General features: G+C 47.2%; 4 protein-coding genes and 1 long non-coding RNA gene across 7 annotated transcripts; 2 read left to right on the top strand and 3 right to left on the bottom strand.

Annotated features, from left to right (window-relative positions):
- Nucleotides 1-7,651: 7,651 nt before the first annotated feature.
- On the bottom strand, nucleotides 7,652-26,910 carry LOC132653170 (uncharacterized). Of its 2 annotated transcripts, XR_009590914.1 has the most exons (7): nucleotides 25,805-26,070; nucleotides 20,784-20,945; nucleotides 17,909-17,978; nucleotides 15,601-15,678; nucleotides 11,858-11,923; nucleotides 9,103-9,300; nucleotides 7,652-7,878 (listed from the first exon to the last, which is right to left on the bottom strand). It is a non-coding gene; the product is annotated as an uncharacterized LOC132653170 (long non-coding RNA). The 2 variants fall into 2 exon arrangements; XR_009590915.1 differs by lacking the exon at nucleotides 25,805-26,070 and adding an exon at nucleotides 26,792-26,910 and having other exon boundaries at nucleotides 7,652-9,300.
- On the top strand, nucleotides 18,875-19,847 carry Ahsp (alpha hemoglobin stabilizing protein). Its single transcript, XM_021657891.2, has 3 exons — nucleotides 18,875-18,981; nucleotides 19,182-19,256; nucleotides 19,491-19,847. The coding sequence occupies exons 2-3, from the start codon at nucleotides 19,182-19,184 to the stop codon at nucleotides 19,749-19,751; spliced, it is 336 nt and encodes a 111-aa protein (XP_021513566.1). The 5' UTR covers nucleotides 18,875-18,981; the 3' UTR covers nucleotides 19,752-19,847.
- Nucleotides 26,061-51,916, top strand: Rusf1 (RUS family member 1). Of its 2 annotated transcripts, XM_021657894.2 has the most exons (13): nucleotides 26,061-26,394; nucleotides 26,580-26,694; nucleotides 37,202-37,247; nucleotides 39,305-39,337; nucleotides 39,438-39,543; nucleotides 41,771-41,872; nucleotides 47,240-47,310; nucleotides 47,394-47,578; nucleotides 47,662-47,719; nucleotides 48,986-49,056; nucleotides 49,862-50,005; nucleotides 50,107-50,184; nucleotides 50,722-51,916. In XM_021657894.2, the coding sequence occupies exons 1-13, from the start codon at nucleotides 26,101-26,103 to the stop codon at nucleotides 50,817-50,819; spliced, it is 1,401 nt and encodes a 466-aa protein (XP_021513569.1). In that variant the 5' UTR covers nucleotides 26,061-26,100; the 3' UTR covers nucleotides 50,820-51,916. The 2 variants fall into 2 exon arrangements, with proteins under 2 accessions (XP_021513569.1, XP_060236724.1); XM_060380741.1 differs by lacking the exon at nucleotides 26,580-26,694 and having other exon boundaries at nucleotides 26,262-26,394.
- On the bottom strand, nucleotides 33,069-34,247 carry LOC110561467 (ubiquitin-conjugating enzyme E2 N-like). Its single transcript, XM_021657895.2, has one exon. It carries the CDS (start codon nucleotides 34,219-34,221, stop codon nucleotides 33,763-33,765), a length of 459 nt encoding a protein of 152 aa, XP_021513570.1. The 5' UTR covers nucleotides 34,222-34,247; the 3' UTR covers nucleotides 33,069-33,762.
- Nucleotides 50,888-56,861, bottom strand: Slc5a2 (solute carrier family 5 member 2). Its single transcript, XM_021657892.2, has 14 exons — nucleotides 56,728-56,861; nucleotides 56,210-56,281; nucleotides 56,032-56,136; nucleotides 55,180-55,344; nucleotides 54,780-54,885; nucleotides 54,026-54,106; nucleotides 53,646-53,875; nucleotides 53,220-53,355; nucleotides 52,873-52,980; nucleotides 52,626-52,776; nucleotides 52,366-52,534; nucleotides 52,079-52,294; nucleotides 51,421-51,550; nucleotides 50,888-51,347 (listed from the first exon to the last, which is right to left on the bottom strand). The coding sequence occupies exons 1-14, from the start codon at nucleotides 56,857-56,859 to the stop codon at nucleotides 51,124-51,126; spliced, it is 2,025 nt and encodes a 674-aa protein (XP_021513567.1). The 5' UTR covers nucleotides 56,860-56,861; the 3' UTR covers nucleotides 50,888-51,123.
- Between the last annotated feature and the right edge of the window lie 4,746 nt (nucleotides 56,862-61,607).

The raw sequence follows: 61,607 nt of genomic DNA, 5'->3' as shown, positions 1-61,607 counted from the left end.
ACTGGGTCAGCTTTCTTAGTCAGAACTAGACGGAAAGTTGGGGTAAGTTTCAGGCACTTGCGGCTGAAGGCTGGAGAGGTCAGAGCTGCACTTCAGAGACGTTTCTTGGGCTCAGGCAGTCCCCAGCCCAGGACCTGCTGTGTCTCTGTGGTTTCATTTCATGATATGGGACGTTCCTGTCCTCGGCTTTCTAATAAACTTTTGAGTGACTGGCTGTAATAAACGCCCTGACACTTGCTGGGACCTGGAGACTGGGTGGGGAGGGCAGGAACACCAGGTTCCAGGTGGGGAACATGAGGGCTTGTTCTAGACTCGACTCCCGGCTCAGAGTTAGACATGCTCCCCAACCATGAACAGAAGACAGAGGGAAAGTCAGTGGACGGTAGCCCGCAGAGAGCATTTCCTTGCTCAGGGGCTGATTTAAGGCCTGGCTGACAGGAATAAAACGCACCATCCTCCCACCATCCTTTTAAATCAAAATCTCAGAGCTGAGTGTTAGAGCTGCTGCTGCCTGGCCCTCAAATCCGTCTGGGGCAGTTCCTCTTGGTCTGTGGCCAGGAAGGAGACACAACCCACAAACCCCAGACAAGAACAGATCAAAGGAGAAAGGAAGATTTTTGTTTCTGGGTCGCTGGTGAGAAATAAATCGGTCTAGCTCACAAGCAAAGTGTCCTCTGCACTGGGTAGAAGGCTGATATTTGGTGGCTGGTGGCAGGATCACCCCTCTTCTTATTCAGGGTCCCCGAGGTCAGCCCAGCAGGTGGGCTGCAAGGCCTGAGCTCTTAAATGAACCATCATCTCCCTAACATCCATAAAGTGCTCTTTTTGTTCCTTCCTTCCGTCCCTTTTAATTTTATGTGTATGAATGTTTTGCCAGTGTGTATATGTGTGTACCAGGCACATGCTTGGTATCCTTGGGGGTCACAAGAGGGCACTGGATCTCCCTGGAACTGGAGTTAGGTAGTGAGCCATCATGCTGGCGCTGGGAAGCAAACTTGGGTCCTCCACAAGAGCAGCAAGTGCTAGTAAGAGCTGAGCCATCTCTCTAGCCCCAAGAGGCAGGATCTTGCTGCATATAGCTCAGGCTGACTCCACACTAATCATATTCCTACTGCTTCAGCCTCCAGAGTGCTAAAGTGGGCACTACCATGCCCGGCTGCTACTCATTTTCTTAAAGAGGATACTTCCCACCTCCATTAAGCTTTAGGCCTCACAACACCTGGACTTGCCCTTGCCTCTAACACAAACTTTTCACCCTCAGTCTCGCAGGCTCTTTCCAGCGGCCAATCCAGGGCCTGGCTCATGCCTCAGCAGCCTCCAAGCCTTTAGGATGTTGTGCCCAACCTGCCATCTTCCTCTTTGCTCTAGGAAGATCTCAAAGGCCCAGAGTCTGAGTTCTGGGAGTCTTGGGTGTTTGAGCAACCGAAACCACCACTTTGCGTCTACATGTCGTTGGCTTTTTCTCCAACAAAGACTTGAATACACAGGCAGTGGTGATGAAGAGGAGAATCGGTCTCCTAAGATGCACGTAATTCACCCCCTTCGATGTCATGTCTGTGCCCCAGGCCCGTGGGTGGGGTTTGGCGGGTGATGCATAGGAAGCACCCTGACTCTGGGTTTGGAACTAACTACAACCTGAATGAGCCCCACATTTCCATCACAGTGCAGGCAGTCTGGTAATGGACTCTGAGTGGGGACCTCCCGCACCTTCCAGCTGGTGGCCCTGAGGACAGGTAAGGATTCTGTTAGGCCAAGAGTGAGCAGAGGCAGAAAACACTGTGTCATCAGTCAGCTGGTGTCTGATCCAACTTTGTCCAAGGGCTCTAGGTTGTCTAAGTGTCCAGCCTGCCTCCAAGTCACAGGCCTCGGCCGAGGAACTTAGCTCAACACAGCTGGATAATTAGGACTGTGAGTAGCCAATGTGGGCAGCCTCTTGGTCCCCAGGGAAAGTGGCCTTCATCAGACACAGGTGGCTCCACGCTGAGGCAAGGCCTGAGCATGGCTGAAGGTGAGGGGGTTGGCTAGGCAGTGAGGAGGTCCCACCCTCCATCTTTTCACTTCTGACATCTGTGCTCTGAGAAGTCTTCCAAGAAAAGTGAGGTCCTGGAAAAGTGGACTTTCTCCTTAGAGTGAATCTGTACACTGTCAATCCTGGCTATGCCGGGGGAGCTGGTTCAGGGGTCAGTTTTGTTGGTGGTTAGGTTCTAAGTGGACTATGTAGTGGAGGAAAGACTACAGGCTCCAGACTTGGACAGACTGGAGGCTCATCCCAGCCCCATTCTCATAAACGTGACATTTCTAAGCGTGCAGTTCAGTGGTAGGGAGCTCACGCTTGCAAGCGTCTTTTCCTGAAGCTTTTCATCATCCTAAACAGAAGCCGTGTACATCAAATGCTCACTGTGTATTCCAGCTCCCAGAGAGCTCCAGTCTGGGTTATGTAAGTTTGTCTGTCCTGGCCTGACAAGATGGCTAAACAGGTAAGGCCACCTGCCTCCAATTCTGGCAAGTTCAGTTCAGTCCTTGGGACCCACACAGTGAAAGTCATGAACTGAATCCCACAGACTGTCCTCCAGCCTCTACATATACTCTGGCCACAGATGTATGTGAGCATGTATACACAACACATCACACACACACACACACACACACAGAATTACTTTTTAAATTACCTTTCAGTATCTCGGACTTCCATATAAATGAACTCATACAGTATATATGGCTTATTTTATTTTTTTTCCTTTGGCACAGTGTTCTTCATCCGTGTTGTAACATGTGTCAGAACTTGGTGGAGTTAAATACACTGTTGTACGTATATGCTGTGTTCTGCCTATTCCTTCATCTGTTGATGGACTTCCTATACAGCAGAAGGGAAGGAAGGTGTGAAGGTGAAGGAGTTTCCCTAATCACATCCAGACCTTCTTTTGAACGCCCATCGCTCACTGGCCTGCCTCAGGTGTCAATCCTGTTCTTCTTCCCAGCAGGTCAGGATGTGGTAACAGTGCGGGAAAACTACATCAGATCTTTTCTCTCCTTACCTGTGCTTTGTGAACTGCCCTGTCCTGAACCTGAACCACATTCCACTTCAAATGAATATCCGTTTCCTGTCAAGTCCCAGACGACAACCTGTACCACCTTGCAGGTGGGCGGGCCCCAACCTGGCTTCCTTTCTGCTCCCCAGATAGCATGCATGAAGGATACTCCCAGAAGCCCTGGGTCAGATGGATCTGCCCTACTGCTAAACATGTGCCTGCCTGTTACATGTTCCTCGTTTGAACAGCCTACCCAGGCCTAGGTCAGGAATTCACTGTGCCATCTTGGGACAGGGTATGGGATGGGCTCAGTGGAGGAATAACAGACCCGATCCATCCTAGGGGATAGACCAAAACTACCAGGAATGACCCAATAATGACCTTTGAACTTTAGCCTGTGAGTCATGTCCTAAAGCTGGTGCTCAACAGAAAGAGCCCCTGATCTCCCAGCAGGAGGTGAGAAGTCCCAGGGTCAGAGTTCTACAGCAGAGGGGCTCTGCCCGTGCCATCTCCTGCCTGCCCCACACGTCTCTTTTCTGAGTTGCAAATGGCCAGAGGCAAATCAGAGTCACCTGCTGTGAAGCAGCCTCATGTCCTTGTACCTGGGATTAAAACAAAAACATTCCTGTGAAATTTCTGTCCTTTAAAAAGCAAAAAAGAAACCAAAGAATTCTCTCTACAGACCTTTGCCTTTACACAAGAGCCTTTGCCTGTCCCTGTCACTCTGGGTTCTGAGTAAAGAGAAGCTCAGATGAGATGATCTCAGGCAAAACTTTTCTTTCTCAGTTCCTGGGACAAGGGCCAGCTGACAGCTAGACTACGGACTGAGTGGGATGCAGCTGGGCCCAGGACACAGGGACCAGGGACGTGCTTCTCTGGAACGTCATCTAGCCTGTGCAAGCGTGTATGTGTGGATTTCAAAATCAGCCTTGTAATGCCAGGTTCACGGGACCCTCAGAGACCACCAGGAGACGACTCGATGCAATAGCAAGAGAGCTTTATTATGAGAGTGATCAAACTCGGGGCCCAAGTCTCACTGACGCAGCAGTAGAGAAGTGGGACCTCAAGCTCTGAGTGAACAGGATTTTTAAAGGGAAAGTCTGTGAGCAGAGGGTTTCTGTAATGAGCCTGCAAGACAGCAAAGCTGTCAGGAGCAAAGTTAAGAGACGTTTTTGGTGACAGTGACTGGGCATCGCCCCTGAGACACTGAGAGCTTGTAAGGCGGCAGAGCTGTCACGGATAGAGAAGAAGATGTTTGTAGTAATAGCAACTAAGAACGCTCTTAAGGCAGCTGACGTGTGCGTGTGTGTGAAAGAATGATAAGGTAAAGCTATGCCCTGAAAAATGTATAAAAAGTGGAGCCAGAGCCCACTCAGGTGCGGCAGGCCAGACTCTTTGGTGAGCACGCCGAGACTGCCACCAACCAGCCAATTCCCGAACGGCTGCTTGAAAAGCCCAGACCACCTTAACAAACTGGCTCTGAGAGGACCACCTTATCAGACCAGCCCTGGAAGGCGGCTCCGAGAAACCGCAGCTTCCTTTGCATCCGAGTCCTGGCTGGAGCAGAGAAGCTCTGAGGCCCATCAAGTCATCAGAAGACGTGTCTGAGGTCCGGCTGGAACTGCGAAGTTCCGGGACCTAGAAGACACCCGAAGCCAGAGGCAAAGTGTCCGAGCCCGTACCTGTGGCCAGGTTGTATTGGCCAGGTTGGATTCCCCATAGGATGTATAATGTGCTATGCAACTCTTGGATATCTGTGTGATTAGTGTGGTTAAAGCAGCATTCAAAAATCATTCTGGAGTTGGCTTTTATCAATACCTTGCTGCCCTTTGTGGCGTCTCCGTTAAAGTCCTCCGGCATAATTAAGCACTCATGACAGTTTCCATGGCAGCAAGCAGGGGGGCACAAGTCTACAGAATTGGGTGAAGTTTAGCAGGGCGGGGTGACCTTTTCTGAGGCACACAATCACAATGGCTAAGGCATAGAATCACAATGGCTATTTTTCTAAACCATATCTGAAACACTGGGGAGACTTTTCCCACCCGATTTTCAACTGATTCCCATTGATTATTGCCAGGGAGATTGTCTCTATTTTCTATGAAGCTTTTATTCTGTATTATTTCCTGGAGGCTGTTGCTAGGAGAGTTAACTTTGTTTTCTGCCAGGTGTACATTCTGTGATAGTTCCTGGTACCTGAATTCAGTCTTAGTCAAGATCTTTATTTCAAAATTGAGTTATATTCAGGCTAACTTAAACTCTTCAGCCTCAGTGCTGACTGTATGACTCACTTGTGGAAGTTATGATAGAGAACATGGCAATTGATCACTTGCTAATTGCCCTGGTCTATGCAGTCTTTAAAAAGTACCGTTATTTGTGTGTACATGCTTGTGCTCGTGTTCAAGTTGTGTGTGGGGACGGACGAATGTGAAGGTAAACAGCAATTTCGGAGAATTGATTCTCTTCTTCCGTAGTGGCGTCTGGGGATGGAACTCAGGTCATTAGGCTTGGGAACAATGCCTTTATACTCTGAGACATCTTACCAGCTCCTGCCTTAAGATTCCTTTATGCCTGGTGCAGTGGCACACATCTGTAATTCCAGGACTCTAGGAGGCAGAGGCAGGCAGATCTCTGTGAGTTTGAGGCCAGCCCGGATTCCAAAGTGAGTCCATGGCAGCCAAGGCTACACAGAGAAATTCAGTCTCAGAAAACCAAAAACACAACACAACACAACAAAACAAAACAAAAAACCAAAACAAAACCCAAACCCAAAATCCAAACCAAACCAAACCAAAACATAAAAACAAACAAACAAACAAAAAAAAAACCCGGATTTTTTCATGAGAGAAGGACCTCCCTCCAATCCACTGACTCCAGAGAAAGCCTTTTCTCATTGTCTCAGCACATAGGCTTGGCTGGCATCATTTACAACACACAGATTCTAGGATAGTGAGGTAATCAGAAAATTTAAATGGGACACCTAGGAGACAGGATACTTGTCCACTAGATGAACCCATATTAGAAGAGGTACTGTTTCCAGGTGACCTTGAGTCCAGGGTCGGGCTTTGCCAACTGTCCTACAGGTCTCTGAAGTACGACCCTCAGGCTGGGGACATGGCTCAGGTTAGGTTTGTTATCAAGCACAGAGCCCTGGGTTCGATTGACAGCACCACATTAAACCAGGTTACGGGGTGCACACCTGTAATCCCAGCACTTGGGAGATAGAGGAAGGAAGATCAGAAACTCAGGGTCATCCTTGGCTACACTGTGTGTAGCCTAAGCTACATGAGATCCGGTCCTCAGCCCAAGACAAGAAATGTGATTCTTGAGGGAGATCAGAATAGTAATAGAAAGACACAAAGGCAGACTGTTTAGTTCCCTGGTGATGCAGAAGTGATCATTTTACAACAAAATTCCAGATAGCCAGACATCTCCGGAGACAGTAATCATGTGTTCTCTTCTGACGCACAGGACTCTGAGCTGCGGCAGTATGCGTTAGGAGATAGCCCCCAGCAGCTCCCTGAACTCCAGCTGCTGTCGCTTACTTCCTTTTGGCATTTTCTTATTGTTCACTGTTGATCTCTCCTTCACCCCCAAGGGTAAGCTCCCATGTGGTGAGGAGCTCCACCTGTCCGTTTCACGTGCAGCTGCCAACTGCAGAAGGCGGCCTCACTCATAAGAGACCCCTGATAAACACACGCCAAGCAGCTTTGGTTCCGTATCCACCAACTCTCCCTCACCCCCAGAGAAGAGGCTAGAAAAAATTAGGTCTCATCCAAATGGGGGGGGGGGGGGAGAGGGCAGGAGGATTTCACACAAGTGCCAAAGCTAGTGATTAAGGTCCCCAGAGAGACAGTTGAGAAACCCATCTGTCTTGAAGATGTCCATGGCAAGATTCTCTTGGCCTGTGGGTTGACACTAGTCTGAGCCTCTTTCCATTTCCTGGCCAGATGACCAAACCTTTGTCTTCCAAAGATGAGGGTTGGGCTGCTACCTCTCTCTGTCTCTGAGAGGGCTGCAGAAGCCCCCTGAAGCGCAAATGGGGCTGAGTTAGCCCCTTCATCCGCTGAGTAATACACAAAGGTTCCACCCCCAAACCACTGGGGCCCATTGGAAAACAGCCAGAGTTAATGCGGACTGTGGGACTGTAGAGAAGGGCCCTCCCGGGTCTCCGTCACAGCTCCACCTGGTGGAAGTTCATCGGCGAGGTAGGGATGCCGAGACGGCACTGGCTAAGCCCCTGAGTTCCCTGGGTGGCACCTAGCTGCACTGCCAAAGACGCTGCCATTTCCTCCCTCCTCCCATCCAGGGAGGATGGAAGGAAAAAAGTGATTTCAGACGAGAAGTTACGCTGGTCCTGGGAAACTCAGCAAAGACTTTCTGTGCAAAAGAGAAGTCCCAGAGGCTAGCCACGCTGTCAGGTGGCAACCAAGGGGACTCAAAAATTCCCAAGTCCAAACACCGAGGGGACAGGTCAGCCCTCCAAGGGGCGGCTCTGCCGAGGCGTAAGGAGAGCACTGGACCTGCAAATACAAGAGCCAGCCTCCCGTTTCCTTTCCTAGAGACGACAGCTCTTGGTACTGGCCCAGCAAGAAGGGAGGGATGACAACACCAGAACGAAAGCGGACATTCCTTGAGCTTTATTTACTTTCTTCTTTTCAAGTGTGCTTGAAGCACCTAACAGAGCACAGGGCTGGAAAGTTCCGCTGGACCCTCAACCTGACCCTGCTGTGCATCATCGACTTCCCCGACAGGTCTCACAGCTGTAGCCACCTCGTCTCCCAGATGCGGAGCAGCCCATGTCCTGCACTTGGTCTCTGGTCCTTGTCACTGATACAACTGCATCTCCCTGCTGGGTGAGAGAGCTTCCCTTAGCCCAAGGCTAACTCTTGGTTTTCCATCCCCAAGCCCAAGCCTTCTGGGTGAGCTCCAGATCTGGATGCCTTCTCTCCCAGAAACCTTCAAGTGCAGGTCTATCAGGTTTCCCCAGCCGAATGCTGAGGTGGCTCAGTCTATGAAAGGAAACTCCTGACCTTCCCCTGGCATGACATCCCCACAGCCTTAGCCTTGCTTCGCTCTCCCAGTTGCTTACATCAGAACTGCGAAGCTGTGGCAGCTAATAGTGACAGAATTTGTAAACATGAAGAAGGCAAGCTTTGAATGAGGGGTTATCTAGACTGAGTTAACTAAAATGAGAAGATTTACCCAAATAGGGTGCCACTATTCATGTGCTCCAACAGAAAGAAAGAAAGGAAGAAAGGAAGAAAAGAAGAAAGGAAGAAAGAAAGAAAGAGGCTGGAGAGATGGCTCAGAAGTTAAGAGCACTGGGTGCTCTTCCAGACGACCTGGGTTTGATTCTCAGCTCCTACATGGTGGTTAATAACTATCTGTAACTCCAGTCTCAGGGGATCTGATGCCCTCTCCCAGCCTCTGAGTGCATCAGGCATGCACACGGTACACAGACATGCATGGAGGCAAAGGACCCATACACAAAACTTGAAAGAAGGAAAGAAAGAAAGAAAGAAAGAAAGAAAGAAAGAAAGAAAGAAAGAAAGAAAGAAAGAAAGAAAGGAAGGAAGGAAGGAAGGAAGGAAAGAAGGAAGGGATGTAGGAAGAGAAGAAGGGAAGAAGGGATGGAGGAAGGAAGGAAACAAGCAAGTCATGGGGTTTGTTTTTCGTTTTGTTTTATCTTTTAGAAGATGGCCTGATTGACCACTCTCTGCTCCCTCCCTGCGGATGCAATGTGACCAGCTGCCTTGCTTTCCTGCCACCAAGACTTCCCCACCATGCTGGATTCTAGCCTCAGACCAATTAGGCTCCTTACTTCCCTAAGTGGTTTTTGTCAGGTGTCCTGTTGTTCTGAAGCAGTTAACAGGAAAACCACCCCAATAATTCTTTTCCTTTTTCCTTTTCCAGTTTTCCCCTCCCCTTTCCTCCCTCTACATGCTCCGATATGCCCCTCCCTGCTCTCTTTCAGATCATGGCTTCTTTTGCCATGAATTGCTATTTCATGAATATCACGTATAACCTGCTCAGTCTGCACAATGTTATTCGTCTGGGTGTTTTCAGGGCTGACCATGTGGTGTTGGATAACCAGCTGGTGTGCTCTTCTCTGGAGAAGACCGTCTCTCCTGCTTCTCAGCATTCCTTAGCTTCTGTGGCTCTTCGTGTAGAGCTGAGGCCTTGTAGGCTTTCCCCATCTACTTTGACATGTCTGTCCGTGTCGTCGTTAAGCTCGTGGTGGGAACTCACATTAGTGAGGTTTATGACATTCCTAGGAGACACAGTCACAAAACATATTCCCTGATCTTCACTCCCTCTTTTGCAGTGTTTCCTGAGCCTTAGGTGTGGGAGCATCTTGTAGATGAATCTGTTGGCACTGGGTGTAGGACCTGGGCTAGTTACTGAAGGTTGCCAGCAGCCCACACCACTTCTGAAAAAGCAGTTTATAAGGAAATTGAAACTTATTCTCTCTGCTTAGGGAGGCTTAGAAAAAGTTACAACTTGCTTATAATTAATTGAAAAGGAATAAATAGTTGTGTTTTTCCTCCTCCTCTTCCTTTGTCACCTCCTCCTGTTTTTCTACTCCCAAGTGAGGCAAACCCAGTCTTCAGATGCTTCAAATTATGAAAAGTGTGCATTTCCTAGCCAAACAGGCACAGAAAGTGAGCAGCCTTCCCCAAGGCCAGGAGATGGAGCGCTAGCCAGGGGCTGTTTTGTTCTGTCAAACAGCTCACCCTGTCTTAGGGTTACTACTGCTGTGATGAAAATGATCATGATCAAAAGCAGCTTAGGGAAGACAGGGCATATTTGGTTTCCGTATCCTGAATCACAGTTCATTGAAGGAAGCCGAGGGAGGAGCTCAAACTGGGCAGAAACCAGAAGTGATGCTGAGGCGGTGGAGGGGTGCTGCCTGCTGGCTCGCTCCTCGTGGCTTCCTCAGCCTGCTTCCTTATAGCACCCAGAACCACCAGCCCAGTCGTACAGACAATAGGCTGAACCCTCCCATATCGGCCGCCAGTTGGGAAAATGCCTACACCTCTGCCTACAGCCTGACCTCACGGAGACGTTTTCTCAACTGAGGCTCCCTCCTTTCAGAGGACTCCAGCTTGTGTCAAGTTGACATGAAAATCGGGACGACATCCTTCCTGTGACCACTGCTCCTCCTCTGAAGAGCAAAGCACTCATTTGGGAGTGGGACCAGGACTCTTTCTAAAGCTTCTCTGAGCTTTCCCTGGCCAGGGGATGCTTGAGGTTTGACTGAAGCATGCTCTTAGAGATGTTCCCCAGCCCTAGCCGTCTGGCCTTCCATTCCGCAGCTGCCCCCAGGCTGATAGAGCTTGGGAGCAATTTTGAAAGAAGAGAGGGCTGTGTCCTTGGCTGTTATGGAGGAGCAGAGGCAACGGTCTAAAAACAAGGTTGGGGCATCTGTTTTAGATCAGATGAAAGGCCATTTGGTCTGTTCCATCTCTTCTTCTAGGGAACATCCTCCCCCCAAGTCAGGACAAATCCCCATCAAACCTTCTGGGTCTGAGATTCCAGTGCCCCGCAAGCTCTGGGGATGACTTGTGACACACGATTAACCACTCAGGGTTGCCTGTCTTCCAGCCCCAGTGATAGGTTCAAGAATGGGCAAACAACTCGACCCCAGCCAATTAGCCCCTTCAGTCTCCCCATCACCACAATAAGGTCAAGCATGGATATTTGATTCAGCCAGAGCCAAGCTGGAAGCCTGTTTCCTGGTCACAGCTCAGGGAGTGGCCTGAGCCCAGTCCTCACCACTGAGGTCAGGATTGTGACCATAACGTAGACCTGACGCTGCAGCTAGAGCTTTGTGGAAAGCACATGTCTCTTCCTGGAAAGGGCTTCTTAGAAAGCATGCTTATCTCTAGGGTGTAGAGGACTTGGGGCTGATAAGATGTCTTTTCCTCCAGGCAGCTAAGGGCCAGCCTGAGGCCTGGGCATCCTTGTCTGACAAGAGCTGCAAGGAATAGACTTACATTGTCCCTTTCCTGAGGGAACGGCTGGAAGGTGGGAGCTATCTTAGTAGGACCCCACAGACTTTAAGTATGGTATATAGAAGTCATTCCCGACTGTGGCTTTCTCTTTAGTGAATATTTTGATCAACATGGATGACCCAGGTGCCAAGCCCGCCTCTACTTGGCCCCTTTGTAAGTGTTTCAGTGTCCCAGACCAGCTCTGGACTCTTGGCTTAACTCTGCCCTTCAGTATGGGCACAGGCTCTACATCTCTAGGCACAGATGGTTCATAAGTAGCTATACCAAGAAGGATTTAGCTTTGGTGTATGCCAGGATTAAAGAGGGTGGGCAGGAGGGCTTCCTGGTTGGAAGGGGCAACGGGGGTGCATTCGGTTGAGCAGACATGATCGTGATAGTTACGAAATGGCATTCATCTGTTGGCACCAGGCCCTGCCCATTGCTCACTGCCCACCCCACCCCCCTTACAGGGAAGAAAAACAAACCTTCATACCTTCCTCCAACCAAGCAGCAAATTACCAGAACCAGAGGAATTACCGTGAGTCCCACAGTTTTACTCAAGTATGGGAGAGAGAACAGTATCTCTTATTTGATTGGAGGGAGATAACCGCTCATTTCCGAGAGCAATTATGAGATTTCATGTCCGGTATTGTGACACCTTAAGGATTTATCTGGCAGGCTTGCTTCCCCTCCAGGTGTTTGCTGTCAATATAGAAACGCTGCTGATATAAACACAGGTGCAGTCAACACATGTGACCCTGGCCCAAGCTCTCCAGCGCTGCCTCAGTGCCTCTTCCAGCCCTAATGAAGATCCCAGGAGAGAGAGCCACTTACCAGCTGGTCAGGAAGGGACAAGAGAACCAGCGATTTTCTTCCAACAGAGGAGACAGCAATCCTTATCTGCAAAAGCCAAGCGTAACACTTACGGCTTCTTTAGGAATGGATGAGTCATGATGGGAGAACACGGACGTGGTCTGGGTGATGGGAGAAAGTGCAAGTCAAAGTTCTCAGCAAGAACCAGTGTAAGGGCAGCTACTTCCTGCCGAGTCCGATGACCACAAAGCTGGAGGCATGAGAAGCTGTGCAGCATGGCGTTGGAGCAGACCCTCTCTGAAGCGTCATAGCGACAGCTGTGCTACTGGCTAGGCTTTCATGGACATGCCCACCCTCTGTTCCCAGTGTAGCCTGGAAGCTCAAGAGGGCAGAAGCCTTTTCTCTCTGTCTCTCCACCTGGAGAACCTGGAAAGCCATACACACAGACACATGTGTGCTCCACACACACACACATACATATACACACACCACACACTTGCATCCTATACACATACAACCTCCACATACATATGCACACACAACCCACATACATGCACACACATACACACTACATACACATGTATGTATACACATATCATACATATACCCATATGAACACACACCGTGTGCGCATACACATACCGATATATGCACAACACACACACAGAGGAGGGCCACCTCTTGTACATCCTGAAATCTTGCTTCAATGTAGCAAACCACCTGAGCATTCGGTTTTGTTCTTTTGCTTCCTTTAGTCCCCATCAAACTCTCTTCTCAGACTTCTTGGTTTTAGAAGGTCCCTTTAATTTTAATGGGACCTGAATTCAGGGTCTAGTATGTGGCCACTGCAGGGAGCCGCAAGTAGACCTGGAGGAGGGGCTTAAAGAAAGCATCAGGTGCTTCGGGGGTGAGGGCCAGGCATAGAGGGGCCAACAGCGACTCCTGTTAAGCGAGGGAATGGATTTACCCAGTGCTAAGTAGCTGCCTGAATACCCATGTTCAAGCACATAGCAAGCCTCTTTCCTCTCTGTCTTCGCAGGTCAGCCTGACCTGTGTGTGTGTGAACTGGCGTGTGTGTGGGAGGCAGGTGTGTATGTGATGTGAGGGCACCAGCACGCTGGACCCCTGGCACCCACAGTGCTGGGGTCATTCTGGAATGGAGGGCACTTGCAGAAAAGGAAAAAAAAAATTACAGCGCTTTCTGGAGGTGGGGCGGTGGAAGGCGGGGGTGGGGGTGGGGAGCTGCGGTGGGATGAGGGAGGGGGAGGGGAAGGGTGGGGAGGCATGGGAGGCCCGGCCCCTAGCATCCTCTCCGCACCCTTGAGCACCCTTGATGTAGACCCAGAAAGAGGTAAACTTAATGGTTGGCTCACTCAAGCTTGTACCCCAATGGGCTGGCAGTAAGTAACAACGGTTCTAGGACCCTAGAGTGAATGTGAGGCCATCCTGATCTACACAGCAAGCTCTGGGCTTCACAGTGAAGACAGACTTGTGAGGAGCTGGTGGTCTGTATTTGAATGGCGATGAGGTGGACCCATGGACCTAGAACCTTAGACGTACCCGCTTAGGGTGTGGTGATTTAGCGGAGCGCAGGAGACCGAGAGAACTGCCAGACTCAGTAGGTGAAATTAAGAGTGCTGAGCTCTGTTACAAATGCAAACAACTGCCGTTTTCGTCAGCACTGCCGACCAAAATAAACTTCATCTCTGTAACTTAAAGTGTATGAGTGTATGTAAAAGTGTGTGATTCTGTGTGTATTTTTATTTCTTTAAGCTAAAGGATTTTCCTGAGTTTAAAATCAAATGCATGCCAGGTATAGTGTTGCATGCCTGTAATCCCAGCACTAGGGAGGCAGAGGCAGGTTCAAGGCCAGTGGTCTACATGGTGAGACCCTGTCTCAAAAAATTTTTTTAAAAAATTAAATGTGTTTGTTATGGAATCTTCACATCATAGTCTATTATGAAATACTGGCCAGTTTTCCACTTCTTGAAACACTTTTGGGCTGCACAGTAATTTCCTTTTAGCAGCAGTAAAGATCTGAACAGTGCAACAGACAAGAGCAATGGAGGTCTAGGCACCAGCATTAAGGACATGACCATATGACACTCTTCATTGGTAGATACCAAAATGGCATATTACCTGTATTCTTGAAAAGGATTTAGTTAAGCCAAATATCATACCGCTAAGCCATTTTCTAGGTGCTATTAAGCAATAATAACAGTTTAGGGCAGGAAAGATGGCCTTGATGATAAAGACCCTCTCCCTCTCCTGTAAATAAATAACAAAGATATAAGTGTGTGTAGGTAAGTGTGAGAACAAAACACTGGAGAGCACAGGGTGTGCTTCTTCCAGAATGAAAATAAACCAATCATGATGGAGGAACACCCTTTCCTTCAAGGTCAGTGATGTTTTTAAATATCAGATATTATGATGGTGTTTACATTTTACCATTCTTATTATGTTTGTTTGTTTGTTTGTTTTTTTGAGACCGAGGTTCACTCTGTAGACCAGGCTTGCAGACAAACCACAGAAAGTACTCCGTGTAAAGAAAAACTAGGGAATCCAAAAGAGAAGGAGATGCATGAAGGAAACAACAGGGCTTGCTGTGCTCAGTCACGCTTCCACTGGAGTTGAGGGGAACTCTTGCCACCTCGTGTTCATCTTAGGCAACAACTAATTAGGTTTCGGACTGCTGGCCAATGCCTAGAGCAATTAAAAACAAGGAAATCATGAAATTTGCATGCAAATGGATGGAACTAGAAAAGATCATCCTGAGTGAGGTATCCCAGAAGCAGAAAGACACACATGGTGTATACTCACTTATAAGTGGATATTGGACATATAATATAGGATAAACCTACTAAAATCTGTACACCTAAGGAAGCTAAAGAAGAGGGAGAACCCTGGGTAAGATGCTCAATCCTCATTCAGAAAATCAAATGGGATGGACATTGGAAGAGGGAGAAAACAGGGAAGAGGATAGGAGCCTACCACAGAGGTCTTTTCTAAGACCTCTGAAAAGCCTAGGGGTCTTTTCTGAGACTGAAACACCAACGAAGGATAATTCATGGATATAACCTAGAACCCCTGCACAGATGTAGCCCATGGCAGCTCAGTGTCCAAGATGGTTCCCTAGTAAGGGGAACAGGAGCTGTTTCTGACATGAACTCAGTGGCTGGCTTTTTGATCACCTCCCCCTGAGGGGGAGCAGCCACAGAGGAAGATAAAGCAGCCAATCCTGATGAGACCTGATAGGCTAGGGTCAGATGGAAGGGGAGGAGGACCTCCCCTATCAGTGGACTGGGAGAGAGACATGGGAGGAGAAGAGGAAGGGAGGGTGAGATTGGGAGGGATGAGGGAGGGTGCTACAGCTGGGATACAAAGTGAATATATTGTAATAAATAAAAAAATAAGTAAAAGGAAAAAAAGAATACATAGGGAGCCCCTCTCTCAGAAAAATAAATGCATAATGAGGCAATACATAAACACATGCAAAACTAAAAACAAACAAACAAACATGGAGTACAGGGGTGGGGCGGGGCGGGGCATGGAGTAGGAAAGGGGCTGAGAGGGTGGCGGGTAAGAAGTAGAACAAGATTTATTCAACATGGCCGGGATGGGAAGAGGGCCAGAGAGATCCTATCAGGCCTGTCTCCCTTTCCTCCCTCTCACCATAAAAAAGCAATGGGCAAAAGAGCTACTATTGATTATTAGTAATAGACAATGATAATATAGTAATATAATATTAATAAACTTAAAATCACCTTGAGGTTCTCACTGCTTTCATGGCAGCACTCAGGAGGGAGTCCTAGGCCAGGCGGTGAGATGATTTGTCTGCAGACCTGAGGGTAAAGATGGTAGGACAACCCATAGGGCTTGCCGGCTTCCAGATAAAATCGACTCAAATTAAATTACGAAGTAAAATAAAATCTGCTAAAATACACGTGGGCTTGAAGTTTCCTCAGAAAGCTGGAGATAGCTGAGTTTGGGAATCAGCATGAATGCTTCTGTTCCCTGCTCCCTATGGTGATACAATATTCTGGAAATAGCTCTTACATTCCAAGAGACTGGAGCTTTTGCAGGACCTCATAGCCAGAGTTATAGTTCACCTTGCGGTCACTTAAGACTTTTACCCTGCTGTGTACTCAACCTGTTGGCTTAACCTGCCTTTAGAGCAATGTTGCAACCAGTATTACTCCCTTGGATTTCCAATGTAACCGATTTTTAGAACCTAAGCTTGATGCAGAAGAAACAAACAAAAGCAATAACAATGATGTTATAAAGGACTCACTCTAAGGGGAGCAGGGGCTGCCTCTTTCACGGACTAGGTTGCCTGCTCTTTGATCACTTGCCCCTGGTGATTCAGCCTTGCAGGCCACAGAGGAAGAGGATCCAGGCAATTTTGATAAGCTAGGGTCAGATGGCAGAGGAGGAGGACTCCCCCTTTCAGTGGACTAGGGGAAGAAAACTGGGGTGGGGGTGAGACTGGAAGATGATGGAGTGGGCTACAATCGGGATATAAAATGAAAAAATTGTAAAAAAATTTTTTTAAGTTTTTTTTTTTTCCTCTACAATGGCTGTTTGGCTGTTGCTTACCCTCATCCCTTATCATTAAGCATTAAACTCTGTTTTGTGCACCACGCTCTGAATTCACTTCACAGAGAACACAAGGACTGGGACACGGAGGGGAAACCGGAGCCAGCTCCAGTCACAGCAGCAGCTTGAGGACCTTTGCTACCCTAATCTCTCAGTCAGACATTTCTTCTCAATTCTGTATTAAGAACTATTTTCTCCAGAACAAGGTTGATTTGACTTGAACTTGTTACTTCTCTTCCCTTCCAAGGCAGAAGACATCAAAATTAAGAATAATGAAACAAATTAGGGCCACTGGGATGTCACCATAAAATCACCAGCCTTCAGGTTGTTGTTTTAAAAATGTCCTCAAGCTGTTAGCGCTTTCTTGCTCGCTGCTCTGCTCTCTTCTCTATAAAGCCCTCCCACACAGCTGACAGCTTTTGTTGGCATTAGCCTCTTTGTTTCCTTGGCTTTCTAAATAAGTATTTTTCTTTGCCCCAGTACTTGTCCCTCAGTCACTGGGTTTTTCAAGTAGCAAGTAGACAGCTCGGTTCACTAACACCCTGAGAAGGGCTTCTCTGCCCTTTACCTTTCCCCAAATTAGGACATTATTTCTACAAGGTCTCTAAGGATCCTTGGGGGTAAGAACCTCAAGAGGTTGCAGTAGTGTCAGAAAACAGTATAACCTGGGGGGGGGGAAGGTCTTTTCATGGGGAAAGCTCCATGGAGCGAGGAGGAGAATCTAAGCCAGGGGGTTTCTTGTCCTCTAAACTCACCCCTTTCTCTTTGTCCCCTTTCTCCTTCCCACCTAGTTTAGGAAACTGTCCCTAACATAGGAATTTGCCAAAGCAGCAGCAGCTTCTCCTTCTCCTCCTTCTCCTTCTCCTCTTCCTCCTCCTCCTTCTTCTTCTTTTCTTTAAACCAGAAAATAAAATATCATAATTCCTTAGCCTGGCATTCTTGAATGACAACTGCCCCCAACTCTGATCCCAGCTATCAACTCCACCCTGGAAACTTGTGATTCTCAGGGACTGCTGGCTTCATCATGAACTGCAGCTAGGGGCACCCTTCCAACCCATGCCACTATATCTGACTCCATTCAGAGTCTAAGGCTGAGACAAACACTAGCACTTTTGTGAAAAATTGAGTTTTCAGGAAGAATGAAAACTGCGAAGGTTACAAACATTGTGTTTTTATTGTTTTGGTTTGCCTTTGAGATTTTTTCTTTGTTTGTTTTTTGTGTTTGTTTTTTGAGTTTGTTTGTTTGTTTTTGCTTTTCAAGACAAGATTTCTGTGTAGCCCTGGCTGTTCTGAAACTCACTCTGTAGACCAGACTGGCCTCAAACTTCGAGGTCCGCCTGCCTCTGCCTCCCCAATGCTAGGATTAAAGGCATGCACCACCATGGCCTTTCATATTATATTTTTTTATGCCAGCTTTTGAGAATGAACTAAACCCTGAAGCCAGTTTCTGTACATGAATTCACCAGGGGGACTTACTCGGAATGCAGGTTTGTAACTGTGAGATCTTGAGAGAGTTACTTGTTTCTCTGGCTTTCAGTTTCTCCATCTGAAAAATGGAAATGATGTCAGTACATACCAGATAAGGTGAGGGTGAGGGCTAAACTGTAGACGTCTAAGTCACATTTGGTAAGTGGTACATGCTATTTATGTGTGTGTGTGTGTGTAAGAGAGATATGCTTATACACCATGGTGTTCATATGGACATCAAATGATAACTTGAAGGAATCATTTCTCTCCTCCTACCATGAGGGTCCCAGGGGTTGAACTCAGGTCATCAGGCTTGGCATCAAGTACCACTGAGCCATCTTGCCAGCCCAGGACATAACTACTTAGATGTTACACATGATTTGGAGATAGTGGCAAGTATTCAGAGTTACCTTTGTTCCACTGATGCAAAGACATAATTTCATTTTTCTTTATAGCTGAAAAAGCTCCATTATGCATATATCCCACATTTTCTAAAAGAATTTTTATAACGATAAATGCTTAATACATGCTTGGGAAAAGTGTCCAGCATAAAAGAACACATGTAGCATAAACTTTGCTTTTGAGAACAGGTTCTTGTTTGGCTATATCCTGGGACTGGTATTTACCTTGATTCTCCTTCCTCTGCCTCTAGAATGTGGGATGGTGGCCGGGCTTCTAAACTGTTCTTACTATGGCAGCTGTGGATTGGAGAGACAATGCCTTACATTGCATATGATGCAAAAGGTGCCCGTTATATAATGGGGTCCAGTAAGTGTTAGTTTCCTTAGAACTTCCGGACTGTTTTGGGGTTGTAGAGGAAAGGCCAAGCGTGTGTTTCTGGTTTGTTGCTTGCATTTTATGTCTTCAGTTATCTAGTTTTTTTCCTTGGTATCTCTATCTTTCTAACTCCTCACCACCCACCTTCTCCACCCCAGGATGACTTATCATGTTCCTTCAGGACCTCAGTGCGGGGCGTTTCCTTCTCAAGCTAACTCCTGACTGCCTACATCTAGCTTAGTGCAGAGGACACACAAACCCTGGAGAGTGTGGGTGAGGCCAGCTCAGCACTGACGGACTTGAAGGTGAGCCCATGTTGGTAGAAATGTGACTTCAGCACAGAGCAGAGCTCAAAAACTCTAGGAAAGGGGGTTTGGGTTCTATTCCTTATATTCCTCTCAGATATAAGGAATGTTAACTGGGGCGGGGGTGGTGGTGAGAGGATTGGGGAGGCTACTCAGGCATGGGAGAAGAGGATTAATCTCCTTCTTTCTTAAACTGACAGATGGCCCCTTTTCAGACCAATAAGGATCTGATCGCTACAGGAATAAGGGAATTTAATGTTCTGCTGAATCAGCAGGTAAGCTCGTGTCCTGTTTCAAAGAACAGAGATGGAGAGAGTGTGTGTTAGAAGGACAGAGAAGGCTCATTTGAAACTGTAAGGGCAATGGTGGCATTGGTCCAAATATCTAGAAAGAGGGAGTGTAACTCCAAGAAAAGAGGTTGTGAGCATTTATAAGACCAACCGGGCACTCCACATGGCTGGCCATATTCTCCCTCACCAACTCTCTCCCTTCTCTCCCCTCCCCCCCAGGTCTTTACTGATCCTCTCATCCCCGAAGAAAACATGGTCACTGTGGTTGATGACTGGGTAAACTTGTACATCAACTATTACAAGAAGCACATGTTTGGGGAGCAGCAGGAGCAAGACAAGGCTCTGAAAGAGCTCCAGCAGGAGCTGAGTGCTTTGGGCAGCCAGTTTCTGACCAAATACAGGACCTTTCTGAAGTCCAAAGATCTCCCAAGCAGTGAAGTGCCTTCCTCAAAGCATCAAGGCTCAGGGCATCACGTCTAAGAAGCCTGAAGCCTTGGCTCTGTGTTGTGTCTTCATCCCATGGGGTTGCTGTGCCTTGACATCCCAATAAAGATCAATACTAATTCTGGTTAAAAAGACTCCTGGCTCTTTCCCCCATTGTTTCTGGATGTGGGAGCATTTGATCCCCTTTTCTTAATTAAGCACTTTAAAAAATGGTTTGGGAATCTAATTCAGTACAGCAGAGGTTGGCAGCTCTAAGAAAACACCGGATAATGCTAGACTAGGAGGTATGTTCAGCCAGTCGGACCAAAGACAAAGCTCTGGATGAGGAAGGTGATAGGAAGAAGAACAGATAGAAATCCTCCATAAATTGTGACTCTTGACCTGCTTTTCGAGCAGGAAGCCTGGCTCATTTCTGTTTCTCTCCTTTAGCTCCAGCTTGACAATATTCTAGGACCATCTATTACAAAGCACCCTCCTAGACACTGTGAGTATTGTGGTCATTTAGAGTGTATAGGCTGTTGGGAACCATTTGGTGCATCTCTTATACATCAGGTGGGAAATGCCTTATCATGGGCTCCATCACCACCCAGTAGAGATCCCAGGTCTCAGAAGCAGAAGCAGTGAGCTTCCCCACTTGGCTGTCTCCTGTCACTCAAGGCACCCCCCACCCCCACTTTTTTTTTTTTTTTGAGCTTCAGGCTTTTTACTTTAGGAAGTTTAGGTGGCTATAGAGCCAGGTTAGTCTCTGTATCTTAGAAAGAAAAAAAATGAAGCAAAAATGTTAAGACCATAGTTCAGTCTCCTGACAACACAAACAGGAAGCATGGGGCAGTGGTGGGGTGTGAGGGGAGAGTGCTTTCATATCGTTTTTCATGGTTCCTTTCCAGTGGAAACATTTGAGGAGATTAAGGTGCATCTATGAAACCCAATATGAGAGAGAGAGAGAGAGAGAGAGAGAGAGAGAGAGAGAGAGAGAATTGAGGGGTAGATCTGGTTCAAAGTAAGAGGGAACTAGCACAGTGTCCCAGGCATCTTTCCAATTTTGAGCCTCACTACCCGCTGACTTACTGGGAGTGACAGTGTTTCAGGGAAGTAGGATGCATGCCCTTCTGAGGATGATTGCTTTTGACGGAGGCTGGACACTTTTCCTCGGATCCCTTGGCAAATCTGTTAATGTGATCCAGTGCCTTTGCACAGAGGACAGTAAACAGTTTCACCCAAGGTCGGGACCTGGAGTAGAATAAAGAAGTTACTATATTTACATTGTTGCTCTGCACAGTGTTCCTGCAAAGACTACTCAGAAGGCAATCTCTCAAGAAGCCTTGGGAGGCTATTTAACCTCTCTCCTCAAGCATTGAGACCAGGGAAGAAAATAAATCACTAGGTCTGTCTAGTGAGGTGAACAACTAAACACCAACCATTCCATAAACTACGAGGTTGAGAAGGTGCCTTTTAATTGTGTCCATGTTCGTACATTCCTATCCTGAATGTGTTTAGTCATAAGCCTACCTAGAAGACAATCTAGAAGGCTCTGAGCTTTGTCTTTAGAGGTGGTGGGATCTCTAGTAGTCCAAAACAATAAAATAAGTAAGATGGAAATAAAGCTATGAATCAGCGCATACCTCAGATCCATTACTGAAGAAAAGCTAAGCAAACTTGAGCTGAAAGAATGAAGATTCTTTGTGATGTCAGCTCTGGAACCAATCGTAGAGAGGAGGTGACAGGCAGGAAGTGAGATGGAGCTACAGTCACACTGTATCTGCCCCCTGCAGTGAGCCCTGAACAAAGGCTGACTCTGAACTCTAACTGCACCGTCAGCTCTGATACGACTCCCCACCTGACTTTCACTCTGATCACGACAGACACCTGGCCCTCACGATGTCCCTGGACTGCACACAGACATTGTAGTCACACTTATCTTGATGTAGAAGTCTATCTGACTTATGACATGATTCTAACTCTCAACCTGACTTTTTTTCTTTAGGGAAATCAAAAATCATAAAAATTTTACTTGAAAAATAAAGTTGTACAAAATATTACTGTTAGACTTAAAATTTTCCATAAGGTTCATGAAGCTTCTTATCTTAAAGGTTATGGTATGACATTCGAATGAAGGGAGACTTTCAAAGAGCCATCTAACTTCAAAACCTACAAGAGATATAGATATTTTTCAAGTGCCTTTAAGATATGAAAGCAATGTATCTATTTGAAAATGGCATGTATGACAAGCTCATCACAGCTCTACAAAACTGCCTGCTTTCTGTTGTAAACACAAGAAACAACGCAGATGACAGCATTCTCTGAAAAGTAATTCCAAGTGCTGCCACTGCATCCCAACACCAATTCAGACAGTACTCAGTCAACAAAGACAGCAAAACACTAAAGGGTTCACATTTGCTTTGACCTTTAAAACACCCCCAGTTAAAGGTAAGCAGGCCGAGCAGGGCCCCTCATTTCCAACACCTTGTGACCGCTCACAGAATATGCCTGAAAATGCAATCCCAGGCTTCAGAGTTCAAAACCCGGTCCTTCTCTTGTTCCTCTCTTGTAACCTGGCAGCCAGGAACTGCCAAAAACTTTGCAGCTTCTTCTGATGTTTCTGACAGAACTTCCCTCTTTGGAATGGTCAGGACAGGATGAACAATGGCTGCTCTAGAAAAAGCCTCAGACACCCTTGCTAAAGGCAAGGGTTTCTTCTGATTTTTTTGGATTTCTTCTTCCAAAATGCTCTTGCTGGCATAACTGGACTGTGCTATATTAATTAATTAATAAACATTAATTTAACAAATAACTTACTAATCCATAAATAATAATCAATAAATAACCAATTTGATAATTAATAATGATTATTTATTAGCCACTAACAAATATCAATCCATTATTAATAATTAACAAATAAACATTAATATATTAAATAAACAATGTCAACTTTTTATTAAAATTAATTAAGAATTGATATTGATTCATTAATTGATATTAATGGAATGCACCTTTCCTGACCTGCACTCAGTTTCTAGTGAGAAAAGAGTGAGGTATATAACAGGATTTTCTAGCCATGATGGTAGTCAACAAGCATATAGCTGTAATACACAAAATAATAGTGAGAGTGCAATGCTTCAGCTGTCCACAAACAGTTACAAATACCATGTGTTTGTGCAATGCACTGTGTTAGGTGTTGTTTCTCCTTTATTTCTCGCTTTGCATCCTTGTGGCCAGCCCTCCAGTGCTCCTGCTGATTCTGAGAGCAGTCATTACAGACAACAACAATTCCTTCCTGAATCAGCCAGTTTCTTTTCTCAGCTATGAGAACAATTACATGTAATTTTCAGTTCTGAGGATGGGAAGGGTAAGCATCCATCGACCAGTGTGCCAGGCTGCATGTGGTCTATTACCCGTTATTAAATAATATATTTGAATTTTTATTAAAAGTTAAAGAAATACAGATGGATCCATTTGGAGTTTCGTAGCACCACCAAAAGCAAAGAAATAAAACTCAGATGTGAGATGTATATGCCAAGCTTTGCCTTCTTCTGTACCTAAGGGGGGGGAGAGTTAGAAATAATTTTTTTTTTCATTCTTATCTTTCTTTCTTGTTTTTTGTTTGTTTGTTTCAAGACAGAGTTTCTCTGTGTGTTCCTGGCTGTCCAGGCTGGCTTGAACTCAGAGAACTGCCTGCCTCTGCCTCCCAAGAGCTGGGATTAAAAGCATGTGGCCTCACTACCTGGAGAAATGATTATTTTTTTAACCAGAACATTTTCCAGAGTGTGTAACATAAACAGCAGAAACCGGAAGTGATTTTGTCAGCCGGTTTTCCAACAGTGAAGACATAACATTCATTCCCAGCCACCACTGGGCATAGCAAAGCAAAGAGGTGCCTTCTGGAATGACGAAGCTTCTCATCAGTCCATGTCCAGTCCATCTCCGGTAGATGTGCTATGCTGTTCTTCCCATGAAAACAGTCAGGCACGAGACACGGAGAATTAAAAAGTAAGAAGGAAGAATGCATGTTTGGTGAATACTTTAACTCAAATTAAAGTATTTAAAGTATTTAAAAATTAAAAGATGCAAATACTTAAGGACTTTGAAAAGGCTTTCAGTTAAACAATAGAAAAACAGGGAAAAGAAATGCAAAAAAGAAAGAAAAAAGAAAAAAATGTGTTTTAGCAACTCAAGCCTCCAAAAAAACCACAAACTAGAAAAACTCAGGTTTGTATATTGCCCTTTCTTTGGCTTAAATGCCGCCACCAAGGTCATGTTCAATCTACAAGGTTACTGAACACAAAATGGAAGAGCATAGCTCAGTCGCACCCTATGTATGTTCCCCCAGATGCTGTGAACTCATTGGTAAATGGTGTTGTCAGTCCTTACTTAGTGTTCTAATACAGCTGATCTAATTACAGCATTACACAAATAACACGCCTTCTCAACGAGAAATTCCCTCCACACAGAGAGAAATGAAGGAAAACTCTTGGCTTAGGCACCTGGCCACTGGGGCTGATGCGGAAACAAGAGTCAGCCCCCAGCTGAAGATGTCATTAGCTCATACCCGCCTTGGACTGATATCTCCCATGTACGCTGTCGTCCTACTTCTCCTTTGGCTCTGGCCCCAGGTTACACTCTGAACAGTTTTAGCAGGAGACTGCCAGTCTGGCCACTTAGGCATATGGGAGATTTACACAGCAAAGATACCACATACTGCCGGAATGATTTTAGGTACCAGTGCTGTTCTTTTCCAATAGTTGTTACCCAGGCCCATCTGGCACAACTGGGTATACTCTCAAGGGGCGGGAATGGACAACGGTCAGGGGGGTCATTTGCATCGCCCTGCATGTCTAGAGGGGCTGTTATGTGATGTCTCTACATGAGCACACAGCTTGACTGTGGTGCTCAGGCTCTTTCCTCAGTCCTAGCCCCCCTCTGTTCTTGGCAGAGCTTTTACCCTTTCTTAACAGGCTGTCTACTTCAATTCCAGGCATAATTTACAAGGCATGATTTTTCTCCACCTCTCTCCTCTTGGTAGTTGACAGGATTTCCACCCAACCTGTCCTATGTTTTCCTGGTAAACTAATAAAACTGTCCTCAAGATTCCTGTTCATTCCATTTCTAAATTCTTTTATTAAAAAATATTTTATTATGTGTGTGTACCTGTGTGTGTGTGTGTAGGTGCACACCCGTGTGTTTGTCTGAGGAGGCTGAAAGAGGGTGTCTAGTTCACCTGACCCCGAGTGCTGGGAACCGAACGCTGATCTTCCAGAAGAACTGCAGGCACTGAACATTAAGCCTTCTCTCAGCTTCCACTTTTTTTTTTTTTCCTTTAAAGAGACCAAGACATTCTCATGGGAACCTCGGTTTCCCCAGTAACAAAACAACAACAAACGCTGGCAAAGAACCCCTTCTGCTGCTGCTGCGAATGGTGCGGCTGTGTGAGACTCAAAGGAAAAACTGGAACTGCTGTATGATTACAGCTCTACCACTTGTAGCTGCGCGCAGGCCTTATGTCCTTCCACAAACATGCTGGCGCGTCTCTGTTTACTGCTGCAGTGTCTGCAACAGCTAAGAAGCGGAATCAGTCTGGATCTCCATCAATAGGCAACTGGGCCACAAAATGTGGAATTTTATTCACCCATAAAGAAAAGTGAAATCATGACATTTGCGGGAACATGAGTTGGAGACTGTTTCAGAAAGACACAGGTCCCGTCTTTTCTCTCATTAGGCAAGTCCTAGATTTGAATTTTTGTATTTGTGTATGTGTAGGGAGGAAGGTATAGGTCATGAAGTTAGAAATGGGACCATGAAGACGGAGGGGGGGGGGAAGAGTAGGAGGACAGAAATCACGTGACAAAAGCAGCAACGAGGGTGGGAGCAGGGGTGGGGTGGAGCTCGGGGTGGGTGAGTGTCTGTCCAGCAGGAGTCAGGCAGGGGAACTGGGGAGGCAACGGTAAATAGGAACAACAGGGACAAAGTACACATGAGACGTCCATAATGAAGCGCATTAAGTCACAAGCTAATTTTCAAATTTTCGAAAACCATATTGTCCCTGGCCTCACAGCCAGGCACCTGCGTCCCAGAGAGGGATACTCTTCACTCACACAACTGAAAGTTTTGAGATCTGAGCGGAGTCTCGACCACAGCTATTTCCCGGGACGGCATCATTCCCTCTCCCGATTATTGGAGTTCAGGGTCAACGGGCTCCCACAGTGCTCCTAAGGACCCAAGCACGGCAGACAGGCACGGTCAGTCCTGGGGTGCGTCCCAGGAAGGCAGGGCACACGACAACCTCATTTCTAAGATGTTAAAAGAGTATTGCCCCTCCGCGGCCGCCGTAGCCAAACAGGAAATGTTGCTCCTCTGGCTTTTGCCGCGTCGGACGGACTCAGCCTTGGAGATGGCTGACGCCGCGAGCCTGCGGGCTCCGCTGTGCACCGAGCAGTTCGGCTCCGGAGCCCCGCGCGGCTGCCGTGCTGCCGCCGACGGGAGCCTGCACTGGGAAGGGGCTCCGCGCTGGGGCTGGCTCTCCCGGGCCCCGACGGCGAAGCCCGGGCCGGACGCGGGTGGTGGCGGGGCGCCCTGGGCAGCGCCGCCCGTTCTTTCCGGCCTCCGAGCCGTGCTACTGCCTCGGGGCTTCCCTGACAGCGTCAGCCCGGACTACCTGCCGTACCAGCTGTGGGATTCCGTGCAGGTCTGGCCGGACGAGGCCGTGCGGGGACGGGAAGGGGCGGTTTATGGCCGAGGACCCAGGGGCCAGGCCACTGCCACCTGCATTTGCACGTGGAAGGCTGGGGCGCAGCACCAGTGAGGTCTGGAGTAGCGTTGTGAGCCCTGGGCTCCTGCGACCCCTCCTCACGCCGCTCCTTTTCTCCCCAGGCCTTTGCTTCCAGCCTCTCTGGCTCCCTAGCTACCCAGGCAGTATTGCAGGGCTTAGGGGTCGGCGACGCAAAAGCCTCTGTTTCAGCTGCCACTTCCACCTGGCTCGTGAAAGGTGAGCTGGATCCCGCGAGCCTTGCCCTCGCTTCTCGCTCTGGCAAATCCTAACCCTGCGGTTCTGACCTCCCAACAGTGTCTCCCGTAGTGTGTACCTTTATGGTCTGCAGCCGGATTAGATAGTACGCAGAAGCTGTGTGTCCCCATGCCTAGAACAGTATTCTGCTCCTCTCTCGCCCATTGCGGGGAACCCTCCTCAGTGAATCAGCCTCAGTGACACAACTTGTTACCCAAGCAAACTTCGGAAGCTCTAAGTCATCTGGGTCCCTCGTCCTTAAATTAGCTTTTATCCTACTTTAGGCAGGATGGCATAGAAATGCAGTTTATTACATAAAACTTCCCAGTAGGGGAACGGTTATGGAAATGATAAAATGTATTCTGACTCCTCTGGGATAGTAGACAGAGCTGTAAAAATGATTATAGTAACCATGTGCTGAGAGTTTACAGCCTTTTGAAAATCACCAAGAAAAGCAAAGCTTATTTAGCATCGTGCCTCCTGGAGAGTGAAGCAGAGAAAAGGGAAATTGCCACTTGTTTCATGTTTAGGAGGGCCTGCGGCTTAGTCTTCTGGCCTCTGTCTTTCCCTGTTATTTTCAGTGTATTTAAATGAACCCAAGGGGCGGGGCAAGCGCACCTTCTGTCAGAGGCGTGGCTACCTCTTAGGCGAGCCTCCCTGGACTGTTTGGTGATCAGAAGGTCCCACTATTAGAACTGAGCACATTTAGCGGGCATAGTTGTACACGCCTTTAATCCCAGCACTCTGGGAGGCAGAGGCGGGCGGATCCTCGTGAGTTTGAGGCCAGACCCGTCTACAAAGCCAGTCCAGATGTCAAAGCCCAGCTTTGCCATGGACAGGGGACAGACTGAGGAGATGTACACAGAGTCGGCCTGATAAATTACTCTTCAGGCTTTTTTTTTTTTCCTGAGGGTTTACTACTTAATTACTTACACTAGTAAGTAAATTAAGCTCTTTTACTCAGGGATGAGCAGCAGACCACCTGCATGGGCTCAGAGGCACTTTATTAGTGAGAGAGAAAGATCATGCATTCCTACACATTCCATAGTATTAGTTCATATGTTCATACAGACAACCAGACATGCAGACGTGTACACATTCACACAGACATTCAAGGGAGCCCCCATCATACATGCACATCATGCATATATACAGCTATTTACACCCTTGTACACATACATATGTATACGTATTTATACAGACACCCAGACATTCATACATATATACATATACACAGACAGTCAGACTGACAGACACATATTTGGTGGATGGAGGAACACTCCAGCCAACAACTTTATTTCTGTCCTGGGTTTTATACCTTCTAGGACATGTAAGAAAAATTAGCGCATTCAAGAATAGATACAATTGTTACATAAAAGGGAGTTATAGTAGGACTATTGATTGCAAGTTCTTTCATTAGAACTGGTATCTAACTGGATACTTTTGTTTATTATGTTTAAAGCAGTGATTTTATCTATATGCTCATTATGAGGTCAAAGCAGAAGTTTTATCAAAAAGAATTTTACAAGCTTCTCAAGGGTAAGATGTTTATACGCAAAGCACCAAATAAGAGGTACTCTTGGAATTTTTGTGTTTGTTTGGGTTTTTTTTTTTGTGTGTGTGTATGTGTAGCATAGGCTAGCCTAGATCTTCATTTATCACTGGAGCCTTTGCTTGGAATTAAAGGCAGGTACTACTCTGCCTGGTTTGGAATGTATGATGTAATCATTTTCAGACACACACTCCCCTGGTTGGTTGGTTGGTTGGTTAGTTTTGCTTGAAGGTGTTGTTTGTTTATCAACTTGAAACAAGCTAAGGTCATCTGAGAAAAGGGAACCTCAGTTAAGAACATGCTTCCATGAGATTGGTCTAAACCTTTTTGTTTGTGTGTTTGTTTTGAGACAGGGTTTCTCTTATAGCCTGGGCTGTCCTGGATTCACTGTGTAGACCAGGCTGGCCTTGAACTCCATCCGCCTGCCCCTGCCTCCCAGAGTGCTGGGGTCAGAGTTGTGCACCACCACCACCCTGCTGGGGAACTTAATTGACGAGTGAGGTGGCAGGGCTCAGTCCACTGGGCAGTGCCATCCCTGGGCAGGTTCCCCTGGGCTGTATAAAAACGCAAGCTGAGCAGTCAAGCCAGCAGCACTGCTCTGTGGCTTCTGCTTCAGTTCCTGTCTCTCAGATCCTGCTCTTCTTCAGTTCCTGCCTTGACTTCCTTTGGTGGCCTATGACCTGACTCTGTAAGCCAAATAAAGCTTTTCCTCTAAAACCATATATAAAACCGTACTTTCTATGCCCGTCTCTGAATAATGGCACGGAGACATTTTTATTTTATTATTTATATTACTATATTATATTTTGTTATTATTTATAGCATTATTTATATTATTTTTATTTTATGCCTTAGCTTGCTCTTGTTCCCAGCGGGCTCCTATAACTTAAATTAAGCCATTTATATTCATCTGTGTTCTGCCACGTGGCTCTTTACCCCTCCCCACTTTCGTATGTCTGACTTCATCTGTGTCTCATAGGCAAATCTTTTTGCATCTCTTTCTTTTCCAGAGTTCCTATCTCCCCGGAGGTCTTGCCTCTTTTCTCCTTCCTCAGCTTTTGGCCGTTCAGCCTTTTATTAACTGATCAGAAGGTGATGGAAAACACTCGATGTTTTTAAAGCACTGGGACAGGAGATGTTTGACAATACCAAAGTTTGCACTCAGCTCTCTGCTGGTCCAGAAATCAGCATTTGAATAGACAAGGACAACCTTTCAACAGTGCACAAAAGAGTACTCCAGCATTCTACCCCAAGCTGCCCGTTGTCGTTGCTTTATCACCGCAGTAGAACCCCAAGGAATACACACACTCTAAATGGAATTGTGCCAGTTGTTGTAATCAACATTAGTAACATCACTAGCAGCCAATATTTAATATTATAGCCCAGGCATTTTTGCCCTCTTCCGTATAATGGGTCTCTTAATGACTACTGTAGCCAGAGAAACTGTTTCAGGCCAACTGACTTATACGTTTTTATTTTTATTTCTGTTTTGAGAATTTTGTATGTGACTTTACATATGTATGTGTATTTACATGATTAACTCCCTCTTTTCTCTCACCACCTCCATTGGGAAGGTACATGGCCTCTTTTTTTTTTAATTATTGTTACACACACACACACACACTGCCAAGTTCATTTAATATTGGGATTGGACAGCCTATCAGGGAACACATCCCTGGAAAAGACAGATTCTCCCTCAGCCTCTACTAATGGCCTGTACCTGTTTACTGAGGGGTGGAGCCTTGTGAGCTTTCCCCTGTCCATGCTGGCATGTCAGTTGGCATCATTTTTCAGGTCTTGTCTAGGCAACCACGTTGTTGCAATTTCATGAATTCAGCTTCCCAGACATACATGGAAGGCGCTGTCTCGAAGCGGACATCCTGGTCCTTTGGTTCTTGTGATTTTTCTGCCCCATCTTCTGAGATGTTCCCTGGACCTCAGATGTGGGAATTGCATTGCATTGAGGTTGGGCACCCAGTGATCAGCTGTACTCTGTATTTGGAGCAGCTGTGGCTTTCATTGGCTGCAAAAAGAATTTTGTTTTGCTTTAATAAAGGACGAGAGCTACTTATGGGTATAAGAATTAGCATTTAGAATGTAGTAAGGAATTATACTAGTTGAGGGAATGGGAACCAGTGGGTTCTCTCTAGGGTCCATGGCCTCACTAGGCACAGGAACTGGGATAGGTTTACAATATCAGGCGTGGGAGCTGGAGAGAGGGATCAGCAGTTAAGAGCACTGGCTGCTCTTCCGGAGGACCTGGTTTTAGTTCTCAGCACATACATGACACCTGTATCCCTACCATTGGCTTCCCTGGAGCTTCTTCTTCCTGCTTTCCTTCCTACCATTGTCCCTTTTCTCTTTCCTGGTTTCTGAAGTTATTCCAGGTGATATACTGAAATCTTAAAGATTTAAGACTATGACAAAAGCTAAGAGAGAACATAGGGTGTTTGTCTTTCTGCTCTGGGCTATGCTACCTCACTCAGTATATTTTCTACTTCCATCTACTTACCTACAGATGTCATCTTTTTAATGTCTGAATAAAATTTCATTGTGTACATATGTACCACATTTTCAGTATCCATTATCTGTTGAAGGACGTTTGGGTAGTTTCCATTTCCTAACTACTGTGAAAAGAATAGCAGTGAACAGGCTGAGCAAGTGTCTGTGGAGTAGGAATTCTCCACATATTCAATTCTGCCAAGAGTGAATGAGGGTTTCCTCCTACCCCACATCTGCCCACCCCACCCTAGCATTTTAATATTTCCTAGACATTTTTATTTATTCTTTTGAGAACTCTATTCAGATCCATATGCCATTTTAAAAACCTTGGGTCATTTCTTTTCCTGACTCTGTTTTTTGAGTTCCTGGATATTAATCCTCTGTCAGATGTAGAGCTGGAAAATATTCTGTTGGTCTCATCTTCACTCAGTTGATTGTGCCGTTAGCTGTATAGAAGGTTTTTAGTGTTATGAGGTCCCACTTGTCCATTGTTATCCTGTAGGGCATTACCTGTGTTTCCTTGTAGCAGTTTTAGTGTATCAGGTTTTGTGTGTGTGTGTGTATGTGTGTGTGTGTGTAAGATGATACATATAGGTTGTGGTTTGAATGAAAATGCCCCTCATAGGCTCACGGGGAGTGGCACTATTAGGAGACGTGGCCTTGTTGAAGTGTTACTGTGGTCAGACTTTGAGGTTTCAGACCTAGTCTCACTGTTGCTGCTGCCTGCAAATCCAGATGTAGAACTCTCAGCCCCTTCTCCAACACCGTATCTGCCTGCATGTCACATCATGCTTCCCACCATGATCATAATGGACCAAACCACTGAACTGTAAGCCAGGCCCAACCCCACTCTGTAAGAGTTGCTGTGGTCATGGTGTCTCCTCACAGCAATAGAACGCTGGCTAAGATACAGATATTTTATTTATCTGCACGAAGACATCCAGTTTTCCTAGCGCCACTTGTGGGAGAGTCTTTTCTTGCTCCATGTATGTGTTAGCATCTTCCTCAAATGTCAGCTGCCTGTACTTACATCTGCTATTTGTTTCATGATCTTTTGTGCCAGCACCGTACTGTTTTTGTTAACTGTAATTCTGTAATATAGTTTGAAGTCTGGAATAGTAACCTCTCTAGCATTGTTATTTTTGTTCAGGATCACTTTGGCTATCCAGTGTCTTTTGTGGTTCCAAGTAAATTTTAGGGTGGCATTTTCTATTTCTGTGAAGAATTTCATGAGGATTTGATTGCGATTGTAGTGAACCTATAAATTGCTTTTGGCAGAATGGTCATTTTCACAATATTAATTCTACTAACCCATGAATAGAGGAGGGCTTTCTCTCTCCCAGTCTTTCTCAATCTCTTTCTTCAGAGAGTTAAAGTTTTCATTGTAGAGGTGTCTCACCTTTTTACTTGTTTATTCCTAGATTGTGGTTACGGGATGGAGCTATTGTGAATGGCAGTGTTCCCATGATTACCTTGTCCATTTATAGAAAGACTGCTGAGTTTTGTAAGCTGATACTGTATTCTGGTACTTGAAATAATTATTGTTTCTAGACATTTTCTGGTGGAATTTTTGAGACATATATATATAATCTGCAGATAGAGATTATTTGACTGCCTTTCCTATTTGTTTGCCTTTGATTTCCTTCTCATTTTATTGCTCCAGTTAGTGCTTTAAGTCCTATACTGAGAAAGAGTCAGTACAGTGGACAGCCCTGTCTCATTTATGATTCTGATGGGACTGCCTTGGGTTTTCTTTGTTGAGGATAATGTTGGCTGTGGGTCTGTCATGTATAGCCTTTGTTATGTTGTGATATGTTCTCTTCAGTCCTGCTCTCTTTAGCACTTTTATCGAAAAGTGTTAGATTTTGTCAAAGGCCTTTTCTGCATCTACTGATATGATCATGTGATTTTTGTCTTTAAAGTCCATTTATATGATTTATTGTATTTATCGATTTATAGATGTTATATATCCCACATTTCTGGGATAAAGCCAATTTGGTCAGGGTAGATGGTCTTTCGTTATATGTCTATATTCTGTTTGCAATTGAGATATTTTATTGAGGATTTTATATCAATGTTTATGAGCTGTATTCGCCTGTAGTTATCTTTTTGTTGTAGTTATGTCTTTGCTGGCTTTGGTATAGAGTGATACTGGCTTCTTAGAGTTTGGAAGTGTTTTTTCTGTTTCTGTTTTGGAATACTTTTCCCAGCCTTTCACTCCAAGGTTTTGCTTATTCTTGAAGATAGGTGACATGTCTTGTAGACAGTGGGCAGGTGGATTTTGTTTCTTTTTTTTTTAGAATAACAAAAAATATTTTACTAAAACATAAGATTTACAGAAGTTTCCAGACAAGCCATACAAAATGGTCACAAGCTTTTTTTCTTCTTTTTTTTTTGGGGGGGGTAGGGGGGCTGAGGGGTGGAAAATCTACACTTGACAGCAAAGTCACAATATTAGTGAGGGCTGTGATGTTTATTTAATGTTCCCATTTTGGTTCAGACAATCAAGCTTGTCCATCTACAGCGTCTAAAGTTAGACTTGGGTAGAGAGCATATTCTAAAAAACTGGTTAGCTGCATTTAACCACTGCAATTAGATCCCTTAAGACGGGGAAGGGGAAAGGAGGCCATAAAATTAAAACTACTTTCCCCCTAAAAAATAAAATAAAAACACCCATACCTCTGGCAGCTAACCCTGACAACTACCTTCATTCACAGTGCTTTGTACTTAAGCCATGATGGGGAAATGAGTCAAAAGCAGAGTCACTGCTCTTCAGTATCTCACCACAACCCAGATGACACTTCTAGCCTCTGCTTTACAACAGTGAATCAGGACAGGACATAGAGTTGCTAATGTGCATGTAATCACTAAAGCTGAAGATGCCTGGGCTTTTATTCTGTAATGGTTCTAAGACTGTGTCCATTAAATGCAAACAAAAAAAAGGAAGAAGTCTTGGCAGAACAGGAAAGGGATGTACACTTGATGATCTGAGCGAATTAAATATTATTCATGGCATATAGCCTAGTCCATGCTCTCGCTGTTTCTATGGCTTGGGCTTCATTGGTCTTCCACTGCTCGGCTACATCATTTGCTAATGGATCATCTGGATTAGGAGCACTTAACAAAGCCTGGATTGATAGCAGAACTGTGCAGATCTGCAGTGCTGGGGACCACTTATCTTTCAAAATATCTAAACATATTCTTCCCAACTTGTCTACATTAGGATGATAAATTTTGGTCATGAAACGTACTTTAGGTGCTGCCATTGGGTATTCTTCTGAAAGGAATAGTTCAAGTTTAAAAGTCCCTCCCTCAAAGGGGGAATCCTGGGGCCCAGCAATGACCACATGAAAATAATGGGCGTTGCTTTCATCTGGTTCTGCTTTAATGCCAGGAACTGGTTCTGCCAGCAAACGCTGGGTTTTCTTGATGATCCTGCGGGGAAGCCCGGCCATCTTGTCAGATCCCGAGTTCGGCCTCTGCTCTTCGGATTTTGTTTCTTAATCCTTTCAACTAAGCCATGTCTTTTGATTGTAAAGTTAAAACTATTAATATTTAAAGTTATTATTAAAAGATTTGTGTTGATTACTGTCATATTCTTGACTTTCTTGTTTGTGTTCTTAGTTTTACACTGTACTTGGGTTCTCTTGGTCTATTTTTTTCATCCTCCAACCATGGCAGATCATTTTGCTGGGTACAGTAGTCTAGGTTGGCAGTGGGTCAAGGGCATTGTCCCAGGCTTTGGTTTTCAATCAGTTGTTATACTGATGGGTTTTTCTTTATAAGTGGCTTATGATTTTTTTCTTGATGCTTTCAATATCCATTCTTTGTTCTGTATATTTAATGCTTTAACTACAGTATGTCCTGGGAGTTTCTCTCTGGTCTTGTCTGTGTGGTGTTTTGTGTGCTCCTTGTATCTTATAGGTATGCCTTTCCTTAAATTGGGACGGTTTTCTTCTATGGTCCTGTTGAAGTCCTGTTGACTTGGAATTCTTGTTCATTTGTTCCTACAATTTGAAGATCTGTTTTGTTTTGTTTTTTTTTCCTTGGTGCCTCACAGTTATTCCATGTTCCTTGCATATGTTTTTATTTTTTTAATTCTTTGCTTGTGTGGTCTAATTCCTCTACTCTATCTTCAGATCTTGATATTCTAATTTCTACAAGATCCATTGTACTTACACACTTCCCTCCTCAGTTTTCTAACTGGGTTATTAAGTTTTTCAGTTCCACCTTAATTTCAGCTTGAGTTCTCATCAACATTTCTATCTCTTCACTGAATTAATATTTCAGACACTGAATGTCTCCATTGGTGTTTTCTTGGACAGCATTCAGTTATCCTCTTTATGTTGATTGAGCTGATTTTTGAGTCTTTCTTAAGCTCCTTGAATTCTTTAATGAAGTTCATGATTGTTCTTCTGCATTTGGTATCCTGGATTCATGTAGTTCTCACTGACAAACATTTCTGGAGGACTGCTGGATTGAGTGGGGACATGCTCTATTGGCTTTTCATATTGCTGTGTTTTCATGATGTGACCTGGATTTTTTGGCTGTGTGATATGCGATTTTGTCCTGCCTTAGGTTGAGACTTAGGTGTAGGAACTGCATGACCAGCGTGAGGCTAGGGACAACCAGTGACTGAGCTGCTGTATTGGAGATGGACCTGTAAGTGAGGAGATGTGGAGATGTCGGTGATATCAGAGGAACGGAGCAGGCAAAGATGGTTCCGTGTTGTGCACATCCCAAGCTGGGCCTGCAAGTGTGGCAATGGGACTAGAATGGACTGGGGGCAGAAACTTCATAACTGCCGCTCTTTTGCAGGGATTTTATAGCACATCCATATAGAACTGTGGACAGGTGATTACTAGTTCTTCAGTTAGACTGAAACTTCTACATGTTCAACGCTGCTAATTGTAAGGCAAAGAAGAAGTAAGAATTAAATTTCCTGTTCTGGTAGATAATATCAGCTTCCAGATAGTAGATAGGACATTATCTCATTATTTTATCATAGTGCCACCCTCCAGACTGTGATGAGAGTCCTAGAGACTGCATCTGTTGACTCACAGACCTCCCCTTGACTCTATCAGATGGCCCAAGTAGGATATATGGCCTGTTGATGCAACTAAAAGGAAGAAATGGAGTCTGTCCCAGTGACTCTCTCAGAATCAATAATAGTAATCTTGTCACATTCAAAATAGCAAATTGGTCTAATATAAAAATTTCAAACATAAAAATTTTGTTTATAATGTCCTTGGAGAGAAGAAGTTCAAGTGAGTTATAGAAAGTAGGATACCTTGTGTAAGGTCCAGGCCAGGGACAGCAATGCAGAAGTAGAGCAGACTGGATGGGAAAGTGTCTTACACATAATATCTTTTGAAAGATTGCAGTAGTGAGGGAAGGTAAACCCCTGGGTCCCCACTGACATCAGTCTTTCAGAAAAGTTGGAGATATAGTTGATATAAAGTTTGTTCATATATTTTCTTCGAGATCCAGTTGCTTTGCCCATGAAGTAGAATGATCCTTCCCAACACTGCTGGGTGTGGGAGTTGTCACTTCAGGTGTCTGTGAGAGCTCTTCGCAGTAACCCTGAAGCCCAAGGCTCAGCGTGTCTGGTGGAAGGCACACAAGCCTGGAGGCTGTGCAAGTATCAGCTTCTCTTTGCATTCTCTGTCTGAGGGTCTCTGCCCTCAAGCTCAAGCAAGATAGAGTCCCCCACCCCATCTGTGTCCTTTCCGGTGCTACCCTGGGAGTCTCTCCCAGCTGTCTGATTCTAAAACATCCCTTCCTTGTAATCCTCCTGCTAGGCCTCATGGATGCTCTCCCTCCGTAGGGGCAGGCTGAATTCGCAGATGTTTGATGGGTCAGACAATTTTGCAAAGCTGCTCGGTTCTACCTTTCTGTTACAGAAACAGCTATAGACTAGACAAACTTTTGAACAGTTGTGCCCGCTAGCCGTGTATGCCTCAGTGCCGCGGTTGTAGAGCCTCCGGAAGAGCGTATTGTGCTGAGCGTAGTTTCTAGGAGTCAGTCTCTCACACAAGATTAGAATCCTAAGCACGTTGGTGTGAACACTTGGCTCATGTGGTTTTCTCCACTGTCTAATCTACCACTGAGTAAATCTACCAAGATTATACCCTTAGCTCCAAGCATTCACATTATCTCAGGGTTTTCCTGCTGTTAACAGCATCAGCTCAGTTCTTGGACAGCCTGTCTAATGATGCTGCAAACAGTATTTCTTGTCTGCTTTGTACACGGTGAAAAGCTGCTGACCTCAGCGAACCCTCAGTATTAAATCTGTCTAGAATTTGTCACACCAGATGTTCTCCCAAGTGCAGCATGACCTGAAGTGAATCAGCCAGTTCGGTGCCAGTGTCTGTCTTGCCCTGCAGTTCCTGGGTTCATTCCTTGCCCTTACTGACACCTTCTTCCCATCCACAGATTCAACTGGTATGTTGGGCCGCATCATCTTTGCCTGGTGGAAGGGGTAAGTTTGTCTCTCTTCCTCGTCAGCTGATTCTAGTAGCACTTCCAGTGGCGTCAGCAATAATAGGAGTCTTTATTTGCTAAAGAAAGTTCAGTGAAAAAAAAAATGCAAAGTGCTTAACATTTTGTGTCCCACTTACATTTTGTATCTCCAATCCCCATAAGCTTTTCGGGTAAGATTGAACGTCTTAGAGATGTAAGTGTGGGAAGGCCATGGGAAGGCCTTGGGTTCAACTCCCCAAATTCAAAAGAAGTTGACAAAGATGCCTTTTAAGATGCAAATACACATAGAGTCGGGAAATTGTCTTCTCAGTTATTACTCGCTCTGTAATGCTGGGGTGGGACTGAACCCTTTCCTCTCTCCGTAGCACCAGGCTGGTTAGGTATGAAGAGTGCCCATGTGCTCAGCAACACTGCTGTGCATAATATACCTTGCCTGGAAGGACTCCCTTGTCTCCCTGGGAGACTCCAGAATATGATCCGGAACTAATGATGCAAATTCTGGGCTGGACTACACTGCATCGTCTCCTAACACTGAGTTCTTAGCGAAACTGCCTTAGGTGTTTATGCATGCACCAGAGAATAACTGTAGAATGGAGGCAGAAGAGATAGCCATCCACAGTGGTGTAGAAATCTCCTAGGCCTGGATATTGGAGCCCAGCCATTTCTCTTGGTCTTCCTCCCCACCTACCCATTGCTCTGTGAGCAAGAGAGCCTGGGCTAGCCATCTGTAACCTGCAGATACACCAAATTTGATATTAAGCAGTCCCAAGAGTAGGGACTTTGTCCTAGTATTTTGAAGAAGTGAGTAGAAAAGGAGAATGGTCCAGGAATAGCCTCTTCAGAGAGACTGGCAATAAACAGGATTCCTTGGACCCAGGAAGGGGCAGATACTCAGCACTGACTGATGGTTGTCCCAGCTAAGGATCATTTTTCAGAGGCAGTGACTGTTGGAACAAATCACTGGTCAGAGAGGCAGATGCAGAATTACCTTTCAGGAGAGCTTCATCTTGAGGGAGAGCTTCCTGTCTTGCGGTAGGAGACCAATTAGGAAGGATATGACATCTGCCAAGGACAGTATGGTGGGGCCCCAACTGAAGACCTTCCCTTCAAAACCCAGAGAGAAGCTAGGTGAGGAGAGATGATAGCATAGTGTAATGAGGGGAGCCAAAAGGAAAAACCTTCAAATCTCCCAAACAGAGATCTGACTTTTGTAGATTTTCACAGGCGTGGGAGCAAGTTCCACACCATGTGATGTAGTTGAGCCCAGTCTGTTGCTAAGGACGATGGAGCCAGCACTAGACAGGGCCCTGAACTTATTTTGCAGCTGAGCTGGTAAATCCTTTCTTAATAGCCGTTATCATAGAGGTGCAAGAGGGCATGACTCAATTTCTGGGACAGTGAAAAACAGCTAGAGGGTTTGTGATCTAGCAGTGCCAGGGTCACAGCTGTCTGGCTGAAAGTATATGTAAGGAACTATATCTCCTCAGGACCCCAAGACCAAGTTCTCAGCACAAAGGGGATTTATTTGTCCCAGAGAGACAAAGGGCAGGGAATAGGAGACAAAGACAAGAGATAGAGGATTAGGGAGACGGGAAAGGAGCAAAGAGGGAGGTCACAGGGGTGTTTGTGCTGGAGACAAAGGACTGCCTCTGGATAGAGGGGAGACAGATGTGGCCCTTAGGCAAATGGTGGTTTATAAAGATAAAAGGGGAAACCCCATGTTAGAATGAGGTGTTTCGTTTTAACTGGGCATGTTTAAAAAGCCAAAGGGGGCTTTTGATGGTAGTCATCCTCAGGAGGAGAAAGTGTCCAAATAAGGGAATAGACCTTGGTGGTTAACTTTAGGAATGTAGTCTAATGGTTTTTAGCAAGGCAGGGGGAATGGGGGAGGAGGGCAAGGCCTGCCAGAGCCATGCTCGCCATACCTGAGCTGACCAGAGTCCCTTCGCTTTGTTTCTACCCTGAGCCCTTAAGACCTCACCATGACCTAGATCCCTTATAGCCCACAGCATTTTCTCTTCATTCTAAATTGCAACAACTTCTTATCCCCGACAGGAGCAAATTGGACTGTAATGCAAAGCAGTGGAGGTGAGAAGGGATGGGAGAGAGGGGAGAGGATGAGGAGGGAGAGAGAAACCTGTGGTAAAGTCTCTTGTTTATGACCTCTAACCTCTGCTCCTTTCCCTAGGCTCTTTGCTGACATCCTCAATGATCTAGCCATGTTCCTAGAGATTATGGCTCCCATGTATCCAGTCTTTTTCACTATGACTGTCAGTACCAGCAACCTAGCCAAGGTACCCACATCTGGGGCACTTCTATCCTTCACGATGCTGTGTGTGGCTTACTTGGGCCTGTACTGAAGGCACTTCAAAAAGACGGGGCAAAGTTCCTATGTTTCTGCTCAGACACAGACAAGTTTTCTGATCCTCCTTTGACCAGACAGTCCTCATACCTCAGCCAGCCAGGGCAAGGCCATGTTGGAACACATACTGGTGAGGGCGCTCTGAGATGAGAGGTGAAGGATCACTCCAACACCACGGTGTGGGGCTAGCTTCCTGCTACTTTTCATTCTTAAGTACAACATCTTTGTAATGTCCCCTGCATGGATGACACAGGCCACAAACTCTCCCATCTTTAAAAGAAATGACACATAATTACACAAATATTTATGGGGTTACAGTTCTGGGTATACCAGTGGGGAGTGGTCTGGAGATGTAGAAAGGCCCCACCTAAGCTGAGTCCTGAAGAAGGAGAGGACTTTATGCTGGAGCGAGGGTGTTCTGGACCAAGCAGCCACACACAGCAATACCACAAATTACCCCTGAAGCAAATGAAAGCTTTCCTTCTGTGATGGGGGCTCACAGCTCCTTCGGGTGGGGAAACAGCCTAGCGAGGTCAGGAAGAAAAGCCCACTGCTGTCAGGGATGTGGAACACAGTGAAGCTCCAAGACTGAGTACATCTCACAGGCCTGTCTGTAACACCACATCCAAGCAGCATCTTGTCACCAGGCAGGGTAAAGCAGTCTTTCTGTTTAGCAGTAAATGCTGCACACACTTTACCCTTCACCCCTGCTTTTGTTACCAAGGTAGGAAACCCCCGAGAGAAACACTGTTATAGCTGTGGACTGAGGATTGTGTCTTTCAAATTCTGCAGCGAGCTAGCCCAAGTGTGTCAAATACTGTGCTAGAACAAGGCATGGTCTTTCTCCTGAAGATCACTGTCGACAGAGTTTCAGTCTCTGTGGCCAGTGCTCCATCCACAGCTGCAGCAGTAGAAGGTGGCTGTCGTCCATACCTCCTCAGCATCAGCTGTTACCTGCCGTTCTTCGCAATTTTCCTCCTCCTTTCCATCCGCTCTGCCTGTCTCCTTGTCAGCACCTCTGCTGGAGCAGTTCTTCCCTAGGTGGTCTGATCCCTCTTTAGTCCTTAACCCAGCCCAGCTCTCAGAAAGTGGAAGTCAGTGGACCAGCAAGGTGGCGACTACCAATGTGAGCTCAGTTTCTGGAACCAACATGGTGGAAGGAAAGCAGGGACTCCTACAAGTTCTCCTCCAACCTCCATGCATGCATCGTCGCACACATGCCAACATACACAGTAAATACATATTTTAATAAAAAACTAGTAAAGGTGGCAATCTAATTAGGTTATTTATCTGACCCATTGTTCTTTGGGGACCTTAAAGACTTCGAGGTTCTACTCAGAACCATACTGCTCCCCGGCAGCCACTCAAGCCTCATCTTGTACCACATTTCTCCTGATTGTGAACAAATTAGTTCCTTCACCTTTATAGCTGTACATAAGTTCCATCAAGAAACTGTCTGGTTTTATCACAGCATATTGGTCTGTGTCTGTCACCTGGAAGAGACTTGATGAACAAAGTTAGCAGTAGCTCTAGCTGATGGCCTTTGCTATCTAGAGATCTCAGGAGAGATGCAAGGGCCTTAATCCAGGGCCGCTGGAGTAAGCTTGGATCAGCCTGACGGGCTAAGTGGAGCTCACCTGGCCAGGAGGAAGAAAGGATTATGAGTAGAATGGAAGCGGGAAGGTGGAGACCCACCTGGACCTCATCGTTCAGTCAGGGAGAAGCTGGAGAGGGGAGGTATGGCTTGCGGAAGATCTCTGCAGGGGCATACACCTGTGAGCCTAGCATTCTGGACTCTGAGTCACGACTGCTCCAAGTTCTAGGGTGGCCTAGGTTGCATAGCAAGACCCTGATTCAAAGAGGACAAGAAAAGGTCTTTGGGGAAAGGAAGTTGGAATTCCTTATAGTCGGGGTCACAGGGCGGTGGTGGCAGGCAAAGACTTTCGTTTCTCTTGGAACAAGGTAGGGAACATGTGCCTACAGTCATGGAAGGAAGAACTAAAAGCCAAGGGCTGGGTTTGGTGTTTGCTGGAGGGGAGGTGTCACCAGAGACCTGCTTTTCTCTGGCTGCTGTGAGTTATGTGCTCACCCACAGAAGGGTCTGTGTTTCCACAGCAGTTGGCTGCTCTGACCCTCACTCTTCTCTTTTTCCTGCCCAGTGCATTGTGGGTGTGGCTGGTGGGGCCACTCGAGCTGCACTGACTATGCATCAGGCCCGAAGAAACAACATGGCTGATGTGTCAGCCAAGGACAGTAGCCAGGTATGCATCAAACACTGGAAGTGGGGGGAGGGGAGGGGGAGGGAGGGGGGAGGGCAGGCCACAGCTTACAAGTATGGAAAGAGGTCTCTGAGAGCCCCTGGGAAGAAGGTGAGGAGGGCACGTACAGGGAGAACTGCAGTGCCCCTGCTGTCCCTCAGGGGTGGGGTCAGATCTGACTGCGCAGTCTTGGAGAGAAGTTCAAGATGATGGCAGCCCCTGCTCACTGCCTCTGTGACCAAGAGCGAACCTTTGCCCTCTGTAGGCCATATCCCTCCCTGGGAGCTGGATGTCCCGGTCACAGTTGGCAAGTTGAGGCTGTTAGGGTCGCCAGCCAGAGGCCTCACTTAGTAGTTTGGAAGGTCCTCTGGCCCAGGAGCCTCTTCTGACTGAGGGAATCGGGCAGAACGGGGCTGGGAGGGGCATCCCGAAGACTGAACTCCACAGGTGCGAGACTGTCCCCCGAACTTCTGTGCCAAGTACTCTCTGGGTTTCATCCTTTAATTCACAGCCACCCTGTGGAGTCTGTTATCTCTGTCAGACAGATGAGGAACGGAAGGCCTGGTCAGGTCCCAGGAATGTGAAGGGTTGATTCTGTTGCTGTTTACTTGTTTATTCCTTGTTGTAATGGTTGACACTGAATCAGGTTAAGAACCCATTCTATCCAGTCCTGTTCTGCCTAGTCTCACATTGTTTTGCTCAGTACTCCTAATATTTGTAAAGCAGTAGTCACATGCCAGTGTGTCCTCTCCATGAACTCATTGTCCTTACAATGTTATTGTGCCCATTGTGACCAAGTGCAGAAAGGCTCAAAGTCCACCCTTGGGCAAGTCCCTCCTCTCAGGAAATGGTTGAACTAAATCAAGTAAGTAGAAGCCAGGCCCTTCTCTCCAGCACCTCCCAGCTTCTCCTGTTTGCTCTCCCTGGACCCCCATCCTGCCTGAGCTCCAAGCTTTGCTTCTGTAGTGCTTCCTCAGTGAGGCAGAATGCCTTATAAGGGCTATGACCACTCGCTCAGTCCCATAACCAGCCCCTCCTTTTTGCTTGTTTCCAGGCAAAGTGGTTTTCTTTGGTGGTTCTTAGACTCATTAATCCAAGAATATAGAAAAGACTGTGTATGTGAAGGGGCACAGTGAAAAAACTACTAAAACAACTGCTTTATTATTGGAGGAAGGTTTTTATTATAGGTAAATAAGAGAGAGAATATCCAGAGACATCTGGGAGAGTCCGGAACAAAGAGAGAGGAAGTAGACTGGACATGGCCAGCAGAATGGACAGAGCCAGGGCTATTTTCAAGACAGGTGAGAGAGCAGGAAAGAATAGTGGAGATAGCAAGAGATAGAGACTAGAAAGATAGCAGGAGGGGGAGTAGAGAGTGGCAGGAGTGGGGAGGATGCTAGTGCAGGGGCTTTGAAATGTATAGCAAGCACTTGTGAGTAGGGACTAAGGAGCCTGGAGGTTAGCGTGGACTTGAGGTGCCACCCACGGCTGAATGTCAGTGGAGAGCCATGTGTCCCCTCTGCCAGAAGCGGGGAAGTGATTCCTTTTGAGAACAGAAAACCTGTGTTACGAGGTCCTGAGGAATGCTGGCTTTTATCTCAGCACCAGGATGTGTCGATAGTCCAGTGTGCTCACTTCTGGACATGTGGACTGCCTGAGACATAACGCTCAGAAGAAAGGTCAGGAGTAGTTAGTGTAAGAGATAGGTTAGGCAGAAATCCCAGCAGCCTCTGGGAGGAGGAATAGAGAAAGGTTAACACCCTTTAAGTTAGGCATGGAAAGAAATAGCTTTTAAAAAAAAGGAGAAAGCCCTCCCAAGAATGTAGGTGGCTCACACAAGCTAGGGAAAGAGTCCAGAGAGCACCCAGCCCGCAGGGTGTACAGTGTGGGTGTACAGTGTGCGGTCGTCACGGCCCCGCCCGTGTGTGCTTGCGGGCTTCATTTCACATACTCTGTCAGCTGATGCCAGGGTGAGGAAAGGCAGACATTGTCGAGTTAAAAGCCACAGCTGTCATCTTAAAGGAAACAAGAGATAATTTATTCTGGAGCCATTCTAAGTAACCATAGCCCAGGAACACAGAACTAGGTTGCTCCAAATTCCATGTCCCAACATGGAAGCAACTTTATGAAGTTTTTATAGTTTTACAGAATAAAGAAAGATATGTATCAAGGCAAGTTTAAAATACATTGGTGGATATATCAGAGAGGCTCAACAGAGACAGGGTTTTTTTTTTTCTTTCTTCTTCTTCTTCTTCTTCTTCTTTTTTTTTTTTAATGAACCTGGCTTAAGAGTCAGTTCTTTAGTTAGAATGTGAAACCTGTCACATTTAGTAGAAACTTTAACAAAACAAAATCTTCATTCTTTAAGGACGTTAGCTGCAGTGTTTGGAGCAGGATGGAGTGCGCAGTGCGTGCAGGTGAAGGAGCCAGGCTATTGAGTGCATTATAACAAGAGACAGACAAGCATAAACCAAAACCAAGTGGGAGCCCTGCACGCTGAAGTACCTCCTGTGCTTGCTGCCTCACAAGAGCCTTGGGAACACACTCTGGGCCCGAGACCAAGCATCCTGTCTTCAGCTACCTAAACCCCCTGGGGATAAGCCCCTAAGTGTAGCCCCCAAAGAAATAGAAACAGTGGTTTGTTCCCCTCCCCAACCTCTTCCTCCCTCTCTCATCCCAGACCACCGGATCCCTGCTGCCGGCATCTTGGAAGTATCTCCTGTGCTGAAGTTGAATCCAGTCTCTAAGACTCTCTAAAAAGTAAACAGAAATAGAGAGAACCAAAAACCGAATGGTTTAAGCTCTTTGTTTTAAAAGAGTGTGGGTTAAAAGTACAGTGGGTGCGGTTTTCTGTTTGGATTTTACCTCTAGGATCATTTTGCTTGGGAATAAATGTTTTCCTGTTACAGAGAAAACATCTGAGAGGTGAACCAGTAGATTCCAGAGTGATCTCAGCTGCAGAGACTTCAGTTTCCTGAGCATCAGGGCTCAGGACCCACAAGTTGCCATATTACCACCCACTTCTGGAATTACCCTTTACTGGTGCCACTCTTTAGAACCCCAGACTGTAAGCCCTGTCCCCGCTTAGAACTGTCCCTGTAGAGAACAGAAATGTAAGCTGGGAGACACCTGCAGGTACCAGCACTCAAAGCTGTAGGCAGTAAGGTCCTACAAGGACTCTATCTATGGTGGTGGGGACGCCCGGGAGATGTCACAACCTCTTCTTCATGAGCAGAGACCAAAAGCAGGAACAAGAGGAGAGAAACTGGGGAGGACGGCATTGCATACAGCAGGGTGCGGGGGAGTTTGGGGCTCCTACTCTTGTAAACTTTCAGGCCAGAAGTTAAGAGTTTCAAAGGACCATCTGAGTGTGAATTGACTATAAACAAGACATAAAGTAAAAACAACTGTTACATACACAGTGTCTACCACTATCAAGATTATAATGAATACAATCCACTTCTGCCAAAAAAATATCTAGAGATCCAGTTCTTAATCTGTTTATGAATGAGATATTTGGCATGGTCTCAGTCTGATTTTATAGATCTTATAAAGCAAAAACATTACCAGAATTGTTAGGAATATACAGATAACATTTTGTTTAAATGGAATTGATCTTGATTTAAAGCTGCAACATGCTTTTGTGGTACTTCCAGTCCTATAAAGATAACCTGCCTGGGCCCCGCATGCCTGGACCCTTGGGGTCAGGCACAGAGCTCATAGCAGCCTCTGTGCCCAGAGCCACTTCTCATGGTGGGTAGAAGTCTAGAAAGTTTAAAGGCTGAGGAGGGCAAAGGGAATGTAGAGAAGCTTGGGATATGTAAATGAATGCTGGCAGAGTGGACTGCCAGTGTCATTGGGGACCCTGTGGGCAGTGGCCTTCTTTTCCTGCCCGCATGATTTGGCTGCCACTGCTGCCTACACATACCCTGTAGCCACATCACCACCGTCGAAAGCCACGCCCATGAGGAAGCAGATGCTGGCTCTGTCATCATCACCCTCACTTGGGCTCTGGGCCCTTAAAGTGGGCTCTGCCATCATAGTCCTCCAGCCCCTACAGAACTCCCAAGTTTGTGGGTACACCAGGCATCTAGGTGTGCCTCAAGGCCTGAGGCAGAAGAGAAGATAAAGCCTGGAGACAGAATGTTTCAAAGAGAATCTTGGACAACAGTTAGCTGAGGCTTTCGAGGAACCTCCTTGGGACCCCTTCCTGGATCCCACGTGTTACCGGGGAAACTAAGGTTCCTTTTAGGGGTTCTTAGTCACATGAGTGAAGGACTTTAGAAACAGACTAAGAGGGAAGCCCAAAGATAATTTTATTAGAGTTTAAGAGAAAAACACAGTACAAGTTAGTGAAAAGTCTCAGCAGCCTCCAGAAGGGAAGACGGAGAAAAGGTCACACCCTTTAAGTTAGGCACAGAATAGAAATAGATTATTTTAAAAGGGTAAAAGTCTACCAAGAATGGAAGTGGGCTAGTGAGCTGGGGAGCGTCCAAAAAGCACCCAGCCATACTGTGTGTTCCTGTGTCCCCACACCCCTTTTTATTTCTGTGGCTGTTTGTTGGATGATGCCAAGATAAAGAAAAACCCCAGTCGTCCTTGAAACCTGGCTCCTTTCACGCCAGTTTCTATGCTCACATGCTCATGTTGTATTGTTGCAACCTCACATGGCTGCTAGGACTGACTTTACCTACGAAAGCAGAGGCCCTTTCTGCTTCTGAGCACCCAGCCGCCTTGATCGCTCCTTTACTACTCCATATGAAGCCCTTATCCTCACAGCCTATCTCCTTGCAAGGAAGGCTGGGAGCAGAAAGAGCTCTTGAGCCTCAGGGGTCCTCTCTGTCAAGACCAGCTTTCCCTAGAATTCTGATGGTTCGGAACCCCAGTGCATTCTTCTCTAATGCATTGGGACAGGCAGCAGGGTTCTTTCCCTAGGGTGTCTTCATTCCAGCTATTAGAAGACTCTGGATACATTGGTCCACAAGCAAAAGGTCAAGGCCTGCTCATTGCCTTCCTGGGGTCCCTTGTTTGCCAGTATTGGATACCAAACGATTAAGAGGGACCCACTTTTTCTAACGCCCTGTAGCCCAGAGTGCCCCGTGTAGGTTATTTGGATGAGTCACGGAAAACAACAAAGATGTGTCCCAAGGGTGTTCTAAGGGTCCTGTGTCTACTGAGCAGAGACATCCCCAGCATCTTTTAAATAGCAGCTCACTCAACAAAACATTTAAAATGTAGTTGGCTCTCCCATCAGGGTGGGGAGCACTAGTTGGTTCTAAAGCAGTAAGGTTTATAATAAAAAACCCACCAGAGGCCATTCCTCCTGGATTGACAGGAAGCCCTCTAATGTTCAACTTCTCTATTTTCCAGGAGACAGTGGTGAACCTCGCTGGGCTCCTGGTCAGCCTTTTGATGCTTCCTCTGGTATCAGATTGCCCAAGGTAAGCCAGGAGTGAGGCTAGGGCGAAGATGCCCGGCTCAGCCTCTACCTGTGTATGTTGGCTACCTCACTCTCTTGCCCCAGCCTCAGCTTCGGATGTTTCATCCTCCTCACTGCTCTCCACATCTATGCCAACTACCGGGCAGTCCGAGCCATCGTCCTGGAGACCTTGAATGAAAGCCGCCTCCAACTGGTCCTAAAGCACTTCCTTGAGAGGGGAGAGGTGCTTGAGCCTGCTTTAGCCAATCAGATGGAGCCATTGTGGACAGGTGACTCAACCCTTTGGTCTTGGGTCCCAGTGTTTCCCAGCCTTTCTCCTCTGCCTGAGCCTCCTGACTCCAACTTTCAACAGGTTTCTGGCCGTCCCTGTCTCTGTCCCTGGGTGCTCCCTTACGCCACTTGGTCTCGAGGTAAGTGGCCCAGTACCTGCTGCTCCACACACTTCCCACATTCGCTCCTGTCTTCATTTATACACCGATTTTGGCCAAGTCTCACTGTATATCCTGTTTTAGGTTGGGAAGCAGGGAACAGAAGAGAGTGGATATGTTTCAGCAGAAAACTGCCTTCTAAATACCCTGTATATAGCCCACCGACAAAAGCACCCCTCAGCTTCCTTACAGTGAGTGGTGGTGAATGTAGAAACTCATGGCCACCAAGATGCGCAGGATAAATGAAAGATGTGGCCCCTGAAACAAGTCACTTACACTGTCCCCTCCAAGGCTCATAGAGCATGGTAGAATTGGGGGTAGGAAGGATGGAAGATGGAGCAAAGAGCTCCGAGATGCCATTTTCTATGCCTGGTATGACCTGCTTTACTTTTATTTTTCTGTCATAAACACTGTGACCAAAGCCAACTGGGGAGGAAAGGGTTTATTTGGCTTATAGTTCCCGGTCATAATCAATCATCAAGGGAAGTCGGGGCAGGAACTAAAACTAAAGTCATGCTGTTAACTGGCTTTTTTGTGCAACACTGGCCTGCCTGCCTATGGATGGTGTTTCTCTTAGTGGGCTGGACTTCCCAAATCAATTTTCAGTCAAGAGAATGTCTCACAGACATAGCCACAGGCCAGTCTGCTCAGGGCAGGCCTTCGGTTGAGGCTCCCTCTTCTCTGGTGACCCTACGTTGTATCAAGTTGACAAAAACTAAGCATCACAGAGTACACCCAGCAGTCATTAGCGCACAGCAGTAGCCACCTGCACTAAGTCCACACAAAGCTGGCCAGCCAGGGGGAGAGGACACTTATCTGTTAATGGATTCTGTGAGAAGTTGTGTATCCACTGCTGAGCTCCAAGCCTGTGGTCATAAAGAAGGCCCTGGCTAATCTCAGGGGGCCACAAAACAAAACAAATGGACAGTAATATGAGAGAGGGATTTGTGGGAGAAGGAAGAGAAGAGGGTGGGAGGGTGTAAGTGGTCAGTACGCATGATGTATATATGTAAAACTATAAATAATAATCTCAGTAAAAGAGATGTTTACGGATGAAGGAAGGGTGCACCCGGGCGGACTGTATACAGGAAGGAAGAAGGTGTGGGAGAGGGGTAAAGGTAGTAGCTAGGAAAAAAAGGGCAGCGAGGAGAAGGTCAGTGGCAAATGGAGAGTTAAAGCCAACAGTTTGACCAAGTGGGTCCTCCTGCCTTGCTTTCCCCAGCCCTAGTGCGCTCTTCTCTCCCTCAGTGTCTCTGAGCTGAAGCAGCTGGTTGAGGGCCATCAAGAACCATACCTCCTTTGCTGGAACCAGTCACAAAGTGAGTGTGCTGCATTCCTCCAGCCTCCTGAGTTTCTATGACTCCAGGCCTCCAATTCCCGGATAGTCTGGAGGTTGCCTAGAGTCCTAGAGAGTGCTCCAAACCGAAATTTTAGTGCACACCCTAATGAATTTACTGTCTATAACAATGGTTCTCAACCTGTGGGTAGTGACCCGTTTGTGGGTCGAACAGCACTTTTGCAGGTTTAAAGGATCGGATATCCTGTGTATCAGACCGCTACAGTATGACTTATAAATAGTAGTAAAATTACAGTTTGGAAGTAGCAATGAAAATAATTTTGTAGTTGGAGGTCACCATAACTTGAAGAACTGTAGTAAAGGGTCCCAGCATTACAAGCTGAGAACCGCTCTATAACAGGAAGCTACGTTGCCCTATTACTTGTGGCTTTTTGTGAGGATTGAATAGGGTGATTGTAAAAAGGACTTTATACATCGTAACATGTTCAAAAAAGACTATGGCTGTTGGCTCCTCTGGAGATCACTTTGTCTCTTACCTTGAGTCCTTGTTAGGGAAACAAGTCCTCAGGATTGCCGATTGTTTGTGTTGTATTAAAGGCATTAATTTTCACTGGTGAAAGAAATTACCTCATAGAGCGACTGTGAAATTGTACTTCGAACTAAGCATTTCAGTTTGGCTAAATAAACAACTGAAATTGAAGTTGGAAAGGAAGGAATGGGGAATCCATGTTTACAATGGCCTCAGGCAGACGAGTGAATCAGAAAGATGGGTTGAAGGCATTTGAGAAATAGTTCTTTTCTGATCTTTGTCCCTTGGGTCTTCCCAGACCAGGTACAGGTTGCTCTGAGCCAAGATGCAGGCCCTGAGACTATTTTAAGGGCTGCCACTCATGGGCTGGTTCTCGGAGCCCTCCAGGAAGATGGACCACTTCCAGGAGAGCTAGCGGAGCTGAGGGACCAGGTTCGGGCTGGTAAGAGCTGCATGGTCTAGTGCTGATTACAGCAGAGGTGAGAAAGGGTGGGCTATCTGTTCTACTGAGGATGTGAGAATCCCTGATTTTACACCCACCAGGTCCTACGAAAGCAAGCTGGATTCTTGTCAAGGAGACACATCAAGTGTTGGACACACTGTTTCCAAAGTTCTTGAAAGGTAACATCAGCCCCTGGGTTCTTCAAGCTTGGGTCCTGAATGGGAGAGAAAGTACTGCTTTTTGTTGTTGTTTTTCAAGACAGGGTTTCTCTGTATAGCCCTTAGCTGTCCTGGATTCACTTCGTAGGCCAGGCTAGCCTGGAACTCACAAAGATCCGTCTGCCTCTGCCTCCCTGAGTGCTGGGATTGCAGGCACGAGCCACCAAGCCCAGCTAAAGGACTGCTTTTATCTGTGGTCTTCAGTCTGGGTCACTGTCCCCCTACCTTCAGGATTGGAGTTTAGGATGGTCTCTGACACTCTGTTGATATTGGTAGTCCATAAACCTAGTTAGTCTTAAAGCATCTACTTCATTCTCCCTCTTTTCCATGTGCTATGGCTGATTTCTCACTCCCCAAATGAAACTTGAGCTCCATTTTCTGCCAGCAGAGGAGCCCATAGAGAGTGAAAGGCTGCACGGCCTGAGCCTCTGCTCACATAGCCCATCCCAGGCTCAGCCCAGAGCTTCCGCCCTGCCTTATCCTCTGACCTCTTCCTAGGGCTGCAAGCTGCTGGCTGGAAGACAGAGAAGCACCATCTAGAGGTGAATGAGTGGAGAGCCACATGGCCTCTATCTCCAGAAAAGAAGGTGTCATGAGCAGCCCGGCTGGGGGCCCGGAGCCCAGGACAGGGGCCCTGAACAAGGACATTTCGGCTTCACCAGGATGTTGGAAGGGCAGCTTTATTTTTGCACGGGCAAACTGCTACAACCAGTTGGTCACCATCTTGTGGGAAGTGATACACAATCAAATGGGCTGGACCCCAGGTAAAGAGGAAGGGAACCAGTTCCTTCCTGCCACATTCTCGCCCGCTTTCCACGATCCACTGCGAGCGAGCTCCCTTCAGTCTGTGAGGCGCAGACATGCCATGGCTGCAGCGCGTGGTGTCCAACACATTCGACTTCAGGCATAAAAGCCCCAGAGGAACACAGCTACCGTCATCATGAGCAGGGCATTGAGGTTGACGATCCGAGCCCAGCTGGGATCCTCCCTGATATCCTCTATCCTCCTGGTTGCTGCAGCCGTCTCCTCAGTAGTGGGCGGAGGGCTCCCTGAGGCACTCCTGCTCATCCCGCAGAACCAGAGCAGGCACTGGCGGAGTGGGCCTGGAGCTGGGGCCTGGACCTCTGGAAGAAATGCGAGTGCACAGTTAGTTTGAAGGGAGTTAGCTTCAAACTAAGGCTCCTGGGCGTGCCTTACCTTCGATCCCCACTGCGTGCTCCTGGCACCCATTCTGCACAGGGGGAGGTGCTGGACTTTCTAATTCCTGAGCATCCAGGTCCTCCCGCTCCTCCTTGCTGTGTCGGAGACTGTAAACCAGGCGGTGGAGCTGGGGAGTTAGGGAGAAGGGACTAGGTGGGAGTTGTGCCCTCCACGCCAGGTCCACACTGGCACAGCAGCTTTGTCGCTGCCCTCCCCAGCCTCCCTCTTCTGGCATGTGCACTTGCTTGGGCTCAGGTCACTCAGACTCTCCTTTCCAAGGTAGCCTTTGCCTCCACACTGAACCCCAAGATCCTCATCCAGTATTAAGTCATTGGCCCTTTCCACTTCCAATGCTTTACCCCAAGAATTGTCTACACCCAGAATTGTACTTCTTCAGGCTGGTCTTAAGTTCTGATCACAATGTATTTTTGTGTCATTTGCTCTGCTTCCCAGAAACTTTAGTTAAGTAAATGTGCTTGCCCTGGACATACAACCTCGTACTCAACTCCCTGCCTTCTACCAACACTCGGTGTGAAATGTTGAGTCTATCTGCGGGCATTCCTTGAAGCAGACTGGCTAAAGGGGTGAGAAACGGTTCATTCCTCCCACACAGTTGATGTTTGGTCTTCCGTTTCCTCTGGGGGCTGGCACTTACATGCTTTTGAGGAATGGGTGCAGTGCACAGGGAGATTACAAGTGTGAGGAGGCCGGAGCACACGAAGAGCACAATGGCAAAGTAGAGGTAGTGCACCCGGCAGAGGAACGCCGGGCACGCTGAGGGCCGCACGCAGCTGCCCGTGCCAAAGAAGAACTCGGGTATGAGGCGAGCGAGGCCCATCAGCAGGCCCCCAACCAGGCCCCAGAAAGCACCCTGTAAGAGAAGCAGCATTAGCTTCCCAGGATGACCCTGTCACCCCGGTTCACGGGCGCGTGCCCTCTCACCTTCTCATTGACCCGGGGCACGAAGAGTGCGAGCACGAAGACTGCAGACACTGGAGGCGCCAGGTAGCTGGAGACGGACTGGATGTAATCGAAGAGCTGCCCGCCCTGAGCTGCCTGCACGACCGGCAGCCAGGCCACCGACACTGCCACGATGAAGACCACCCAGAGCCTGCAGCAGAAGACAGGCTTCAGCGAGCGCCCACTTTCCCCATTAGCCTCTGCTGTGTGTCCCTGGAGCAGGGTGGGGGCCTGGGCCACACCTTCCAACTAGCAGCAGCTCCTTATCACCTGCACGAGGCCGCAGACGCGTGTAGATGTCCATGGTGAAAAGTGTGCTGCTGCTGTTAAAGATTGATGCTAGGGAGGACATGAGGGCGGCCAGCATGACCGCTAGCATGAGCCCACGCAGACCTGTGGCCAACAAGAGCCGTCAAGCTGGCCCGTTAGCGTGTTCAGGGTAGTGAAGGATTGGCAAGAGGCCAAGGGCAACCCGCTTCCAGCCCTCACCATTGGGCATGAGCTTCACAACAAGCCGTGGGTAAGCGATGTTAGAGCAGCCCACCTCAGTGCCGCACACCCGCTTGCACACCTCGGGCACCACACATGCCACTTCATCTGCAAGAAAGAAGCCACACGGTGGCCAGGAACAACTAGGATCGCCGAAGCCTCGGGTGAGCTGGGAGTTCTAGAGATGGCACTCCTGGTGGGAAGCAGGACTGAGATGCCAGGTTCCCAAGTCTTAGTGCAGTAGCAGGTATAAGAGACAGACACTTGGATCTTTGCACAAAATGGAGGGGGGGGGTGGCGCTGGACGGGACACAGGACCGTTGAGCCTGGTGTGATGCAGACATTACCTGGGTAAAGAATGCGGCTGATCATGCCGGGCATGACCATGAGGAACATGGGCATCAGCTTCAGGTAGCCACACAAGATGCATCCAGCCTTGATGTGAGTCAGGTTCTTCCCGGCCAGGCAGCGCTGCACTATTACCTGTGAGAAGCGGCCAGCTCCTCGGGTCATCCCTGTAGCTCACCCCCGCAGGCCTCGTCTCCATGCTGCATGGCCCCTTAACACCAACCATCACCCCGACTCCAGCTCTTACCCAACCTCCAGCTCCTCCTCCATCTCCATCCTCCAATCCTCCCGCTGGTTTCTGACTTTTTAGTCCTCCCCAGCATGAGTCCACCAGCTCAGGCCCTGCCTTCAGCCTGGCTCCAGCACAGGGCAATTAGGGCTGTATCCCATGTGTGCGCGCGCACTGCTCCACACCTCGGCCTCACCTGGTCGCTACACCAATACCAGCCGGAGACGATGGTAAGCCCCAGGAGCAGTGCAGGCCATGGCAGGTCTCCCGTCACGGGGTCACGCAGTAGGTGGTAGGAGTCAGGCCTTGGCTGATAGCAGGTGCTGGAGATGTTGCCAACAGCTGGATCCGTGGACACCGTCAGGGAAGTCACTGCGCCCAGGTATTTGTCGAAGAGACCCGAGTACCCGCCCACTTCATGGAAAGCTGTGCAGGCAAAGTCGTGAGGGGATCTGACCCCGGTGTGAAGGCCCACCTTAGGACCCACATGGAGAGACACGCAAGGTTCCAGCCCCTACACCGAAAGCTCCATGACAGCAAAGACCCATGTCCTGCCCACACGGGGTAAGCCCATACCGTAACCAGTGAGGATGAAGGCCCCGGCAAGAATGACAAAGGTCTGCACGGTGTCTGTGTACATGAGTGCTGCCAGGCCCCCTGCAACAAGCCTGAGTCAGGAGGACAGCACGGCTGCTGGTCCCGGCACCATGTTTTCGAGACTTAGAAAAGGACCCATTCTAGAGGACAAATTTTATAAAAACTGGTGCTAGCCTTGTACATTGGGACACCAGAAAACAGACTTAATACTTTCTTAGCCAGGAATCCGTGTGGTGCAAGATTCCCACAATACACTGCTTGGCCTGTTCTCTCAACTGGATCCTGGGTAGTGGGTCGGGGATGATTCCTCCAAGACCAGCCCCCTTTTCATCCTATCCTGCAGTAGGCCTCCAAGCCCACTTTGGCACCACTCTACCCATTCTCTGTATGATCCGGGATCCTGGGGAACTGCACTGGATTTAGCCAAAGGTCTAGGAGACTGACCAAGTCAACTCTTCTGACATGCAAGAAGGGCAGGCGCTGCTGAATTCTTTCCCTCATTCTCACTCTGGAGGCTCACCCAGTACTAGCTGGGTGTCTGACCTTTCAATCCAATCCAAGGGACACTGGAAGAAAGCCGCTTAGTTTTCCACAGCTCTGACTCCATTTGGACTAGGTCACACTTCCACATCTCTCTGTCCCACTTGCCTGTTCCCCCACTTCCGTTCCAGGCCAGCTCTCTCCTCCCACCACTGAGCACCCCTCCTCCCCACCGCCTCCCTCGTGCAGCCACCTGTCACAGTATAAATCATGGTGATGCCCAAGAGGGCAATGACAGAAGCGTAAATGTTCCAGCCCAGGGCCTGCTGTATGAATACTGCCCCGGAGAACATGTCCACCTTTCAGGAGAGAGCAAACACAGATCAGCGCCAACGGCAGCGACCCAGATCCGCCTCCTGCCCCCGAAACCACCCATCCCATGTGGCCCCACCCCGAAAGTCCACCCGTTTTTCAAAGGCCTGGTCTTCCCAGTCTTCCACTGCCCACAGCCTTGGAGACCTGCTCTCTCCAGGCCCTCCCCCTCGTGCTGAGTCTTGCTCTTCTCCTTGGTCCCGCCCCCTCCAGAGGTCTCTGAGAACTCATTGGTGGTTCTACCTGTCGAAGAGTCTGTACTGCCCACCGCACGTGCTCACCGAGATCTTGGTGAAGATGTACAAAAAAAGCGAGAGCACCGACAGGTAGAGGCGAATACGGTGCCCGCCAAAGCGCTTTCGTAGGTACTGAGGCATGGTAATCACGCCGGCCGTCAGATACACAGGCACGAAGAGCCAGCCGAGGAGCAGCACCACGAAGAGCGCCTGCGGGAACACGTGACAGCCAGGGTGACTCTGTCTTAGCGTCCTAAGCAGGCCTGTCCTCGCACCCACGACCCAGAGGACTACAGCGGAGGAGCCTGGGCCCCGGCAGGCAGGGAACAGAATCTTGGCATCTTCCTGGCGTTGCCGGTCCATCTCTCCCAGGAACGTCTCTACCGCCCCTCCCTGCCTCTCTAGCAAATGAACCTGTGTGTGCAGACTTTTCAGATGGTCCCCAGCACCTGCTGGGCGGAGCTGCCCTTCCTCCTTCACCCACCCAGCAATTTTATGCTGGAAGGCTCAAACTCATCTCTCCAACCCTCCAAGGTGAACCCAGGCCCAGGGCTTGGTCTCCTTGTTCTTACAAAGAACTTCAGTTCAGTCTAGGGATGCCCACAGCGTCAGAGAACATCGGCGCAGGTACTCCATCTGTGACCTCCTGCCCCACTTTGGAGTGGAGCACATGGGTCAGGGCCCACCGAGGACTGATGCTGATGCTACAGAAACTCAGGAGCGGGACCTGCCTGTGCCCTGCTGCCTGGAAGCACGTGATCCCTGCTCCCAGTCCGACCTCACCCCCCAACTGGGCTGTTCCAGCTCGTTCCTATCCCCATGCCAGGAGCTTCCCTACAGTGTGATCTTTCCAGGAGTGTCCCCTGGGGTGGGTTATTCTAGAAAAGAAGACCTCACATTCCACTCAAATCCAGCCACAGCCAAGCCGCTCGCTGCACCGGTCCCTGCCAGGCCCACGAAATGACCGCTGCCGATGTTGCTGGCGAACAGAGAGGCTCCAACCTGCATCAGAAATGGGGGTGAGCTGGGCTCTTCCTCCAGGGTCCCTCCCATCCCCCGGCCCAGCCTCTCTCACCGGCCACCACACCATGCTTCGTCCTGCCAGGAAGTAGCCACCAACTGTGCCTCTGTTGGTTCTGAACATGGACTGGGAAACGGGGGGGGGGGGGGGGGGGGGGACTGGGATTGGGGCACATCTCTGAACTCCATTAGCTTCCTCACCACATTCCTCAGCCTTGTTTCTGGCTGAAGATTAACCAGCACTCTGCTCCCCAGATTGTCTATCCCCTCACCCCTAACCTGCTCCCAGATGCTCCGAACAGCCCAGGCCCTGCTCAGCCATCAGGCAGACAGGGAAACAGACTTCATTTAGAAGGCTGAGCTTAATGAAAACCCACTGATCCCCCAACCCTCTTTTGCACAATCCAGAAGGTTTGAAGACAAAGAATTAAAGATCTGCTTGCCTACTAGACCTAGGTTTCTCCCTCAAATATCCAAGCACCCTCCTCCCACCCCTCTCTGGGGTCTCTTAAATCTTTACCCTCAAACCCACCCCAGAGGCAGCTTCCTATTAAAACCCCTTCAACTTCTCACCCACAAGCCAACACCAATGACCAGCAGGAAATACGCAGCAATGACCACAATGTCAGCAGGATTGTCAATTAGGACCTTCTGCTTCCCAAGTTCAGAGCCTTCCTCTACGTGCTCCTCCATTCTCTCCAGCATCTGCCCCTCGAAGGGCTAGTCCCTGGATTCCCCCAGGGGAGAGATTAATGGTTACCTCAGGAGCACTGAGCCGACAAGTCTTCTGGGTCTCAGCCTCCCTCCCCAGCGTTATTTAGCTGAATCAGGTTCTATCAAGGCCGAAGGGGTGCCGGACCCTTCTGAGTTCAGGAGTGTTCCTTCCTGGGCTTAGGCTCCATCCTATACCCAGTGTTCCAGGCAGAGTCACTTCCAGCATCTTCTGAAAATAATCTCTCTAGCTTCCATGTAGGGGGCCTAGCTTAGTCAGCCTCCTGGTTCTAATCCATCAATGCTCAGGACTCCTCTATAGCTCCCCATGACAGTCAGGAGGGAGTGTGTGCTCCTCAGCCTGACTGCCAAGCTTGCCGTGCCCTGACTCCTGCCCTTCAGAAGCCATTCTACAAAACCTAGGATGACTGTCCTGACCACTCTCCTTGCCCTTCCTGACCCAAATACTTCCTGGTTTCTTTTTGTTCTATCCCAGGAATTATTTTAAATTAATTTTTAAAAAGATTGATTTATTATTTATACAGCATTCTGCCTGTGCACCGGAATATCCCTATAGATGCTTGTGAGCCACCGTGTGGTTGCTGGGAATTGAACTCAGGACCTTTGGAAGAACAGCCAGTGCTCTTAACCACTGAGCCATCTCTCCAGCCTATTTTAAATTAATTAAAATTTTTTTCATGCATTATATTTGGGGCATATTATTTTTCTTCCCTCAACTTCTTTCATATCTTTTCTAATCAACTTCATATTCCTTTTCTCTATCAAAGAAAGGAAGGAAGGAAGGAAGGAAAGAAGCAAGGAAGGAAGGAAAGAGAGAAGGAAGGAAGCAGAATACAAAACAGAAGGAGAAAACAGAACATGGAGTCTGCTTTGCGTTGGCCATCTATTCCTGAGGATGTGATCCTGGGGTATATAGTCAATACACCCAGTGTCCTTCCATTGAAGAAAACTGACTTCCCTCTCCCAGTAGCTGTCAACTGCAAAAAGTTTCTTGGTTGGGAATTGGGCTTTGTGCCTATTTGCCCTTCTCCATGCTGGATTTTGTTTGGTTTGAACTTGTACACGCTGTCATATCTGTGAGTTCAGGTACGTCCCAGCCCTGTTGTGTCTGGAAAACTCTGTTTCCTTGAAGACAACCTCCAAAGCTCTTTCAATCTTTCCATCTCCTCTCCTTACCTGGAACCCCGAACCTTGAGGGGAGGGGTGCGATAAAACACCCCATTTCAAGGTGAGGCTCCGAAGTCTCTCACTTTGCACATTGTCCAGTCATGGGTGTCTGTGTCAATTACCGTCTACTTCACTAAGCTCCTCTAATGAGGTTTCAGTGAAGCATTGATCAATGGATACAGCCATGGTTATTAGAAGTCATTTGTAGCGCCTATTTTGAAAGGTCTACTTTATTTTGGGGCGTTTAGGACCCCACCTCTTTTCTAACCTCCCAGCCCTATGCAGGAGAGAGAAAGTTAGTGGGGAAAGGGGTTGCAGGCCCATGGACTTCTCCCGGCTGTTTAGGGTAGGTGGGTTCTTTTAGGGCTGTGCTGGTCTCCGTAAAAAGCAAATGCAGCCAGCAATCTCCTCCAAGACACTGCACCCAAAGCGTCTCTGTCTGTCTGTCTGCCCCAAACCACCACACTGTCCGTCTCTCAGGCCTCTCCAAGCTGCTCTATGTCACACTCCAACCCCACATGCCACACCTCTTTCTGGCCTCTCAAATTTATATCTCCCAGAGGCTTAGACCAGTCCCTCTCCAAGCTTTTAAAATATTGTCTCTCCATAATTCGTGTTTCATGTTTTTATAACTTTCTACTTAATTCTACACTCTGTTTTTAAATTGGATTATTTTTCTTCCCTGATGTTCAGGCTTTTTAGTTCTTTTTATGTTCCAGATACTAACTTCCTGTAGGGTTATAATTGGTAAAGATTTTTCTCATTCTGTGCTACTTTTTTACTCGAAGTCCTTTGCTATACAGAAGTTTTTTTGTTTTTTTTTTTTTTTAGCTTTATGAGGTCCATAAAGGGGTGGTGGTGTTCAGCTATAATCACAGCACTCAGAAAGTGGATACATGAGGATCCCAAGTTCAAGAACAGCTTGGACTACATAATAAGATCTGTCCGCCAAAACCCAAGTGCTAAAGATATAACTTGGTAGTTGTTTTGGTGCAAATATGAAATGTCCCTCACAGCCACATGTTTTGAATGTCTAAGCCCCTGGTAGTGACATTATTTTGGAAGGCTAGAGACTTTTGAAGACAATTCTCGGTCCCTGATTCCTGCTCGTTCTCCATGATGTGAAGAGTCTCCACTGAGTGCACTGAGCTGGTCCACCATGACTACTCTACCGTGATGGATAAACTCTGTGAAACTGTGAGCCAAGATTACCCCTTGTTCATTTACATCATTGGCAGATATTTTGGACTCTGTGACACAGAAGTTAATAATAGTGTGGTAGAACACTAGCCCAGCATGAGCAAATGCCCTGGCTTTGATCCTGAGCCCCAGAGAGAGAGGCAGGGTGAGAAGGGTGGGTTTCTTTGACTTTCCTGATATAGTTCTGGATTTTTCTTGGTACTTGTCTAGGTTCAGGTCTTTATCTCCAATAGATTAAAGACTCCTTCAGAGCTGGCTGACCGGATTCGTTCTTGGTGGCCCATTGCTTAGCACAGGCTGAATATAGGAAGGGATAGAAAATATCCATTGCTTTCTAGAATATGCTTTCTAGAATTGACCAGACTGGAAATTATAAAGTGGCATGTTGAGTCAGGGGGACTTGTGTGATTATGGCAGTTGCAAACAACCTTGAAACAGGGAACAGAAAAAGAGGTTTTGAATGAATATTATGACCTGTGTTTAAGGAGCACCTAGTGCTGCAAAAGCAGACCTTAAGATAAGCAAAGGCTGGGAGCTGAGCAAAGGCAGGACAGGAGGCAGAGTAAATACAGTCTTTGAAGGCATGAGAAGGGAAGAAAGATGTTTTGGTGAGAACCCGGCTGAAGTTTCTGTCCTGGTTCCACTGTCTGCATAGAATGACACAGGTCACCACCACCTTAAGTCTAGAATTCATGAGATAACTAAATTATATGCATCCCTCAATACCTGTGAGGTCTTAGTTCCAGCACTCATTACAGAGGATCTAAGGATGCTCCCGGCCCACGTACATCCCTCAATATTATAAATTTTCTCAAGATTCTTATAATACCCAAAATGTTGTACATGCTATGAAAATAGTTGTTATAGCACACTGTTTAAGAAGTGACCAGAAAAGGCCTGCATATCCCCAGTACAAAAGCAATTTTCCCTCACATGATTTTGTTCAAAGGCTAGTTGAATCTACACTATCCTCTGAGGCAGTCATGCTGAGTGTCCTGCCCATATACACACAGTTCATCTTTAAAGTCACAAAAAGTCCCTTCCAAGTCACCCAGAGTCTCCACTGATTCCTGAGTCTCTTATATGAGAAGAATCCTCAGAGGAGGGAGTGTGATGCCACAGATGTAGAAGGCCAACCAGGTATCCTTGGACCAGTGATTTTGGTAAGGACTGTGAAGGAGTAGAGGAGGTAAGACAAAGGAGAAAGGCCAGAAAGTGATGCACTGTTTAATGGGTAGAACCTATGAGAAGCTGGAGGCCAGCCCCCCGTGCTCAGAGATGCTGTACTGTGACCCTCAGAATGGACCACTGATGGGCCAGGAAACGGGATATTTATTCATCAAGCCCTGTCTCTCAGTGTGATTGAGTCCCCAATTCCTCTCTCAGTGGGGACAGACATGCATGCAGACATGTACATAGATCATAAGTCAAAGGAGGCACTCGCCCAAGACACTGGTTAATGCCTCTAACCATCTGAGAATCAAGAATCTAACAAGAGGTCTGAAGATAGAGTTAAGAGCACTGGCTTCTGTTCCAGAAGACCCACACTCAATTCTCAGCACCCAAAAGGCACCCCAGGCCCACCCAACAATTTTTATAACTTAGAATAATTTTTCATGCAATATATTCTGATCAGTTTTCCTCCCTCATCTCCTTTCAGATCCTTCCCACCTCCACACCCTTCCAACTCCATGCCTTCTTTCTTTCTTTAGAAAACAGACAAACAAACCAGAACAAAACAAAACAAAGTATAAGAAACATATACATGCAGACACACATACACAACCATAAAAATACAAAATAGGAAATCATAACGTACAAGCAAAAGACCAGAAAAATAATAAAAAAAAACAACCTCCCAACATATCATCTCAATGAAAAAGAAATAAGGGGAAGCCATGACTGGTCCTGGGTGTGGTGGAGGAGAACGTTTGTTACAGCCATGTGAGAGAGCACAGTCTCTCACATGGGCATGACCAGACTGAGCCCTGTGAGGAGGGGGGTGGAAAGGGGGAGGAGAGAGAGGGGAACCGGATGCAGTAGCCAGGGGGCCCAAAGGAGAGTAGGGGCAACCAAAATGATTCGATTATACAGGGAAGGGCAGCCCAGTCCAGTACCTGGGCTGGAGAAGTAGAGGGCAGTATGCCAGTAGGCGGACCCTGAGACACCTAGGGGATGAGGGATGCTGGGAGAAGCAGGAGGCCAGGTCTGCTTTGATATGTTAACTAGGCACCTCAGCTGTTTGTTCTGGGCTTAAAACCTCACACCATCGAGTTCATTTTATGGTGTCCATCTGCTGCTGGACATGCTGCACTGGCCCTGAAGTATGGGTTATATACCCAGTGAGATTCCAC

Source organism: Meriones unguiculatus, chromosome 1 (genome assembly GCF_030254825.1).
Source record: "Meriones unguiculatus strain TT.TT164.6M chromosome 1, Bangor_MerUng_6.1, whole genome shotgun sequence".
NCBI classification, from domain to species: Eukaryota; Metazoa; Chordata; class Mammalia; order Rodentia; family Muridae; genus Meriones; species Meriones unguiculatus.
This window is presented reverse-complemented; position numbering and strand designations above follow the sequence as displayed.

What these genes read in the sequence shown, in the direction of transcription:
- Rusf1 (XM_021657894.2), top strand. Translation starts at nt 26,101, where the DNA reads ATGGCTGACGCCGCGAGCCTGCGGGCTCCGCTGTGCACCGAGCAGTTC. An exon ending in TGTAATGCAAAGCAGTGGAG is followed by an intron (nt 39,338 to 39,437) that starts GTGAGAAGGGAT and finishes TCCTTTCCCTAG; the next exon opens with GCTCTTTGCTGACATCCTCA. An exon ending in CAGCCAAGGACAGTAGCCAG is followed by an intron (nt 41,873 to 47,239) that starts GTATGCATCAAA and finishes TCTATTTTCCAG; the next exon opens with GAGACAGTGGTGAACCTCGC.
- LOC110561467 (XM_021657895.2), bottom strand. Translation starts at nt 34,221, where the DNA reads ATGGCCGGGCTTCCCCGCAGGATCATCAAGAAAACCCAGCGTTTGCTG.
- Ahsp (XM_021657891.2), top strand. Translation starts at nt 19,182, where the DNA reads ATGGCCCCTTTTCAGACCAATAAGGATCTGATCGCTACAGGAATAAGG. An exon ending in ATGTTCTGCTGAATCAGCAG is followed by an intron (nt 19,257 to 19,490) that starts GTAAGCTCGTGT and finishes CCTCCCCCCCAG; the next exon opens with GTCTTTACTGATCCTCTCAT.
- Slc5a2 (XM_021657892.2), bottom strand. Translation starts at nt 56,859, where the DNA reads ATGCTGGAGAGAATGGAGGAGCACGTAGAGGAAGGCTCTGAACTTGGG. An exon ending in TGCCCCGGGTCAATGAGAAG is followed by an intron (nt 52,295 to 52,365) that starts GTGAGAGGGCAC and finishes CTTCTCTTACAG; the next exon opens with GGTGCTTTCTGGGGCCTGGT. An exon ending in CACCCATTCCTCAAAAGCAT is followed by an intron (nt 51,551 to 52,078) that starts GTAAGTGCCAGC and finishes CTAACTCCCCAG; the next exon opens with CTCCACCGCCTGGTTTACAG.